Source organism: Bufo gargarizans, chromosome 1, assembly GCF_014858855.1.
Source record: "Bufo gargarizans isolate SCDJY-AF-19 chromosome 1, ASM1485885v1, whole genome shotgun sequence".
Lineage (NCBI taxonomy): Eukaryota > Metazoa > Chordata > Amphibia > Anura > Bufonidae > Bufo > Bufo gargarizans.
In genome coordinates, this window is record NC_058080.1 from 736612127 (window position 1) to 736684215 (window position 72089).

The 72089-nt window shown below is 52.8% G+C and overlaps 1 protein-coding gene across 3 annotated transcripts; it reads right to left on the reverse strand.

The window, feature by feature from the left end:
- Positions 1-8392: 8392 nt before the first annotated feature.
- ARHGEF39 (Rho guanine nucleotide exchange factor 39) lies at positions 8393-42693 on the reverse strand. Of its 3 annotated transcripts, XM_044276455.1 has the most exons (13): positions 39886-40020; positions 34304-34446; positions 31672-31766; positions 31464-31584; positions 27856-27974; positions 23962-24032; positions 23727-23855; positions 21263-21492; positions 17923-18011; positions 14001-14109; positions 9517-9596; positions 9250-9357; positions 8393-9032 (listed from the first exon to the last, which is right to left on the reverse strand). In XM_044276455.1, exons 2-12 carry the CDS (start codon positions 34433-34435, stop codon positions 9288-9290), a joined length of 1245 nt encoding a protein of 414 aa, XP_044132390.1. In that variant the 5' UTR covers positions 34436-34446; positions 39886-40020; the 3' UTR covers positions 8393-9032; positions 9250-9287. The 3 variants fall into 3 exon arrangements, with proteins under 3 accessions (XP_044132390.1, XP_044132389.1, XP_044132388.1); XM_044276454.1 differs by lacking the exon at positions 39886-40020 and adding an exon at positions 42643-42693 and having other exon boundaries at positions 8393-9357; XM_044276453.1 differs by having other exon boundaries at positions 8393-9357.
- Between the last annotated feature and the right edge of the window lie 29396 nt (positions 42694-72089).

Sequence of the window (72089 nt, forward strand, 5' to 3'; positions counted from 1 at the left end):
TGTAAATCTCCATTCAGACGTCCGCATGCGTTCTGTGGATCCGATCCATGTATCCATGGATCCGTAAAAAATCATGCGGATGTCTGAATGGAGCCTTACAGGGGGGGTGATCAATGACAGGGGGGTGATCAGGGAGTCTATATGGGTGATCACCCCCCTGTCATTGATCACTCCCCCCCTGGTAAGGCTCCATTCAGCCATTTTTTTTGGCCCAAGTTAGCGGAAATTTTTTGTTTGTTTTTGTTTTTGTTTTTTCTTACAAAGTCTCATATTCCACTAACTTGTGTCAAAAAATAAAATCTCCCATGAACTCGCCGTACCCCTCACGGAATCCAAATGCGTAAACATTTTTAGACATTTATATTCCAGACTTCTTCTCACGCTTTAGGGCCCCTAAAAAGCCAGGGCAGTATAAATACCCCACATGTGACCCCATTTCGGAAAGAAGACACCCCAAGGTATTCCGTGAGGGGCATATTGAGTCCATGAAAGATTGAACTTTTTGTCCTAAGTTAGCGGAAAGTGAGACTTTGTGAGAAAAAAACAAAAAAAAAAATCAATATCCGCTAACTTATGCAAAAAAAAATAAAAAAATAGGAACTCGCCATGCCCCTCATTGAATACCTTGGGGTGTCTTCTTTCCAAAGTGGGGTCACATGTGGGGTATTTATACTGCCCTGGATTTTTAGGGGCCCGAAAGTGTGAGAAGAAGTCTGGGATCCAAATGTCTAAAAATGCCCTCCTAAAAGGAATTTGGGCCCCTTTGCGCATCTAGGCTGCAAAAAAGTGTCACACATCTGGTATCGCCGGACTCAGGAGAAGTTGGGGAATGTGTTTTGGGGTGTCATTTTACATATACCCATGCTGGGTGAGAGAAATATCTTGGTCAAATGCCAACTTTGTATAAAAAAATGGGAAAAGTTGTCTTTTGCCAAGATATTTCTCTCACCCAGCATGGGTATATGTAAAATGACACCCCAAAACACATTCCCCAACTTCTCCTGAGTACGGCGATACCACATGTGTGACACTTTTTTGATGCCAAGGTGGGCAAAGGGGCACCTTTCGGATTTCGCAGGCCATTTTTTACAGATTTTGATTGCAAAGTACTTCTCACACATTTGGGCCCCTAAATTGCCAGGGCAGTATAACTACCCCACAAGTGACCCCATTTTGGAAAGAAGACACCCCAAGGTATTCCGTGAGGGGCACGGCGAGTTCCTAGAATTTTTTATTTTTTGTCACATTAGCGGAAAATGATGATTTTTTTTTTTCTCTTTTTTCCTTACAAAGTCTCATATTCCACTAACTTGCGACAAAAAATAAAAAATTCTAGGAACTCGCCGTGCCCCTCACGGAATACCTTGGGGTGTCTTCTTTCCAAAATGGGGTCACTTGTGGGGTAGTTATACTGCCCTGGCATTTTAGGGGCCCAAATGTGTGAGAAGAACTTTGCAATCAAAATGTGTAAAAAATGCCCTGCAAAATCCAAAAGGTGCACTTTGGAATATGTACCCCTTTGCCCACCTTGGCAGCAAAAAAGTGTCACACATGTGGTATCGCCGTACTCAGGAGAAGTTGGGGAATGTGTTTTGGGGTGTCATTTTACATATACCCATGCTGGGTGAGAGAAATATCTTGGCAACAGACAACTTTTCCCATTTTTTTATACAAAGTTGGCATTTGACCAAGATATTTTTCTCACCCAGCATGGGTATATGTAAAATGACACCCCAAAACACATTCCCCAACTTCTCCTGAGTATGGCGATACCAGATGTGTCACACTTTTTTGCTGCCAAGGTGGGCAAAGGGGCACATATTCCAAAGTGCACCTTTCGGATTTCACCGGTCATTTTTTACACATTTTGATTGCAAAGTTCTTCTCACACATTTGGGCCCCTAAATTGCCAGGGCAGTATAACTACGCCACAAGTGACCCCATTTTGGAAAGAAGACACCCCAAGGTATTCTGTGAGGGGCATGGTGAGTTCCTAAAAATTTTTATTTTTTGTCGCAAGTTAGTGGAATATGAGACTTTGTAAGAAAAAATAAAAAAATAAAAATCATCATCATTTTCCGCTAACTTGTGACAAAAAATAAAAAGTTCTATGAACTCACTATGCCCATCAGCGAATACCTTAGGGTGTCTACTTTCCGAAATGGGGTCATTTGTGGGGTGTTTCTACTGTCGGGGAATTGTAGAACCTCAGGAATCATGACAGGTGCTCAGAAAGTCAGAGCTGCTTCAAAAAGCGGAAATTCACATTTTTGTACCATAGTTTGTAAATGCTATAACTTTTACCCAAACCATTTTTTTTTTGCCCAAACATTTTTTTTTTATCAAAGACATGTAGAACAATAAATTTGGTGAAAAATTTATATATGGATGTCGTTTTTTTTGCAAAATTTTACAGCTAAAAGTGAAAAATGTCATTTTTTTGCAAAAAAATCGTTACATTTCGATTAATAACAAAAAAAGTAAAAATGTCAGCAGCAATAAAATACCACCAAATAAAAGCTCCATTAGTGAGAAGAAAAGGAGGTAAAATTCATTTGGGTGGTAAGTTGCATGACCGAGCGATAAACGGTGAAAGGAGTGCAGAAGTGTAAAAAGTGCTCTGGTCATGAAGGGGGTTTCACCTAGCGGGGCTGAGGGGGTTAAAGGGCTTCTGTCACCCCACTAAAGTGATTTTTTTTTTTGGGCTGGTGAAATTAGTTATATTGCGATATATGACAATATAATTGTGTTCCTTACTTTGATCCAGCAGTTTCTGCAAAAAACGAAGTTTTAATATATGTAAATTCGGTCTCTAACAGCAAGTAGGGCGGCTACTTGCTGGTAGCTGCTGCAGAAATCCGCCCCCTCGTCGTGTTGATTGACAGGGCCAGCCGGGATCTCCTCCTCCAGCCAGCCCTGTCGGCATTTCAAAAATTGCGCGCCTGTGTTGATTCGGCGCAGGCGCTCTGAGATGAGGAGGCTCGTCTCCTCAGCACTCCCTCAGTGCGCCTGCGCCGATGACATCACCGAAATAGAAGACGTCATCGGCGCAGGCGCACTGAGGGAGTGCTGAGGAGACGAGCCTCCTCATCTCAGAGCGCCTGCGCCGAATCAACACAGGCGCGCAATTTTTGAAATGCCGACAGGGCTGGCTGGAGGAGGAGATCCCGGCTGGCCCTGTCAATCAACACGACGAGGGGGCGGATTTCTGCAGCAGCTACCAGCAAGTAGCCGCCCTACTTGCTGTTAGAGACCGAATTTACATATATTAAAACTTCGTTTTTTGCAGAAACTGCTGGATCAAAGTAAGGAACACAATTATATTGTCATATATCGCAATATAACTAATTTCACCAGCCCAAAAAAAAAAATCACTTTAGTGGGGTGACAGAAGCCCTTTAAACTCTATGACAGCTGTGGAAAATTACCAGCTTCTCAATCAAAGTCCCAAAAGTCTCTCAGTATTCATTAACCCTTTCCACAGAACCTTGCAAATACTGTGATAATGAACAGGATATATATCACAACATATATATATATATATATACACACACACACACTCACCTAAAGAATTATTAGGAGCACCATACTAATACAGTGTTGGACCCCCTTTTGCCTTCAGAACTGCCTTAATTCTACGTGGCATTGATTCCACAAGGTGCTGGTAGCATCTTTAGACATGTTGGCCCATATTGATAGGATAGCATCTTGCAGTTGATGGAGATTTGAGGGATGCACATCCAGGGCACGAAGCTCCCATTCCACCACATCCCAAAGATGCTCTATTGGGTTGAGATCTGGTGACTGTGGGGCCATTTTAGTCCAGTGACCTCATTGTCATGTTCAAGAAACCAATTTGAAATGATTGGAGCTTTGTGACATGGTGCATGATCCTGCTGGAAGTAGCCATCAGAGGACGGGTACATGGTGGTCATGAAGGGATGGACATGGTCAGAAACAATGCTCAGGTAGCCCGTGGCATTTAAACGATGGCCAATTGGCACTAAGGGGCCTAAAGTGTGCCCAGAAAACATCCCCCACACCATTACACCACCACCACCAGCCTGCACAGAGGTAACAAGGCATGATGGATACATGTTCTCATTCTGTTTACGCCATATTCGGACTCTACCATTTGAATGTCTCAACAGAAATCGAGACTCATCAGACCAGGCAACATTTTTCCAGTTTTCAACAGTCCAATTTTGGAGAGCTCGTGCAAATTGTAGCCTCTTCTTCCTATTTGTAGTGGAGATGACTGGTACCTGGTGGGGTCTTCTGCTGTTGTAGCCCATCTTTCTTTCCCATTCTGACATTCAGTTTGGAGTTCAGGAGATTGTCTTGACCAGGACCACAACCCGACATGCATCGAAGCAACTGCCATGTGATTGGTTGACTAGATAATCGCATTAATGAGAAATAGAACAGGTGTTCCTAATAATTCTTTAGGTGAGTGTATATATATAATATGCAGTTACACAGTATTGAACAGTGCAAGTTAACTCTTTCAAGTGAAATAAAGAAGTGTATAACTTTGCATAGAGGAAATGTCTACAAATGTCCAAATGTCAAAGTACCCCCTGCTCCAAGGCACTACACTACACATACAGTCAGGTCCATAAATATTGAGACATGGACACAATTCTACAATTCTTGGCTCTATACACCACCACAATGGATCTGAAATAAAACAGACAAGATGTGCTTTCCCCGCAGACTGTCAGCTTTACCTACAGACTGTCAGCTTTCCCCGCAGACTGTCAGCTTTCCCCGCAGACTGTCAGCTTTCCCCGCAGACTGTCAGCTTTACCCGCAGACTGTCAGCTTTCCCCGCAGACTGTCAGCTTTACCTACAGACTGTCAGCTTTCCCCGCAGACTGTCAGCTTTCCCCGCAGACTGTCAGCTTTCCCCGCAGACTGTCAGCTTTCCCCGCAGACTGTCAGCTTTACCCGCAGGCTGTCAGCTTTACCCGCAGGCTGTCAGCTTTACCTGCAGACTGTCAGCTTTACCTGCAGACTGTCAGCTATACCTGCAGACTGTCAGCTTTACCTGCAGACTGTCAGCTTTACCTGCAGACTGTCAGCTATACCTGCAGACTGTCAGCTTTACCCGCAGACTGTCAGCTTTCCCTGCAGACTGTCAGCTTTACCTGCAGACTGTCAGCTTTACCTGCAGACTGTCAGCTTTACCTGCAGACTGTCAGCTTTACCTGCAGACTGTCAGCTTTACCTGCAGACTGTCAGCTTTCCCTGCAGACTGTCAGCTGTAATCTGAGGGATTTACATCCAGATCAGGTGAACGGTGCAGGAATTACAGCAGTTGCATCTGTGCCTCCCACTTGTTAAGGGACCAGAAGTAATGGGACAGAATAATAATCATAAATCAAACTGTCCCTTTTTAATACTTGGTTACAAATCCTCTGCAGTCAGTTACAGCCTGAAGTCTGGAACGCATAGACATCCCCAGACGCTGGTCTCATCCCTGGTGACGCTCTGCCCGGCCTCTACTGCAACTGTCTTCAGTTCCTGCTTGTTCTTGGGGCATTTTCCCTTCAGTTTTGTCTTCAGCAAGTGAAATGCTCAATCGGACTCAGGTCCGGGGATTGACTCGGCCATTGCAGAACATTCCACTTCTTTCCCTTAAACTCTTTGGTTGCTTTTGCAGTTTGCTTTGGGTCATTGCCCATCTGCACTGTGAAGCGCCGTCCAATGAGTTCTGAAGCATTGGGCTGAATATGAGCAGATAATATTGCCCGAAACCCTTCAGAATTCATCCTGCTGCTTCTGTCAGCAGTCACATCATCAATAACTACCAGAGAAGCAGTTCCATTGGCAGCCATACATGCCCACGCCATGACACTACCACCATGCTTCACTGATGAGGTGGTATGCTTAGGATCATGAGCAGCTCCTTTCCTTCTCCATACTCTTGTCTTCCCATCACTCTGGTACAAGTTGATCTTGGTCTCATCTGTCCATAGGATGTTGTTCCAGAACTGTGAAGGCTTTTTTAGATGTCGTTTGGCAAACTCTAATCTGGCCTTCCTGTTTTTGAGGCTCACCAATGGTTTCCATCTTGTGGTGAACCCTCTGTATTCACTCTGGTGAAGTCTTCTCCTGATTGGTGACTTTGACACACATACACCTACCTCCTGGAGAGTGTTCTTCATCTGGCCAACTGCTGTGAAGGGTTTTTTCTTCACCAGGGAAAGAATTCTTCGCTCATCCACCACAGTTGTTTTCCGTGGTCTTTTGGTGTTGCTGAGCTCACCGGTGCGTTCCTTCTTTATAAGAATGTTCCAGCAGTTGTTTTGGCCGCGCCTGATGTTTTTGCCATCTCTCTGATGGGTGTGTTGTGTTCTTCAGCCTAATGATGGCTTCACTGATAGTGACCGCTCTTTGGATCTCATCTTGAGAGTTGACTGCAACAGATTCCAAATGCAGATAGCAGACTGGAAATGACCTCTGGACCTTTTATCTGCTCATTGTAATTGGGATAGTGAGGGAATAACACACACCGGCCATGGGACAGCCGAGAAGACAATTGTCCCATTACTTCTGTTCCCTTAACAAGTGGGAGGCACAGATGTAACTGCTGTAATTCCTGCACCGTTCACCTGATCTGGATGTAAATCCCTCAGATTACAGCCGACAGTCTGCAGGGTAGAGCCGACAGTCTGCGGGTAGAGCCGACAGTCTGCGGGTAGAGCACATCCATTGTGGTGGTGTATAGAGCCAAAAATGTTACATTGTGTCCATGTCCTAATATTTATGGACCTGACTGTATATAGCAGAGCGGTGGTGTATACAGGAGTCAGTGACGCAGCAGATATCCTGTATATATATATAGCGGAGCAGTGATGCATACAGGGGTCGGTGATGTGACGGTTCCCCTGGTGGTTTCTACTCCGCGCTCCTGTGTCAGCGTCCACCACTTAGGCCTCTTTCACACTTGCGTTGTCCGGATCCGGCGTGTACTCCACTTGCCGGAATTACACGCCGGATCCGGAAAAACGCAAGTGTACTGAAAGCATTTGAAGACGGATCCGTCAGTGTTACTATGGCAGCCAGGACGCTATTAAAGTCCTGGTTGCCATAGTAGGAGCGGGGGAGCGGTATACTTACAGTCCGCGCGGCTCCCGGGGCGCTCCAGAGTGACGTCAGAGCGCCCCATGCGCATGGATCATGTGATCCATGCGCGTGGGGCGCCCTGACGTCACTCTGGAGCGCCCCGGGAGCCGCACGGACGGTAAGTATGCTGCTCCCCCACTCTCCGCTACATTTTACCATGGCTGCCAGGACTTTAGCGTCCCGGCAGCCATGGTAACCATTGAGAAAAAGCTAAACGTTGCATCCGGCAATGCGCCAAAACGACGTTTAGCTTAAGGCTGGATCCGGATCAATGCCTTTCAATGGGCATTCATTCCGGATCCGGCCTTGCGGCAAGTGTTCCGGATTTTTGGCCGGAGCAAAAAGCGCAGCATGCTGCGCTATTTGCTGCGGCCAAAAAACGTTCCGTTCCGGAACGGAAGACATCCTGATGCATCCTGAAGGACGGACTGTCCATTCAGAATGCATTAGGATAATCCTGATCAGTATTCTTCCGGCATAGAGCCCCGACGACGGAACTCTATGCCGGAAGAAAAGAACGCAGGTGTGAAAGAGCCCTCACCTGCCATCTTTATTATTTTGAGGCTTTCCCATACCTTTTGTACCAATAGCTGGAGGTTGGGATGGATTTCTCAGCAGTTCACACTGCAGCGACTCTCGGCACCGCCATCTAGTATCGCTCCCTGAGCGTTGGGAATCACAAATTCCGGAGCCAGATATGCTAATGAGGACGTGTAAGGGTAAATGCAGACAGGCAGGATTCTGCCCCATAGGTCATGTATATTGTGTTCTATGGAAACCTGACTTTCTCATGCAGATTTTTATTTTTTCTGACCGTATTTTCTCTATTCACTTCAAGGGAGGAAAATCTGCACCAATTGATGCGAACTGACTGCACAGATTGTCCGCGCATAAATCCTGAACGTGTTACCCATAAGGGGGCTGCACCTCTTACGCGGGGGTCCGGCGTGGCTCTTCACCTTGTGCCCGTTCACAGTATGGAGTCCTCTCGTCTGTAGGAGCCACAGAATCGAAAAAACGCCCCAAAGCCATGAAGCAGCGGAGACCCATCTACAATGCAGGAAGGATCGGGCAGCTGCATTTCAGCATGCTCCATCCGTCATACCCTGCTGCCAAGGAGCCAACAAGAAGGTGACCGATCGCGAGGACTAAACTGGGAGTGAGAACTGATGGGTCACAAGAAGAGAAGGAGAGCGGACTCTCAAGGACTGAGAAGACGGATATCTCATATCTGTGAGTGGAGAAGAGGGGACGCCGAAGGCAGATCTTACAGCACATTTATTCAAATAAAAAAGTAACAGCAGAGGCAGAAAGTCCAGAAAACTCTGCATCCGGGACGTGCGGATTGTTCTTCCTCAAATCTTGAAATGAAAGGGAGAGCGACAGCTGGTTGCATCAACCCCCTCCTCCACCAGCTCAACATGAAGGACGCAGCAATAGATGTGGTCAGAGTACAGGATCACAGACGTAAGGAGCGCTCCCGGGATCACATACAGACGTAAGGAGCACTCCCGGGATCACATATAGAAGTAAGGAAAGCTCCCGGGATCACATACAGACGTAAGGAGCGCTCCCGGGATCACATATAGAAGTAAGGAGCGCTCCCGGGATCACACACAGACGTAAGGAGAGCTCCCGGGATCACATACAGAGGTAAGGAGCGCTCCCGGGATCACATACAGAGGTAAGGAGCACTCCCAGGATCACATATAGACATAAGGAGAGCTCCCAGGATCACATACAGATGTAAGGAGCACTCCCAGGATCACATATAGACATAAGGAGAGCTCCCAGGATCACATACAGATGTAAGGAGCGCTCCCGGGATCACATACAGACGTAAGGAGCGCTCCCGGGATCACATATAGACATAAGGAGCGCTCCCGGGATCACATACAGACATAAGGAGAGCTCCCAGGATCACATATAGACATAAGGAGAGCTCCCAGGATCACATACAGATGTAAGGAGCACTCCCAGGATCACATATAGACATAAGGAGAGCTCCCAGGATCACATACAGATGTAAGGAGCGCTCCCGGGATCACATACAGACGTAAGGAGCGCTCCCGGGATCACATATAGACATAAGGAGCGCTCCCGGGATCACATACAGACATAAGGAGAGCTCCCAGGATCAAACACCTGCGGAGCACTCACAGGATCACACACTTCCATCCGGATCCTTCTTCAGATGCTGCAGGCTGTGAGCTTCCATCTTCAGGTCTGACAATGATGAAGAAACAATTCACATTCCATATTACATTCCACTGATATTCGCTCCTCCCCCAGTAACTATCACTACCCCATGAGGGTCACAGAAACTATCAATACAAAAGCATAAAGAAAGAAATGAGACGCTGCCCTAGTCTAGAAACTACCTACCGATTTGATGTTTTCGGACGCTTACACACCGGATCTTCTTGAGGAGCTGCAGTGTTCAGAACATCCATGGAAGAGTTTACCTGGGAGAACAACACATGTCCAGTAATAGCACTACAACTGTCTCCACCATCTCCATATTCAGCTCCTCTCCACCACCACATTCTGCTCCTCTCTACTGCCATCTCCACATTCTGCTCCTCACTACCTTCACCATCTCCACATTCTGCTCCTCTCTACCTTCACCATCTCCACATTCTGCTCCTCTCTACCTTCACCATCTCCACATTTTGCTCCTCACTACCTTCACCATCTCCACATTCTGCTCCTCACTACCTTCACCATCTCCACATTCTGCTCCTCTCTACCTTCACCATCTCCGCATTCTGCTCCTCTCTACCTTCACCATCTCCGCATTCTGCTCCTCTCTACCTTCACCATCTCCGCATTCTGCTCCTCTCTACCTTCACCATCTCCGCATTCTGCTCCTCTCTACCTTCACCATCTCCGCATTCTGCTCCTCTCTACCTTCACCATCTCCGCATTCTGCTCCTCTCTACCTTCACCATCTCCGCATTCTGCTCCTCTCTACCTTCACCATCTCCGCATTCTGCTCCTCTCTACCTTCACCATCTCCGCATTCTGCTCCTCTCTACCTTCAGTCTCCGCATTCTGCTCCTCTCTACCTTCAGTCTCCGCATTCTGCTCCTCTCTACCTTCAGTCTCCGCATTCTGCTCCTCTCTACCTTCAGTTTCCGCATTCTGCTCCTCTCTACCTTCACCATCTCCGCATTCTGCTCCTCTCTACCTTCACCATCTCCGCATTCTGCTCCTCTCTACCTTCACCATCTCCACATTCTGCTCCTCTCTACCTTCACCATCTCCACATTCTGCTCCTCTCTACCTTCACCATCTCCGCATTCTGCTCCTCACTACCTTCACCGTCTCCGCATTCTGCTCCTCACTACCTTCACCGTCTCCGCATTCTGCTCCTCACTACCTTCACCGTCTCCGCATTCTGCTCCTCACTACCTTCACCGTCTCCGCATTCTGCTCCTCACTACCTTCACCATCTCCACATTCTGCTCCTCTCTACCTTCAGTCTCCACATTCTGCTCCTCTCTACCTTCACCGTCTCCGCATTCTGCTCCTCTCTACCTTCACCATCTCCGCATTCTGCTCCTCTCTACCTTCACCATCTCCGCATTCTGCTCCTCTCTACCTGCACAGTCTCCACATTCTGCTCCTCACTACCTTCACCGTCTCCGCATTCTGCTCCTCACTACCTTCACCATCTCCACATTCTGCTCCTCTCTACCTTCAGTCTCCACATTCTGCTCCTCTCTACCTTCACCGCCTCCGCATTCTGCTCCTCTCTACCTTCACCATCTCCGCATTCTGCTCCTCTCTACCTTCACCATCTCCGCATTCTGCTCCTCTCTACCTGCACAGTCTCCACATTCTGCTCCTCTCTACCTTCACCGTCTCCGCATTCTGCTCCTCTCTACCTTCACCATCTCCGCATTCTGCTCCTCACTACCTTCACCGTCTCCACATTCTGCTCCTCTCTACCTGCACCGTCTCCGCATTCTGCTCCTCTCTACCTTCACCATCTCCGCATTCTGCTCCTCTCTACCTTCAGTCTCCGCATTCTGCTCCTCTCTACCTTCACCATCTCCACATTCTGCTCCTCACTACCTTCACCATCTCCGCATTCTGCTCCTCTCTACCTTCACCATCTCCACATTCTGCTCCTCTCTACCTTCACCGTCTCCGCATTCTGCTCCTCTCTACCTGCACCGTCTCCACATTCTGCTCCTCTCTACCTGCACCGTCTCCACATTCTGCTCCTCTCTACCTGCACCGTCTCCACATTCTGCTCCTCTCTACCTTCACCATCTCCGCATTCTGCTCCTCTCTACCTTCAGTCTCCGCATTCTGCTCCTCTCTACCTGCACCGTCTCCACATTCTGCTCCTCTCTACCTTCACCATCTCCGCATTCTGCTCCTCTCTACCTTCAGTCTCCGCATTCTGCTCCTCTCTACCTTCACCATCTCCGCATTCTGCTCCTCTCTACCTTCAGTCTCCGCATTCTGCTCCTCTCTACCTTCAGTCTCCGCATTCTGCTCCTCTCTACCTTCACCATCTCCGCATTCTGCTCCTCTCTACCTTCAGTCTCCACATTCTGCTCCTCTCTACCTTCACCATCTCCACAGTCTGCTCCTCACTACCTTCACCATCTCCGCATTCTGCTCCTCACTACCTTCACCATCTCCGCATTCTGCTCCTCTCTACCTGCACCGTCTCCACATTCTGCTCCTCTCTACCTTCACCATCTCCACATTCTGCTCCTCTCTACCTTCACCATCTCCACATTCTGCTCCTCTCTACCTTCACCATCTCCACAGTCTGCTCCTCACTACCTTCACCATCTCCGCATTCTGCTCCTCACTACCTTCACCATCTCCGCATTCTGCTCCTCTCTACCTTCACCATCTCCACATTCTGCTCCTCTCTACCTTCACCATCTCCACATTCTGCTCCTCACTACCTTCACCGTCTCCACATTCTGCTCCTCACTACCTTCACCGTCTCCGCATTCTGCTCCTCTCTACCTTCAGTCTCCACATTCTGCTCCTCTCTACCTTCAGTCTCCGCATTCTGCTCCTCTCTACCTTCACCATCTCCACATTCTGCTCCTCTCTACCTTCAGTCTCCGCATTCTGCTCCTCACTATTTTCACCATCTCCACATTCTGCTCCTCACTACCTTAACCATCTCCACATTCTGCTCCTCACTACCTTCACCATCTACACATTCTGCTCCTCACTACCTTCACAGTCTCCACATTCTGCTCCTCACTACCTTCACAGTCTCCACATTCTGCTCCTCACTACCTTCACAGTCTCCACATTCTGCTCACTACCTTCACAGTCTCCACATTCTGCTCACTACCTTCACAGTCTCCACATTCTGCTCACTACCTTCACAGTCTCCACATTCTGCTCCTCACTACCTTCACAGTCTCCACATTCTGTTCCTCTCTACCTCCACCATCTCCACACATTCTGCTCCTCACTACGTTCACCGTCTCCACATTCTGCTCCTCTCCACATTCTGCTCCTCAGTACCTTCACAGTCTCCACATTCTGTTCCTCTCTACCTCCACCATCTCCACACATTCTGCTCCTCACTACGTTCACCGTCTCCACATTCTGCTCCTCTCCACATTCTGCTCCTCAGTACCTTCACTGTCTCCACATTCTGTTCCTCTCTACCTCCACCATCTCCACACATTCTGCTCCTCACTACGTTCACCGTCTCCACATTCTGCTCCTCAGTACCTTCACTGTCTCCACATTCTGTTCCACTCTACCTTCACCATCTCCACCTTTTGCTTGTCACGGATGTTCCTGGTACAGGTGGCAGGAGATCAGTGAGACTTGCAACACATGGTTTGATCTGACATGTTTTTCGTTTGTATCAAATGACGTTGGTGTTGTTTCTGGTGCTTGCCTCACCTTCTTTCCCCAGGTGTGGCTATTAGGGTCATTTAGCCTTCTCTATTTATAGTTGCTTCTCCCACTATGCTGTACGGTTTATAGCTTCTGTTGGAGTTGTGGATAACTTGTGTGTGGATCTCGGCTGAGTTCCTGGTGCTGCCATAGGCACTTGAAGTGAAGTGTTTTCTTTCCCTTTTGTATTTTGTTTGGGTTATTTTGTGTGTTGCATTTCCCTATTGTTTGTTTGCCTGAGGCTCCTGTTCGTCCTTCCTTTTGGAGGAACAGGTTGTCTCAATCCTGACATTAGTACCAGGGTCCTATAGGGTGAGTTAGGACACCAGGTATTCCTGTGTATGAACTCACCTACCTCTGGGGTCTGTTCATACTGGTAGTTAGTCAGGACTTTGATTAGGGTTTTACTAGGAGGTGTCCATTCCCTTTCCTTAGTTTACAGGCCTTATTCCCTCAGCCCTTTCCCTCCTATGTTCAGTGTGGCGTTTCCCTCCTACACCCGAACGTGACACTGCGCCTCTCTACCTCAGTCATCTCCTAGTTCTGCTCCTCTCTACCTCAGTCATCTCCTAGTTCTGCTCCTCTCTACCTCAGTCATCTCCTAGTTCTGCTCCTCTCTACTTCTGCTCCTCTCTACCTCAGTCATCTCCTAGTTCTGCTCCTCTCTACCTCAGTCATCTCCTAGTTCTGCTCCTCTCTACCTCAGTCATCTCCTAGTTCTGCTCCTTTCTACCTCAGTCATCTCCTTGTTCTGCTCCTCTCTACCTTCTACTCTCACCTCAGTCATCTTCAGGTGCTACACCTCTAGTTCCATCATCTTCTTGTGCTGCACCTCTCTGCCTCCATTATCTCTCCATTCGGAGGCTCCCCTTTACCTCCACATTGTTTACATTCTCATCTTAATGTTCTAAATTCTGTCCCATGATTTCGCCATGCTGCTTTCTTATCCCCACGCTTCTGTCATCTCTTACATGATGTCTCTTTGGGGCTCTTGCTGCAGGAACATTTTGTAGCTCGGTCATTGTTCGCTGGCCTCTCTGTGGAGCATCTCTTCTCGTGTATCTGTCTGGGTGAAGCTTCCTGCAGAACCAACTTCAATTATTAAAAATACAAGCTTCTCCTGCAGGATACCCTGCCAGAGGCAATGGCCACCACACTGAGAATGAGACCTGAGTTATAACGAGGGCTGAATAGATCGAGAATGAGGACTAAGAATGAGAACTGACTGATAAGGACTGAAGAGATTGAAAAGCGACTGATAATAAGGAATGAGAACAAGAACAAGAACTGAGTGATGATAATGAGAACAAGAACTGAGTGATGATAATGAGAAGAAGAACTGACAGATATCGAGGACTGACGAGAAGAGGTTGATAATGTAGAATGGGAGAAGCGACTGCTGATAACGAGGAGGACTGGGGAGGAGAAGCGACTGCTGATAACGAGGACTGGGGAGGACTGACTGCTGATAACGAGGAGGACTGGGGAGGAGAAGCGACTGCTGATAACGAGGACTGGGGAGGACTGACTGCTGATAACGAGGACTGGGGAGGACTGACTGCTGATAACGAGGACTGGGGAGGACTGACTGCCGATAACTGACTGCTGATAACGAGGACTGGGGAGGACTGACTGCTGATAACGAGGACTGGGGAGGACTGACTGCCGATAACTGACTGCTGATAACGAGGACTGGGGAGGACTGACTGCCGATAACGAGGACTGGGGAGGACTGACTGCCGATAACGAGGACTGGGGAGGACTGACTGCCGATAACGAGGACTGGGGAGGACTGACTGCCGATAACGAGGACTGGGGAGGACTGACTGCCGATAACGAGGACTGGGGAGGACTGACTGCCGATAACGAGGACTGGGGAGGACTGACTGCTGATAACGAGGAGGACTGGGAGGAGAAGCGACTGCTGATAACGAGGACTGGGGAGGACTGACTGCTGATAACGAGGACTGGGGAGGACTGACTGCCGATAACGAGGACTGGGGAGGACTGACTGCCGATAACGAGGACTGGGGAGGACGACTGCCGATAACGAGGACTGGGGAGGACTGACTGCCGATAAACGAGGACTGGGAGGACTGACTGCCGATAACGAGGACTGGGGAGGACTGACTGCCGATAACGAGGACTGGGGAGGACTGACTGCCGATAACGAGGACTGGGGAGGACTGACTGCCGATAACGAGGACTGGGGAGGACTGACTGCTGATAACGAGGACTGGGGAGGACTGACTGCCGGATAACGAGGACTGGGGAGGACTGACTGCCGATAACGAGGACTGGGAGGACTGACTGCCGAGACGAGGACTGGGGAGGACTGCTGCGATAACGAGGACTGGGAGGACTGACTGCCGATAACGAGGACTGGGAGGACTGACTGCCGATAACGAGGACTGGGGAGGACTGACTGCCGATAACGAGGACTGGGGAGGACTGACTGCGATAACGAGGACTGGGGAGGACTGACTGCCGATAACGAGGACTGGGAGGACTGACTGCCGATAACGAGGACTGGGGAGGACTGACTGCCGATAAGACGAGGACTGGGGAGGACTGACTGCCGATAACGAAGGACTGGGAGGACTGACTGCTGATAACGAGGAGGACTGGGGAGGAGAAGCGACTGCTGATAACGAGGACTGGGGAGGGACTGACTGCTGATAACGAGGACTGGGGAGGACTGACTGCTGATAACGAGGACTGGGGAGGACTGACTGGCTGATAACGAGGAGGACTGGGGAGGACTGAATGCTGATAACGAGGAGGACTGGGGAGGACTGACTGCTGATAACGAGGAGGACTGGGGAGAACTGACTGCTGATAACGAGGACTGAGGAGGACTGACTGCTGATAACGAGGAGGACTGGGGAGGAGAAGCGACTGCTGATAACGAGGACTGGGGAGGACTGACTGCCGATAACGAGGACTGGGGAGGACTGACTGCCGATACGAGGACTGGGGAGGACTGACTGCCGATAACGAGGGACTGGGGAGGACTGACTGCTGATAACGAGGACTGGGGAGGACTGACTGCTGATAACGAGGACTGGGGAGGACTGACTGCTGATAACGAGGACTGGGGAGAAGCGACTGCTGATAACGAGGACTGGGGAGAAGCGACTGCTGATAACGAGGAGGACTGGGGAGGAGAAGCGACTGCTGATAACGAGGACTGGGGAGGACTGACTGCTGATAACGAGGAGGACTGGGGAGGAGAAGCGACTGCTGATAACGAGGAGGACTGGGGAGGAGAAGCGACTGCTGATAACGAGGACTGGGGAGGACTGACTGCTGATAACGAGGACTGGGGAGGACTGACTGCTGATAACGAGGACTGGGGAGGACTGACTGCTGATAACGAGGACTGGGGAGGACTGACTGCTGATAACGAGGACTGGGGAGGACTGACTGCTGATAACGAGGACTGGGGAGGACTGACTGCTGATAACGAGGAGGACTGGGGAGGAGAAGCGACTGCTGATAACGAGGAGGACTGGGGAGGAGAAGCGACTGCTGATAACGAGGAGGACTGGGGAGGACTGACTGCTGATAACGAGGAGGACTGGGGAGGACTGACTGCCGATAACTGACTGCTGATAACGAGGACTGGGGAGGACTGACTGCCGATAACGAGGACTGGGGAGGACTGACTGCCGATAACGAGGACTGGGGAGGACTGACTGCCGATAACGAGGACTGGGGAGGACTGACTGCCGATAACGAGGACTGGGAGGACTGACTGCTGATAACGAGGACTGGGGAGGACTGACTGCTGATAACGAGGACTGGGGAGGACTGACTGCTGATAACGAGGAGGACTGACTGCCGATAACTGACTGCTGATAACGAGGACTGGGGAGGACTGACTGCCGATAACGAGGACTGGGGAGGACTGACTGCCGATAACGAGGACTGGGGAGGACTGACTGCCGATAACGAGGACTGGGGAGGACTGACTGCCGATAACGAGGACTGGGGAGGACTGACTGCCGATAACGAGGACTGGGGAGGACTGACTGCCGATAACGAGGACTGGGGAGGACTGACTGCCGATAACGAGGACTGGGGAGGACTGACTGCTGATAACGAGGACTGGGGAGGACTGACTGCTGATAACGAGGACTGGGGAGGACTGACTGCTGATAACGAGGACTGGGGAGGACTGACCGCTAATAACGAGGACTGGGGAGGACTGACTGCTGATAACGAGGACTGCACAGAATGAGAAATGACTGATGACAAGAGCAAGATGAGAAATGATGACGAAGACTGAGAAGAGAACAAGAACTGACTGACCATAATGAGGACTTAATGGAGAATGAGGATTGGCTGATAGAGGATAAAAGGGACTGTCTCACCTCAGACATTGGGGTATATATCACCAGGAAATGCCCCCAATGTCTGATCGGTGCCACTCCCACCTCTGGGACCAACACTCATCTTTAGAACGGAGCCTGTAAAGTGAAGGAGGGCGCCCATCAATCATACCTATGGGAAGGCCGAAAATAGTTGAGCGACTTTTCAGAAGTCCCACTCAAATGACTGGGAAGCGCACCTTGCAAGCGCGGCCACCGCTCCATTCACTTCTATGAGGCTTACAGAAACAGCCGAGCCAGTGCCCGGTTATTTTCGGCGCTCCCATAGGAATGAATTGAGGACAGCTGCGCATGTGTGACGTGCCCTCCTTCACTTTACAGGCTCCGTTCTAAAGATAGGCGAGGGTCCCACCTCCACGTTATATGGGGTGAGACAACGCCTTTAAGTAGAGGTAAATGAGAACTGATTAATGACTAGGACTGAGGAGAACAAGACTGACCGACCAGAACGAGGACTAAACAGAGCATGAGAACTGACTGGTAAGATTGGGGCACTCACCTCACGGCCATCACCAGGCTCTCGTACCAGCCGTTCATATCTTGCTGGTTAGTCGACATGAACAGAAGTTTTTCTCTTTTGAATGACAGCTGCGGAGAAAAATGGCCCTGAATAAGCTACAAGGATCTCAATTAGTGTAGAAAGGGAAGCAAGGATCTCAGGGAGCGAAGAAAGGGAAGGGAAGATCTCAGGGAGCAAAGAAAAGGACGCAAGGATCTCAGGGAGCAAAGAAAAGGACGCAAGGATCTCGGGGAGCAAAGAAAGGGACGCAAAGATCTCAGGGAGCAAAGAAAGGGACGCAAAGATCTCAGGGAGCAAAGAAAAGGACGCAAAGATCTCAGGGAGCAAAGAAAAGGACGCAAGGATCTCAGGGAGCAAAGAAAGGGACGCAAAGATCTCAGGGAGCAAAGAAAGGGACGCACAGATCTCAGGGAGCAAAGAAAGGGACGCAAAGATCTCAGGGAGCAAAGAAAGGGACGCAAAGATCTCAGGGAGCAAAGAAAGGGACGCAAAGATCTCAGGGAGCAAAGAAAGGGACGCAAAGATCTCAGGGAGCAAAGAAAAGGACGCAAAGATCTCAGGGAGCAAAGAAAGGGACGCAAAGATCTCAGGGAGCAAAGGACGCAAGATCCTCAGGGAGCAAAGAAAGGACGCAAGATCTCAGGGAGCAAAGAAAGGGACGCAAAGATCTCAGGGAGCAAAGAAAGAAGGGACGCAAAGATCTCAGGGAGCAAAGAAAGGGACGCAAAGATCTCAGGGAGCAAAGAAAAGGACGCAAGGATCTCAGGGAGCAAAGAAAGGGACGCAAAGATCTCAGGGAGCAAAGAAAGGGACGCACAGATCTCAGGGAGCAAAGAAAGGGACGCAAAGATCTCAGGGAGCAAAGAAAAGGACGCAAAGATCTCAGGGAGCAAAGAAAGAGGCGCAAAGATCTCAGGGAGCAAAGAAAAGGACGCAAGGATCTCAGGGAGCAAAGAAAAGGACGCAAGGATCTCAGGGAGCAAAGAAAAGGACGCAAGGATCTCAGGGAGCAAAGAAAGGGACGCAAGGATCTCAGGGAGCAAAGAAAGGGAAGCAAGGATCTCAGGGAGCAAAGAAAAGGACGCAAGGATCTCAGGGAGCAAAGAAAGGGACGCAAGGATCTCAGGGAGCAAAGAAAGGGACACAAGGATCTCAGGGAGCAAAGAAAAGGACGCAAGGATCTCAGGGAGCAAAGAAAAGGACGCAAGGATCTCAGGGAGCAAAGAAAAGGACGCAAGGATCTCAGGGAGCAAAGAAAAGGACGCAAGTATCTCAGGGAGCAAAGAAAGGGACGCAAAGATCTCAGGGAGCAAAGAAAAGGACGCAAGGATCTCAGGGAGCAAAGAAAAGGACGCAAGGATCTCAGGGAGCAAAGAAAGGGACGCAAGGATCTCAGGGAGCAAAGAAAAGGACGCAAGGATCTCGGGGAGCAAAGAAAGGGACGCAAAGATCTCAGGGAGCAAAGAAAGGGACGCAAAGATCTCAGGGAGCAAAGAAAGGGACGCAAAGATCTCAGGGAGCAAAGAAAAGGACGCAAGGATCTCAGGGAGCAAAGAAAAGGACGCAAGGATCTCAGGGAGCAAAGAAAGGGACGCAAAGATCTCAGGGAGCAAAGAAAGGGACGCAAAGATCTCAGGGAGCAAAGAAAAGGACGCAAGGATCTCAGGGAGCAAAGAAAGGGACGCAAAGATCTCAGGGAGCAAAGAAAGGGAAGGAAAGATCTCAGGGAGCAAAGATCTCAGGGAGAAAAGAAAGGGAAGCAAGGATCTCTGGGAACAAGGAAAAGGATGCAGGGATCTCAGGGAGTGAAGAAAGTGAAGCAAAGATCTCAGGGAGTGAAGAAAGGGAAGCAAGGATCTCAGGGAGCGAAGAAAGGGAAGCAAGGATCTCAGGGAACAAGGAAAAGGATGCAGGGATCTCAGGGAGTGAAGAAAGTGAAGCAAAGATCTCAGGGAGTGAAGAAAAGGACGCAAGGATCTCAGGGAACAAAGAAAGGGAAGCAAGGATCTCAGGGAGCGAAGAAAGGGAAGCAAGGATGTCAGAGAGCAGAGAAAGGGCAACAAGGATCTCAGGAAGCAGACAAAGGGAAACAAGGATCTCAGGGAGTGGAGAGAGGGAAACAAGGAGCTAAGGGAGCCAAGAAAAGGAAACAAGGGTATCAGGGAGGAGAGAAAGGGGAAAAAATAAGGATCACGGAGGGAGGGAAACAAAGATCTTAGTTAGTGTAGAAAGGGAAACAAGGACCTCAGGGTTGAGAGCTGAGAGCTGGAGCCACGTGACTAGTCTTTGAGGAGACGTGATCTGTGATATGTGGCATGCAATGTGGATAGAAAATGACACCAAGCACCGAATCAGCAACAGGGATCCGAGGGAGCGGAGAAAGGGAGACAGGGATCCGAGGGAGCGGAGAAAGGGAGACAGGGATCCGAGGGAGCGGAGAAAGGGAGACAGGGATCCGAGGGAGCGGAGAAAGGGAGACAGGGATCCGAGGGAGCGGAGAAAGGGAGACAGGGATCCGAGGGAGCGGAGAAAGGGAGACAGGGATCCGAGGGAGCGGAGAAAGGGAGACAGGGATCCGAGGGAGCGGAGAAAGGGAGACAGGGATCCGAGGGAGCGGAGAAAGGGAGACAGGGATCCGAGGGAGCGGAGAAAGGGAGACAGGGATCCGAGGGAGCGGAGAAAGGGAGACAGGGATCCGAGGGAGCGGAGAAAGGGAGACAGGGATCCGAGGGAGCGGAGAAAGGGATCCGAGGGAGCGGAGAAAGGGAGACAGGGATCCGAGGGAGCGGAGAAAGGGAGACAGGGATCCGAGGGAGCGGAGAAAGGGAGACAGGGATCCGAGGGAGCGGAGAAAGGGAAACAGGGATCCGAGGGAGCGGAGAAAGGGAGACAGGGATCCGAGGGAGCGGAGAAAGGGAGACAGGGATCCGAGGGAGCGGAGAAAGGGAAACAGGGATCCGAGGGAGCGGAGAAAGGGAAACAGGGATCCGAGGGAGCGGAGAAAGGGATCCGAGGGAGCAGAGAAAGGGAGACAGGGATCCGAGGGAGCGGAGAAAGGGAAACAGGGATCCGAGGGAGCGGAGAAAGGGAAGGAGAGGCGCCACCCAGCATGACGAGCTTGAGAAGGAGCCGCTGAGTACGAGAGCGAGCCTGCGGGGGACAGAGGCACAATGTACTTTTATACGGGAGGACGCGGCCCCTACAGTCTGCCCTCACACATCACTAATGGACAGCCAACAACTCTTTGGTTTCCTCATGAGTATTCACTGCAGATCTGGAGAACCAGGAGCCCACCACCTCCTGTACGGTAAGTACATACACTGATGAGACCTCCTTGGCCCTGAGTGTGTCCCAGAACTTTCTCCACTTGGCACTCCATCAGGGGGTAGACAGCACGACAGCAGAACTTCTGAGCGTTGAAGGGGTGCAAAGGGTGACATGGGGAGGTGACCAAGAGGACGTCAGAGAAGAGGAAGAGCATCCGAGGTTTAACTTCTTCTCCACTGGGAGGGACAAGAGACAGCCAGCCTTCTCTGATGAAGCGTCTCCCTAAAAGAGAGTCACACGAGCAGGCGTCAGACTACAGCACGGGGCCCCAGACTACAGGCGCCAGCTGATCCCCTGCACCAGACTACAAGCGCCAGCTGATCCCCTGCACCAGACTACAGGCGCCAGCTGATCCCCTGCACCAGACTACAGCCCGGGACCCCGGACTACAGGCGCCAGCTGATCCCCTGCACCAGACTACAGACGCCAGCTGATCCCCTGCACCAGACTACAGGCGCCAGCTGATCCCCTGCACCAGACTACAGGCGCTAGCTGATCCCCTGCACCAGACTACAGGCGCCAGCTGATCCCCTGCACCAGACTACAGGCGCCAGCTGATCCCCTGCACCAGACTACAGGCGCCAGCTGATCCCCAGCACCAGACTACAGGCGCCAGCTGATCCCCTGCACCAGACTACAGGCGCCAGCTGATCCCCAGCACCAGACTACAGGCCCCAGCTGATCCCCAGCACCAGACTACAGGCCCCAGCTGATCCCCAGCACCAGACTACAGGCCCCAGCTGATCCCCAGCACCAGACTACAGGCGCCAGCTGATCCCCTGCACCAGACTACAGGCGCTAGCTGATCCCCTGCACCAGACTACAGGCGCCAGCTGATCCCCTGCACCAGACTACAGGCGCCAGCTGATCCCCTGCACCAGACTACAGGCGCCAGCTGATCCCCTGCACCAGACTACAGGCGCCAGCTGATCCCCTGCACCAGACTACAGGCGCCAGCTGATCCCCTGCACCAGACTACAGGCGCCAGCTGATCCCCTGCACCAGACTACAGGCGCCAGCTGATCCCCTGCACCAGACTACAGCCCGGGGCCCCAGACTACAGACGCCAGCTGATCCCCTGCACCAGACTACAGCCCAGGGCCCCGGACTACAGGCGCCAGCTGATCCCCTGCACCAGACTACAGAACGGGGCCCCGGACTACAGGCGCCAGCTGATCCCCTGCACCAGACTACAGCCCAGGGCCCCGGATTACAGGCGCCAGCTGATCCCATGCACCAGACTCAAGGCCCTAGACCACGGCTGGCTGAATCCTACAACTGTACTGACGATCTCTGCCATGAGCTGAGGGGCAGGACTGGTCAGACGTGGTGGCAGAGGCGTCTCATCACCGCGCTGTAACTGACGCCGTTATCAGCAAGGTCTCTGCACAAATGTAGTTTCCCCATCATCAATATAAAGACACTGAGCACAAAAGCAAGAGCCCCCCCATAACAATGACATTTAGTATGGACCCGGACCAACAGCACTGTATGGGCCTATGAGGCGGCGGTCCGGGCTTCTGGCCGTAATAATGGCGCCGATATCCACCCACGCAGAGACCAGCACCCCCATCATAAGGAAGCGCCCCTCTGGTCACACTCATTTGCTGCCTCCTGGTGTAGGTGTAGCACTCAGAACCGTTTACTAGCCCACCCTCCAGGTTAGTGCTCAGAGCCGTTTGCTGCCCCCCCCCACGTAGTGCTCAGAGCCGTTTGCTGCCCCCCCCCACGTAGTGCTCAGAGCCGTTTGCTGCCCCCCCCCACGTAGTGCTCAGAGCCGTTTGCTGCTCCCCCCACGTAGTGCTCAGAGCCGTTTGCTGCCCTCCCCCACGTAGTGCTCAGATCCGTTTGCTGCCCCCCCCATGTAGTGCTCAGAGGCGTTTGCTGGCTCTCCCCCCACGTAGTGCTCAGAGCCGTTTGCTGCGCCCCCCCCCCACATAGTGCTCAGAGCCGTTTGCTGGCCCCCCCCCACGTAGTGCTCAGAGCCGTTTGCTGCCCCCCCCATGTAGTGCTCAGAGCTGTTTGCTGCCCCCCCCCACATAGTGCTCAGATCCGTTTGCTGCCCCCCCATGTAGTGCTCAGAGGCGTTTGCTGCGCCCCCCCCCCCACGTAGTGCTCAGAGCCGTTTGCTGGCTCCCCCCCATGTAGTGCTCAGAGCCGTTTGCTGCGCCCCCCCACGTAGTGCTCAGAGCCGTTTGCTGCGCCCCCCCCCACGTAGTGCTCAGAGCCGTTTGCTGCGCCCCCCCCCCACGTAGTGCTCAGAGCCGTTTGCTGCCCCCCCCCCACGTAGTGCTCAGAGCCGTTTGCTGCCCCCCCAGTAGTGCTCAGAGCCGTTTGCTGCGCCCCCCCCACGTAGTGCTCAGAGCCGTTTGCTGCGCCCCCCCCCCCACGTAGTGCTCAGAGCCGTTTGCTGCACCCCCCCCACAGCAGAGAGGAGTTAGTCCTCCGGCCCTCACCTGGGGACAGGACTCGGGTCCTCCGGCCTTTCAGCAGTTTCTGGACTCTCCGCAGCTGTTGGTCATTTTCCTGCAGCTGCTGCATGTTCTCGATGTGGTCACACACGTGGCACACGGCCTGGAGAGCTCCTGAGAAGACACATGTCACTGGCCACACACGAGACAGCACAGCTCCGGGGGAGGGATGCTCCATCCCCACTACTACTACTCCCACCAGACAAGCATCATCTCTTACCATTAAGATGGGCAGAGTCAGGACTGTCCGGAAATGTGTTCTCCACCAGGTCCTGGAGGTAGTGTCTGTACCTGCGACAAGAGGCGGAGCATCAAACAAGGGGCGGAGTAAGGAATACCCCAGATTACAGGGGCACTTACCTCCTGACCCTCTGCAGGGGGAGCTCCAGGGTTCTGGATTATTGGATGCCGGATTACAGGGGCAGTTACCTCCTGACCCTCTGCAGGGGGAGCTCCAGGGTTCTGGATTAGTGGATGCTGGAATACAGGGGCACTTACCTCCTGACCCTCTGCAGGGGGAGCTCCAGGGTTCTGCATTACTGTATGCCGGAATACAGGGGCACTTACCTCACAACCCTCTGCAGGGGGAGCTCCAGGGCCATGGATTATTGGATGCCAGATTACAGGGGCACTTACCTCCTGACCCTCTGCAGGGGGAGCTCCAGGGTCCTGGATTATTGGATGCTGGATTACAGGGGCACTTACCTCATGACCCTCTGCAGGGGGAGCTCCAGGGTTCTGGATTATTGGATGCCAGATTACAGGGGCACTTACCTCCTGACCATCTGCAGGGGGAGCTCCAGGGTTCTGGATTATTGGATGCCGGATTACAGGGGCACTTACCTCCTGACCCTCTGCAGGGGGAGCTCCAGGGTCCTGGATTATTGGATGCTGGATTACAGGGGCACTTACCTCATGACCCTCTGCAGGGGGAGCTCCAAGGTTCTGGATTATTGGATGCCGGATTACAGGGGCACTTACTGTAACGGCACCGTTTCAGCAGAAAAGGGGTTAAAATCCGTTTAGGCGATATGCCCCTTTCCGAAAGACAGGCACAGCTACTGCAGAACACCAACCTCCCGAACTGGATACAAAATAGCACTCCAAACTGGAACCTCGCAAATAGCTGCCAGCAGACGAACAGGAAAAGCATTCAGTCGGCTTACACTCCTGGCAATCAGTCTCTAACAGCATACAGGGAATCCCCCCAATAACGAGACAAGGCTCCGTCTTGAGGGTCAGCAGTGGTCTGACTGTACTTCAAGTACAGCCTCTTTTATTGATAAAAAACAAACATAGTACTGCCCACAGGGTTTTGAAATCCAACCAATCAGTAATTCACAACACACACAATGTAAATACAGCAACCAATCGTTCCCGCCCCCTAGAGGACCAGAAGGGAGACTGCGACACAGAACAGATACAACATATCCCCACAATGCATCATGGTTTCCTCCTCTCTGCCTGGGAGACGACCGAAGACAATCCAATTATCTCTCAGGACAAAGGGAGATCGCCAATACACATGTGGAGACAACAGGACAGACATCACCATTTAAACACACAATGGGACAATAGAACCACACCCAGCATATTCCTCCCAAGCTGACAAGTTACACTTATTATAAGTTGTTACAACTTTGTGAGGTTACATTGTCCATACATATAACTTACATCAATTTAAACAGTATAACTTGGGGGACAAACCTATCCAAAATTCCCTGGAATAGGTTCAGGGGTTTAAAAGTTACTATGGGCCATAATCCTGAGGCAGGAGGCTTTTAAACAGCCCCCTCCAAAACACCGTGGCGAGGTTGGTTTCGCCACACATCTCCCCCCCCCAGGGAAGACTAACCAGATACCTGACCTCACGCCGGTCGGTACCTGAGTTAGTCTGGCAGCCCACCCACAACCCAATACTGGACCTGCTGAATTTCGTAGCCTGTCTCTGTCCAGTGAATCCACCAAGGTTATGTTCGAAGCTGGTACTCACGGTCTCTGTGTTGCTCCCTGGCTTGGAGTGGAGGTTGCTTTGTGGGCAGGGATCAGCGGTACTCTGCCCTGGTGCCAGCGTTACCACGGAAGAAGCCTGGTTGGAGTCTGGTTGTTGGAGGGGGAGACCGACTGTCCCTACCCCCTGTGCTGTAAGTGCAGAGACCACGGTCCCATCTGCACAGTTGTGGGGCTTACTGTCTCCCCCTGGTGCGTTAAGCTGCCGCTGGGGAGAGGGGGTAACGAGCTCCTCTCCCATACATACTTCCAGCCGCTGGGGAGGGCGACCGACCGCCTCCGCTCCCAATACAGTGTCCTGCTGCTGGGGAAAGGAGACTGGGCTCTCTATTCCCTGTAGGACACTCTGCCGCTGGGGGACAGGACCGACTGTCTCTGCCCCCTGTAACTCCGTCTGCTGCTGGGGAATGGAGACTCGGCTCCCAATTTCCAAAAAATCATGCTGCTGCTGGGGGGCAGGAACAACTACCTCTGCCCCCTGTAACTCAGCCTGCCGCTGGGGAGGGAGGCCGCTGCTCTCCCCTCCCTGCACTTCACACTGCCGCTGGGGAATGGAGACTAGGCTCCCACTGTCCCGCAACCGTAACTTCCGATGGAGGTCCACCCAACGTGGCAGCTGACCGTCACCTTCTGCCCGGTATAGTAGGGTCTTAGACACTAGACTCCTCACGAACTTTACATATTTCTCAGCTGGATTGGGTCCGAAGAAGTTCAGCCGCAACCACATCATACGGTCAAATTCCTCCACAGAGTATCTGTACTCCACTGCTGGTTCCATCCTGGTGCTTTTAGGGTCGCTGTACTGAGACATGCGTTTCCCTTAAATTGTAAAATCCAAAGAAATGGTGTCTCCTGTAGCTGTCCTTCTGGCTGTAGGAACAATCCCACTGCTGCCACCAATGTAACGGACCGTTTCCGCAGACAAGGGGTTAAAATCCGTTTAGGCGATATGCCCCTTTCCGAGAGACAGGCACAGCTACTGCAGAACACCAACCTCCCGAACTGGATACAAAATAGCACTCCAAACTGGAACCTCGCAAATAGCTGTCAGCAGACGAACAGGAAAAGCATACAGTCAGCTTACACTCCTGGCAATCAGTCTCCAACAGCATACAGGGAATCCCCCCAATAACGAGACAAGGCTCCGTCTTGAGGGTCAGCAGTGGTCTGACTGTACTTCAAGTACAGACTCTTTTATTGATAAAAACCAAACATAGTACTGCCCACAGGGTTTTGAAATCCAACCAATCAGTAATTCACAACACACACAATGTAAATACAGCAACCAATCGTTCCCGCCCCCTAGAGGACCAGAAGGGAGACTGCGACACAGAACAGATACAACATATCCCCACAATGCATCATGGTTTCCTCCCCTCTGTCCCGGAGACGACCGAAGACAATCCAATTATCTCTCAGGACAAAGGGGAGATCACCAATACACACGTGGAGACAACAGGACAGACATCACCATTTAAACACACAATGGGACAATGGGACAATAGAACCACACCCAGCATATTCCTCCCAAGCTGACAAGTTACACTTATTATAAGTTGTTATAACTTTGTGAGGTTACATTGTCCATACATATAACTTACATCAATTTAAACAGTATAACTTGGGGGACAAACCTATCCAAAATTCCCTGGAATAGGTTCAGGGGTTTAAAAGTTACTATGGGCCATAATCCTGAGGCAAGAGGCCTTCAAACAGCCCCCTCCAAAACCCAGTGGCGAGGTTGGTTTCGCCACACTTACCTCCTGACCCTCTGCAGGGGAGCTCCAGGGTTCTGGATTATTGGATGCCGGATTACAGGGGCACTTACCTCATGACCCTCTGACGGGGGAGCTCCAGGGTTCTGGATTATTGGATGCCGGATTACAGGGGCACTTACCTCCTGACCCTCTGCTGGGGGAGCTCCAGGGTTCTGGATTATTGGATGCCGGATTACAGGGGCACTTACCTCCTGACCCTCTGCAGGGGGAGCTCCAGGGTTCTGGACTATTGGATGCCGGATTACAGGGGCACTTACCTCCTGACCCTCTGCAGGGGGAGCTCCAGGGTTCTGGATTATTGGATGCCGGATTACAGGGGCACTTACCTCATGACCCTCTGCAGGGGGAGCTCCAGCAGCTGCTCCAGGGTTCGGCCCTGAAATTCCGGACGGGATTCCTGCAACTTCATGAAGCGAGCAAAAGATTTCTTCTTCTTTACCTGAGTCTGAAAGAGACGAGATGTCGGTACAACGGGAATAGTGATGTCACCGACAGGGGCAGCATAGCCGCACACAGAGTAGTGATGTCACCGACAGGGGCAGCATAGCCGCACACAGAGTAGTGATGTCACCGACAGGGGCAGCATAGCCGCACACAGAGTAGTGATGTCACCGACAAGGGCTGCATAGCCACACACAGAGTAGTGATGTCACCGACAAGGGCTGCATAGCCGCACACAGAGTAGTGATGTCACCGACAAGGGCTGCATAGCCGCACACAGAGTAGTGATGTCACCGACAGGGGCAGCATAGCCGCACACAGAGTAGTGATGTCACCGACAGGGGCAGCATAGCCGCACACAGAGTAGTGATGTCACCGACAGGGGCAGCATAGCCGCACACAGAGTAGTGATGTCACCGACAGGGGCAGCATAGCCGCACACAGAGTAGTGATATTCACCGACAGGGGCAGCATAGCCGCACACAGAATAGTGATGTCACCGACAGGGGCAGCATAGCCGCACACAGAGTAGTGATAGTCACCGACAGGGGCAGCATAGCCGCACACAGAGTAGTGATGTCACCGACAGGGGCAGCATAGCCGCACACAGAGTAGTGATGTCACCGACAGGGGCAGCATAGCCGCACACAGAATAGTGATGTCACCGACAGGGGCAGCATAGCCGCACACAGAGTAGTGATGTCACCGACAGGGGCAGCATAGCGGCACACAGAGTAGTGATGTCACCGACAGGGGCAGCATAGCCGCACACAGAGTAGTGATGTCACCGACAGGGGCAGCATAGCCGCACACAGAATAGTGATGTCACCGACAGGGGCAGCATAGCCGCACACAGTAGTGATGTCACCGACAGGAGCAGCATAGCCGCACACAGAATAGTGATGTCACCGACAGGGGCAGCATAGCCGCACACAGAATAGTGATGTCACCGACAAAGGCAGCATAGCCGCACACAGAATAGTGATGTCACCGACAAAGGCAGCATAGCCGCACACAGAATAGTGATGTCACCGACAAAGGCAGCATAGCCGCACACAGAGTAGTGATGTCACCGACAGGGGCAGCATAGCCGCACACACAGTAGTGATGTCACCGACAGGGGCAGCATAGCCGCACACAGAGTAGTGATGTCACCGACAGGGGCAGCATAGCCGTACACAGAATAGTGATTGTGACAAACTCCCCTCTTTTGAGGTTGCCCCGAGGGCTTGGAGAGGACTACTTGCCCGCCTCTTACCGTGTGGTTACGGTCCCATGTTGTATGCACCGGTTTTGTGTAATAGCGGCATAGTTATATAAGTTCATGTATTTTGCTGTCTTTTGCTACCATGTGGCTAATGGAGTCTGTCCTTGGGAGATAAGTGGATCACTTCTCAATTGTCTCCAGGACAAAAGACTGTGTAGAACCTACAGCCAGGCCCAAGAGACTTGTACTAACTTTTAACCCCTGGTCTGATTCGTGCCATGTTGGGATATGTTACACGTCTGTGTGTATTGTAAAGGGTGGGACATTGTATGTGTGAGTAAGTGATGTCTGTTCTATTGTATCCCCGTGTGTATTGGCGATTGCCCTCTGTCCTGAGAGATAATGGGATTACACCTCGGTTGTCTCCAGGACAGAGGACATTGTGTATTCTCCTGCCTGGGATAATTGTGTTAACCATTGTACCATGATTATATCACAGGCAGAGGGGAGGATGTTATGTGGGTTGTACCTTTGTGTTATGGGTTAATGTATGGTTGTTGTGGGTGTCTCCCTTGCATGGGAGCAGGGGATAAAAGAAAGTGTATTTTTGAATGTAGGGGCCTTCCAGTAAAGTATTTCTAGCATTCTGCTGTTCCATCATGTCTTATTCTCCACTCACATCCAGAGCTGCAGTCACAATTCTGCTGTTCTATCATGTCTTATTCTCCACTCACATACAGAGCTGCAGTCACAATTCTGCTGTTCTAGCAAGTCTTATTCTCCACTCACATACAGAGCTGCAGTCACAATTCTGCTGTTCTATCACGTCTTATTCTCCACTCACATCCAGAGCTGCAGTCACAATTCTGCTGTTCTAGCACGTCTTATTCTCCACTCACATCCAGAGCTGCAGTCACAATTCTGCTGTTCCATCATGTCTCATACTCCACTCACATCCAGAGCTGCGGTCACAATTCTGCTGTTTCATCATGTCTCATACTCCACTCACATACAGAGCTGCAGTCACAATTCTGCTGTTCTATCATGTCTTATTCTCCACTCACATCCAGAGCTGCGGTCACAATTCTGCTGTTCTATCATGTCTTATTCTCCACTCACATCCAGAGCTGCGGTCACAATTCTGCTGTTCTAGCACGTCTTATTCTCCACTCACATCCAGAGCTGCAGTCACAATTCTGCTGTTCCATCATGTCTCATACTCCACTCACATCCAGAGCTGCGGTCACAATTCTGCTGTTTCATCATGTCTCATACTCCACTCACATACAGAGCTGCAGTCACAATTCTGCTGTTCTATCATGTCTTATTCTCCACTCACATCCAGAGCTGCGGTCACAATTCTGCTGTTCTATCATGTCTTATTCTCCACTCACATCCAGAGCTGCGGTCACAATTCTGCTGTTCCATCAGGTCTCATACTCCTCTCACATCCAGAGCTGCGGTCACAATTCTGCTGTTCCATCAGGTCTCATACTCCTCTCACATTCAGAGCTGCGGTCACAATTCTGCTGTTCCATCATGTCTCATACTCCACTCACATCCAGAGCTGCGGTCACAATTCTGCTGTTCTAGCATGTCTCATACTCCACTCACATACAGAGCTGCGGTCACAATTCTGCTGTTCCATCAGGTCTCATACTCCTCTCACATCCAGAGCTGCGGTCACAATTCTGCTGTTCCATCATGTCTCATACTCCTCTCACATCCAGAGCTGCGGTCACAATTCTGCTGTTCCATCATATCTCATACTCCACTCACATCCAGAGCTGCGGTCACAATTCTGCTGTTCTAGTACGTCTTATTCTCCTCTCACACCCAGAGCTGCGGTCACAATTCTGCTGTTCTAGTACGTCTTATTCTCCTCTCACACCCAGAGCTGCGGTCACAATTCTGCTGTTCCATCGTGTCTCATACTCCTCTCACACCCAGAGCTGCGGTCACAATTCTGCTGTTCCATCGTGTCTCATACTCCTCTCACACCCAGAGTTGCGGTCACAATTCTGCTGTTCTAGCATGTCTCATACTCCACTCACATACAGAGCTGCGGTCACAATTCTGCTGTTCCATCAGGTCTCATACTCCTCTCACATCCAGAGCTGCGGTCACAATTCTGCTGTTCCATCATATCTCATACTCCACTCACATCCAGAGCTGCGGTCACAATTCTGCTGTTCTAGTACGTCTTATTCTCCTCTCACATCCAGAGCTGCGGTCACAATACTGCTGTCACATGACTGACTCTCCCAGAATGCAGCGCAGCCTCACCTGTAGGGCGTGCCGCGTGGCGTCTATGCAGTCGGCGTGCTTCGTGTAGAGATGCAGGTACTGGGAGAAGGTCTGGAAGCCGGAGGGCGCCATATCCCGCTCCAGGGACATCAGCAGAGACCTGCGACACAGAAGGGCGTCACCTGAGTCATGTGACCACGGCACTGGGAGCCACAGGAGCCACCCCCAGGGTCCCTCTCGTCCTCACCGGTTCACCTTCACCAGACTGGGGATGGTGCCGCAGATCCCTTCCTGCGCCAACGTCAGACTCCCGCAGCGAACCCTGAACACCTCATCATAGAACTGGAAGAGAAGATTATATCAGCGCTGGAGCGTTATAAGAGGAGCGGCCGATATCAGTCACATGTGATGTAATGTCTGGAGGTTATATCAGCGCTGGAGCGTTATAAGAGGAGCGGCCGATATCAGTCACATGTGATGTAAAGTCTCTGGAGGTTATATCAGTACTGGAGCGTTATAAGAGGAGCGGCTGATATCAGTCACATGTGATGTAATGTCTCTGGAGGTTATATCAGCGCTGGAGCGTTATAAGAGGAGCGGCTGATATCAGTCACATAGGATGTAATGTCTGGAGGTTATATCAGCGCTGGAGCGTTATAAGAGGAGCGGCTGATATCAGTCACATATGATGTGATGTCTCTGGAGGTTATATCAGCGCTGGAGCGTTATAAGGGGAGCGGCTGATATCAGTCACATAGGATGTAATGTCTCTGGAGGTTATATCAGTGCTGGAGCGTTATAAGAGGAGCGGCTGATATCAGTCACATAGGATGTAATGTCTGGAGGTTATATCAGTGCTGGAGCGTTATAAGAGGAGCGGCTGATATCAGTCACATATGATGTAAATGTCTCTGGAGGTTATATCAGTACTGGAGCGTTATAAGAGGAGCGGCTGATATCAGTCACATGTGATGTAATGTCTGGAGGTTATATCAGCGCTGGAGCGTTATAAGAGGAGCGGCTGATATCAGTCACATATGATGTAATGTCTCTGGAGGTTATATCAGCGCTGGAGCGTTATAAGAGGAGCGGCTGATATCAGTCACATATGATGTAATGTCTCTGGAGGTTATATCAGCGCTGGAGCGTTATAAGAGGAGCGGCTGATATCAGTCACCTATGATGTAATGTCTCTGGAGGTTATATCAGCGCTGGAGCGTTATAAGAGGAGCAGCTGATATCAGTCACATGTGATGTAATGTCTCTGGAGGTTATATCAGCGCTGGAGCGTTATAAGAGGAGCGGCTGATATCAGTCACATAGGATGTAATGTCTCTGGAGGTTATATCAGTGCTGGAGCGTTATAAGAGGAGCGGCTGATATCAGTCACATGTGATGTAATGTCTCTGGGGTTATATCAGTGCTGGAGCGTTATAAGAGGAGCGGCTGATATCAGTCACATATGATGTGATGTCTCTGGAGGTTATATCAGCGCTGGAGCGTTATAAGAGGAGCGGCTGATATCAGTCACATAGGATGTAATGTCTCTGGAGGTTATATCAGTACTGGAGCGTTATAAGAGGAGCGGCCGATATCAGTCACATAGGATGTAATGTCTCTGGAGGTTATATCAGCGCTGGAGCGTTATAGGAGGAGCGGCTGATATCAGTCACATAGGATGTAATGTCTCTGGAGGTTATATCAGTACTGGAGCGTTATAAGAGGAGCGGCTGATATCAGTCACATGTGATGTAATGTCTCTGGGGTTATATCAGTGCTGGAGCGTTATAAGAGGAGCGGCTGATATCAGTCACATAGGATGTAATGTCTCTGGAGGTTATATCAGTGCTGGAGCGTTATAGGAGGAGCGGCTGATATCAGTCACATGTGATGTAATGTCTGGAGGTTATATCAGCGCTGGAGCGTTATAGGAGGAGCGGCTGATATCAGTCACATGTGATGTAATGTCTCTGGAGGTTATATCAGCGCTGGAGCGTTATAGGAGGAGCGGCTGATATCAGTCACATATGATGTAATGTCTCTGGAGGTTATATCAGTGCTGGAGCGTTATAGGAGGAGCGGCTGATATCAGTCACATGTGATGTAATGTCTGGAGGTTATATCAGCGCTGGAGCGTTATAGGAGGAGCGGCTGATATCAGTCACATGTGATGTAATGTCTCTGGAGGTTATATCAGCGCTGGAGCGTTATAGGAGGAGCGGCTGATATCAGTCACATGTGATGTAATGTCTGGAGGTTATATCAGCGCTGGAGCGTTATAGGAGGAGCGGCTGATATCAGTCACATATGATGTAATGTCTGGAGGTTATATCAGCGCTGGAGCGTTATAGGAGGAGCGGCTGATATCAGTCACATGTGATGTAATGTCTCTGGAGGTTATATCAGCGCTGGAGCGTTATAGGAGGAGCGGCTGATATCAGTCACATGTGATGTAATGTCTCTGGAGGTTATATCAGCGCTGGAGCGTTATAAGAGGAGCGGCTGATATCAGTCACATAGGATGTAATGTCTCTGGAGGTTATATCAGCGCTGGAGCGTTATAAGAGGAGCGGCCGATATCAGTCACATAGGATGTAATGTCTCTGGAGGTTATATCAGCGCTGGAGCGTTATAGGAGGAGCGGCTGATATCAGTCACATGTGATGTAATGTCTCTGGAGGTTATATCAGCGCTGGAGCGTTATAAGAGGAGCGGCTGATATCAGTCACATATGATGTAATGTCTGGAGGTTATATCAGCGCTGGAGCGTTATAAGAGGAGCGGCTGATATCAGTCACATTCTTTCCCAGAGTGAATGAGATGATAGGATATCCCGCGGCCTGATATGTGGGGGAGGCGGCTGATTACAATGACGTCACCTTTGTGATGAGCTCCAGGTCCTCCACGTACTCCCGCTCCGTCTCCAGCACTTCCCGCGCCGTCCGTCCTCTTTTCCGCTCCCAGCGACGTCTCTGATCCCGGACAGGGGACTCTGCACTCACTGACCTCATCGTGACCCCAACTGTGAATAAAAGGGCGGAGCATTCAAGTCATGTGCTGCTCAGGGGAGGGGCTTCTATACTGGGTCATATGTCACCTATCCCCCAGCACTGTCATCAGCCTCCCAGTGACGTCACCTATCCCCCAGCACTGTCACCAGCCTCCCAGTGACGTCACCTATCCCCCAGCACTGTCACCAGCCTCCCAGTGACGTCACCTATCCCCCAGCACTGTCACCAGCCTCCCAGTGACGTCACCTATCCCCCAACACTGTCACCAGCCTCCCAGTGACGTCACCTATCCCCCAGCACTGTCATCACCAGTGACGTCACCTATCCCCCAGCACTGTCATCAGCCTCCCAGTGACGTCACCTATCCCCCAGCACTGTCACCAGCCTCCCAGTGACGTCACCTATCCCCCAGCACTGTCATCAGCCTCCCAGTGACGTCACCTATCCCCCAGCACTGTCACCAGCCTCCCAGTGACGTCACCTATCCCCCAGCACTGTCACCAGCCTCCCAGTGACGTCACCTATCCCCCAGCAGTGTCACCAGCCTCCCGGCGACGTCACCTCTCCCCCAGCACTGTCACCTGCCTCCCGGCGACGTCACCTCTCCCCCAGCACTGTCACCAGCCTCCCAGTGACGTCACCTATCCCCCAGCACTGTCACCAGCCTCCCAGTGACGTCACCTATCCCCCAGCACTGCCATCAGCCTCCCAGTGACGTCACCCATCCCCCAGCACTGTCACCAGCCTCCCAGTGACGTCACCTATCCCCCAGCACTGCCATCAGCCTCCCAGTGACGTCACCTCTCCCCCAGCACTGTCATCAGCCTCCCAGTGACGTCACCTCTCCCCCAGCACTGTCACCTGCCTCCCAGTGACGTCACCTATCCCCCAGCACTGTCATCAGCCTCCCAGTGACGTCACCTATCCCCCAGCACTGTCATCAGCCTCCCAGTGACGTCACCTATCCCCCAGCACTGTCACCAGCCTCCCAGTGACGTCGCCTATCCCCCAGCACTGTCACCAGCCTCCCAGTGACGTCGCCTATCCCCCAGCACTGTCATCAGCCTCCCAGTGATGTCACCTATCCCCCAGCACTGTCATCAGCCTCCCAGTGACGTCACCTATCCCCCAACACTGTCACCAGCCTCCCAGTGACGTCACCTATCCCCCAGCAGTGTCATTAGCCTCCCAGTGACGTCACCTATCCCTCAGCAGTGTCATCAGCCTCCCAGTGACGTCACCTATCCCCCAGCACTGTCATCAGCCTCCCGGTGACGTCACCTATCCCCCAGCACTGTCATCAGCCTCCCAGTGACGTCACCTCTCCCCCAGCACTGTCATCAGCCTCCCAGTGACGTCACCTATCCCCCAGCACTGTCACCTGCCTCCCAGTGACGTCACCTATCCCCCAGCAGTGTCATCAGCCTCCCAGTGACGTCACCTATCCCCCAGCACTGTCAGCAGCCTCCCGGTGACGTCACCTATCCCCCAGCACTGTCATCACCAGTGATGTCACCTATCCTACAGCACTGTCATCAGCCTCCCAGTGACGTCACCTATCCCCCAGCACTGTCATCAGCCTCCCAGTGACGTCACCTATCCCCCAGCACTGTCATCAGCCTCCCAGTGACGTCACCTATCCCCCAGCACTGTCACCAGCCTCCCAGTGACGTCGCCTATCCCCCAGCACTGTCATCAGCCTCCCAGTGACGTCACCTGTCCCCCAGCACTGTCACCAGCCTCCCAGTGACGTCACCTATCCCCCAGCACTGTCACCAGCCTCCCAGTGACGTCACCTATTCCCCAGCACTGTCATCAGCCTCCCAGTGACGTCACCTATCCCCCAGCACTGTCATCACCAGTGATGTCACCTATCCCCCAGCACTGTCATCAGCCTCCCAGTGACGTCACCTATCCCCCAGCACTGTCACCAGCCTCCCAGTGACGTCGCCTATCCCCCAGCACTGTCATCAGCCTCCCAGTGACGTCACCTGTCCCCCAGCACTGTCACCAGCCTCCCAGTGACGTCACCTATCCCCCAGCACTGTCACCAGCCTCCCAGTGACGTCACCTATTCCCCAGCACTGTCATCAGCCTCCCAGTGACGTCACCTATCCCCCAGCACTGTCATCACCAGTGACGTCACCTATCCCCCAGCACTGTCATCAGCCTCCCAGTGACGTCACCTATCCCCCAGCACTGTCACCAGCCTCCCAGTGACGTCACCTATCCCCCAGCACTGTCACCAGCCTCCCAGTGACGTCACCTATCCCCCAGCACTGTCATCACCAGTGACGTCACCTATCCCCCAGCACTGTCATCACCAGTGATGTCACCTATCCCCCAGCACTGTCATCAGCCTCCCAGTGACGTCACCTATCCAAGCACTGTCATCAGCCTCCCAGTGACGTCACCTATCCCCCAGCACTGTCATCAGCCTCCCAGTGACGTCACCTATCCCGCAGCACTGTCATCAGCCTCCCAGTGACGTCACCTATCCCCCAGCACTGTCATCAGCCTCCCAGTGACGTCACCTATCCCCCAGCACTGTCATCACCAGTGATGTCACCTATCCCCCAGCACTGTCATCAGCCTCCCAGTGACGTCACCTATCCCCCAGCACTGTCACCAGCCTCCCAGTGACGTCACCTATCCCCCAGCACTGTCACCAGCCTCCCAGTGACGTCACCTATCCCCCAGCACTGCCATCAGCCTCCCAGTGACGTCACCTATCCCCCAGCACTGTCATCAGCCTCCCAGTGATGTCACCTATCCCCCAGCACTGTCACCAGCCTCCCGGTGACGTCACCTATCCCCCAGCACTGTCACCAGCCTCCCAGTGACGTCACCTATCCCCCAGCACTGTCACCAGCCTCCCAGTGACGTCACCTATCCCCCAGCACTGTCATCACCAGTGACGTCACCTATCCCCCAGCACTGTCACCAGCCTCCCAGTGACGTCACCTATCCCCCAGCACTGTCACCAGCCTCCCAGTGACGTCACCTATCCCCCAGCACTGTCATCAGCCTCCCAGTGACGTCACCTATCCCCCAGCACTGTCATCAGCCTCCCAGTGACGTCACCTATCCCCCAGCACTGTGATCACCAGTGACGTCACCTATCCCCCAGCACTGTCACCAGCCTCCCAGTGACGTCACCTATCCCCCAGCACTGTCATCAGCCTCCCAGTGACGTCACCTATCCCCCAGCACTGTCACCAGCCTCCCAGTGACGTCACCTATCCCCCAGCACTGTCACCAGCAGTGATGTCACCTATCCCCCAGCACTGTCACCAGCCTCCCAGTGACGTCACCTATCCCCCAGCACTGTCACCAGCAGTGATGTCACCTATCCACCAGCACTGTCACCAGCCTCCCGGTGACGTCACCTATCCCCCAGCACTGTCATCAGCCTCCCAGTGACGTCACCTATCCCCAGCACTGTCACCAGCCTCCCAGTGACGTCACCTATCCCCCAGCACTGTCACCAGCCTCCCAGTGACGTCACCTATCCCCCAGCACTGTCATCACCAGTGATGTCACCTATCCCCCAGCACTGTCATCAACAGTGATGTCACCTATCCCCCAGCACTGTCACCAGCCTCCCAGTGACGTCACCTATCCCCCAGCACTGTCACCAGCCTCCCAGTGACGTCACCTATCCCCCAGCACTGTCACCAGCCTCCCAGTGACGTCAGCTATCCCCCAGCACTGCCATCACCAGTGACGTCACCTATCCTCCAGCACTGTCACCAGCCTCCAGTGGCGTCACCTGTCCCCCAGCACTGTCATCAGCCTCCCAGTGACGTCACCTATCCCCCAGCACTGTCACCAGCCTCCCAGTGACGTCACCTATCCCCCAGCACTGTCACCAGCCTCCCAGTGACGTCACCTATCCCCCAGCTCTGTCACCAGCCTCCCGGTGACGTCACCTATCCCCCAGCACTGCCATCAGCCTCCCAGTAACGTCACCTATCCCCCAGCACTGTCACCAGCCTCCCAGTGACGTCACCTATCCCCCAGCACTGTCACCAGCCTCCCAGTGACGTCACCTATCCCCCAGCACTGTCATCAGCCTCCCAGTGACGTCACCTATCCCCCAGCACTGTCACCAGCCTCCCAGTGACGTCACCTATCCCCCAGCACTGTCACCAGCCTCCCAGTGACGTCACCTATCCCCCAGCACTGTCATCACCAGTGACGTCACCTATCCCCCAGCACTGTCACCAGCCTCCCAGTGACGTCACCTATCCCCCAGCACTGTCACCAGCCTCCCAGTGACGTCACCTATCCCCCAGCACTGTCATCAGCCATCCAGTGACGTCACCTATCCCCCAGCACTGTCATCAGCCTCCCAGTTACGTCACCTATCCCCCAGCAGTGTCACCAGCCTCCCAGTGACGTCACCTATCCCCCAGCACTGTCATCAGCCTCCCAGTGACGTCACCTATCCCCCAGCACTGTCACCAGCCTCCCAGTGACGTCACCTATCCCCCAGCACTGTCACCAGCCTCCCAGTGACGTCACCTATCCCCCAGCACTGTCACCAGCCTCCCAGTGACGTCACCTATCCCCCAGCACTGTCATCACCAGCCTCATCACCAGTGACGTCACCTATCCCCCAGCACTGTCACCAGCCTCCCAGTGACGTCACCTATCCCCCAGCACTGTCACCAGCCTCCCAGTGACGTCACCTATCCCCCAGCACTGTCATCAGCCTCCCAGTGACGTCACCTATCCCCCAGCACTGTCATCAGCCTCCCAGTTACGTCACCTATCCCCCAGCAGTGTCACCAGCCTCCCAGTGACGTCACCTATCCCCCAGCACTGTCATCAGCCTCCCAGTGACGTCACCTATCCCCCAGCACTGTCACCAGCCTCCCAGTGACGTCACCTATCCCCCAGCACTGTCACCAGCCTCCCAGTGACGTCACCTATCCCCCAGCACTGTCATCACCAGCCTCCCAGTGACGTCACCTATCCCCAGCACTGTCACCAGCCTCCCAGTGACGTCACCTATCCCCAGCACTGTCACCAGCCTCCCAGTGACGTCACCTATCCCCAGCACTGTCACCAGCCTCCCAGTGACGTCACCTATCCCCCGGGGCCTAGCGAGAGGAGGCGGGGCCTCTCAGGAAAGGAGGAGGGGCCTAACAGGAGCGGGGACGAGGCCTCTCAGGATAGGAGGACCTAACAGGAGAGGAGGTGGAGTCTAACAGGGGCGGGGTCTCTCAGGGGGGAGGGGCCTCTTTAATCAACGGAGATGGAGTAACAGTGAGAAAGACAGTCCAGATATTACAGGGTTAGTAGTCACCCCCCCCAGTGACGTCACTCACCTCCTCCACCACAGTGACGTCACTCACCTCCTCCACCACAGTGACGTCACTCACCTCCTCCACCACAGTGACGTCACTCACCTCCTCCTCCACCACCACAGTGACGTCACTCACCTCCTCCTACACAGTGACCACCAGGCGAGGGAGCCCAGACCGCTGTAGAAATCTCACTGCATCCTGATCAGCCGCACGAAGAACCACCTACCGGCCTGACGACTCCCTGCGCGGGCAATTCAAACCCACTTCCGGCTGTGCTGATCACATGACCGGGCAGGAGAACTCTGCGGCGACCCCTAGTGCTGACAGAGGGAAGTGCGGCTGAGGTGGTCACATGACCGGGCAGGAGAACTCTGCGGCGACCCCTAGTGCTGACAGAGGGAAGTGCGGCTCAGGAGGTCACATGACCGGGCAGGAGAACTCTGCGGCGACCCCTAGTGCTGACAGAGGGAAGTGCGGCGGAGGTGGTCACATGACCGGGCAGGAGAACTCTGCTGCGACCTCTAGTGCTGACAGAGGGAAGTGCGGCGGAGGTGGTCACATGACCGGGCAGGAGAACTCTGCGGCGACTTCTAGTGCTGACAGAGGGAAGTGCGGCGGAGGAGGTCACATGACCGGGCAGGAGAACTCTGCGGCGACCCCTAGTGCTGACAGAGGGAAGTGCGGCGGAGGTAGTCACATGACCGGGCACGTCACCTATCCCCCAGCACTGTCACCAGCCTCCCAGTGACGTCACCTATCCCCCAGCACTGTCACCAGCCTCCCAGTGACGTCAGCTATCCCCCAGCACTGCCATCACCAGTGACGTCACCTATCCTCCAGCACTGTCACCAGCCTCCAGTGGCGTCACCTCTCCCCCAGCACTGTCATCAGCCTCCCAGTGACGTCACCTATCCCCCAGCACTGTCACCAGCCTCCCAGTGACGTCACCTATCCCCCAGCGACGTCACCTATCCCCCAGCACTGTCACCAGCCTCCCGGTGACGTCACCTATCCCCCAGCACTGCCATCAGCCTCCCAGTAACGTCACCTATCCCCCAGCACTGTCACCAGCCTCCCAGTGACGTCACCTATCCCCCAGCACTGTCACCAGCCTCCCAGTGACGTCACCTATCCCCCAGCACTGTCATCAGCCTCCCAGTGACGTCACCTATCCCCCAGCACTGTCACCAGCCTCCCAGTGACGTCACCTATCCCCCAGCACTGTCACCAGCCTCCCAGTGACGTCACCTATCCCCCAGCACTGTCATCACCAGTGACGTCACCTATCCCCCAGCACTGTCACCAGCCTACCAGTGACGTCACCTATCCCCCAGCACTGTCACCAGCCTCCCAGTGACGTCACCTATCCCCCAGCACTGTCATCAGCCTCCCAGTTACGTCACCTATCCCCCAGCAGTGTCACCAGCCTCCCAGTGACGTCACCTATCCCCCAGCACTGTCATCAGCCTCCCAGTGACGTCACCTATCCCCCAGCACTGTCATCACCAGTGACGTCACCTATCCCCAGCACTGTCACCAGCCTCCCAGTGACGTCACCTATCCCCCAGTACTGTCACTAGCCTCCCAGTGACGTCACCTATCCCCCAGCACTGTCATCAGCCTCCCAGTGACGTCACCTATCCCCCAGCACTGTCACCAGCCTCCCAGTGACGTCACCTATCCCCAGCACTGTCACCAGCCTCCCAGTGACGTCACCTATCCCCCAGCACTGTCACCAGCCTCCCAGTGACGTCACCTATCCCCCAGCACTGTCATCAGCCTCCCAGTGACGTCACCTATCCCCAGCACTGTCACCAGCCTCCCAGTGACGTCACCTATCCCCCAGCACTGTCACCAGCCTCCCAGTGACGTCACCTATCCCCCAGCAGTGTCACCAGCCTCCCAGTGACGTCACCTATCCCCAGCAGTGTCATCACCAGTGACGTCACCTATCCCCCAGCACTGTCATCACCAGTGACGTCACCTATCCCCCAGCACTGTCACCAGCCTCCCAGTGACGTCACCTATCCCCCAGCACTGTCACCAGCCTCCCAGTGACGTCACCTATCCCCCAGCAGTGTCACCAGCCTCCCAGTGACGTCACCTATCCCCCAGCACTGTCATCACCAGTGACGTCACCTATCCCCCAGCACTGTCACCAGCCTCCCAGTGACGTCACCTATCCCCAGCACTGTCACCAGCCTCCCAGTGACGTCACCTATCCCCCAGCACTGTCACCAGCCTCCCAGTGACGTCACCTATCCCCCAGCACTGTCACCAGCCTCCCAGTGACGTCACCTATCCCCCAGCACTGTCACCAGCCTCCCAGTGACGTCACCTATCCCCCAGCACTGTCACCAGCCTCCCAGTGACGTCACCTACCCCCCAGCACTGTCACCAGCCTCCCAGTGACGTCACCTATCCCCAGCACTGTCACCAGCCTCCCAGTGACGTCACCTATCCCCAGCACGGTCACCAGCCTCCCAGTGACGTCACCTATCCCCAGCACTGTCACCAGCCTCCCAGTGACGTCACCTATCCCCCGGGGCCTAGCGAGAGGAGGCGGGGCCTCTCAGGAAAGGAGGAGGGGCCTAACAGGAGCGGGGACGAGGCCTCTCAGGATAGGAGGACCTAACAGGAGAGGAGGTGGAGTCTAACAGGGGCGGGGTCTCTCAGGGGGGAGGGGCCTCTTTAATCAACGGAGATGGAGTAACAGTGAGAAAGACAGTCCAGATATTACAGGGTTAGTAGTCACCCCCCCCCAGTGACGTCACTCACCTCCTCCACCACAGTGACGTCACTCACCTCCTCCACCACAGTGACGTCACTCACCTCCTCCACCACAGTGACGTCACTCACCTCCTCCTCCACCACCACAGTGACGTCACTCACCTCCTCCTACACAGTGACCACCAGGCGAGGGAGCCCAGACCGCTGTAGAAATCTCACTGCATCCTGATCAGCCGCACGAAGAACCACCTACCGGCCTGACGACTCCCTGCGCGGGCAATTCAAACCCACTTCCGGCTGTGCTGATCACATGACCGGGCAGGAGAACTCTGCGGCGACCCCTAGTGCTGACAGAGGGAAGTGCGGCTGAGGTGGTCACATGACCGGGCAGGAGAACTCTGCGGCGACCCCTAGTGCTGACAGAGGGAAGTGCGGCTGAGGTGGTCACATGACCGGGCAGGAGAACTCTGCGGCGACCCCTAGTGCTGACAGAGGGAAGTGCGGCGGAGGTGGTCACATGACCGGGCAGGAGAACTCTGCGGCGACCCCTAGTGCTGACAGAGGGAAGTGCGGCTGAGGTGGTCACATGACCGGGCAGGAGAACTCTGCGGCGACCCCTAGTGCTGACAGAGGGAAGTGCGGCTGAGGTGGTCACATGACCGGGCAGGAGAACTCTGCGGCGACCCCTAGTGCTGACAGAGGGAAGTGCGGCTGAGGTGGTCACATGACCGGGCAGGAGAACTCTGCGGCGACCCTTAGTGCTGACAGAGGGAAGTGCGGCGGAGGTGGTCACATGACCGGGCAGGAGAACTCTGCGGCGACCCCTAGTGCTGACAGAGGGAAGTGCGGCGGAGGTGGTCACATGACCGGGCAGGAGAACTCTGCGGCGACCCCTAGTGCTGACAGAGGGAAGTGCGGCTCAGGAGGTCACATGACCGGGCAGGAGAACTCTGCGGCGACCCCTAGTGCTGACAGAGGGAAGTGCGGAGGAGGTGGTCACATGACCGGGCAGGAGAACTCTGCAGCGACCTCTAGTGCTGACAGAGGGAAGTGCGGCTGAGGAGGTCACATGACCGGGCAGGAGAACTCTGCGGCGACCTCTAGTGCTGACAGAGGGAAGTGCGGCGGAGGTGGTCACATGACCGGGCAGGAGAACTCTGCGGCGACCTCTAGTGCTGACAGAGGGAAGTGCGGCGGAGGAGGTCACATGACCGGGCAGGAGAACTCTGCGGCGACCTCTAGTGCTGACAGAGGGAAGTGCGGCTGAGGTGGTCACATGACCGGGCAGGAGAACTCTGCGGCGACTTCTAGTGCTGACAGAGGGAAGTGCGGCGGAGGAGGTCACATGACCGGGCAGGAGAACTCTGCGGCGACCCCTAGTGCTGACAGAGGGAAGTGCGGCGGAGGTGGTCACATGACCGGGCAGGAGAACTCTGCGGCGACTTCTAGTGCTGACAGAGGGAAGTGCGGCGGAGGAGGTCACATGACCGGGCAGGAGAACTCTGCGGCGACTTCTAGTGCTGACAGAGGGAAGTGCGGCGGAGGAGGTCACATGACCGGGCAGGAGAACTCTGCGGCGACCCCTAGTGCTGACAGAGGGAAGTGCGGCTCAGGAGGTCACATGACCGGGCAGGAGAACTCTGCGGCGACCCCTAGTGCTGACAGAGGGAAGTGCGGCGGAGGTGGTCACATGACCGGGCAGGAGAACTCTGCTGCGACCTCTAGTGCTGACAGAGGGAAGTGCGGCGGAGGTGGTCACATGACCGGGCAGGAGAACTCTGCAGCGACCTCTAGTGCTGACAGAGGGAAGTGCGGTGGAGGAGGTCACATGACCGGGCAGGAGAACTCTGCGGCGACCCCTAGTGCTGACAGAGGGAAGTGCGGCGGAGGTGGTCACATGACCGGGCAGGAGATCTCTGCGGCGACCCCTAGTGCTGACAGAGGGAAGTGCGGCGGAGGTGGTCACATGACCGGGCAGGAGAACTCTGCAGCGACCTCTAGTGCTGACAGAGGGAAGTGCGGCTGAGGAGGTCACATGACCGGGCAGGAGAACTCTGCGGCGACCCCTAGTGCTGACAGAGGGAAGTGCGGCGGAGGTGGTCACATGACCGGGCAGGAGAACTCTGCGGCGACCCCTAGTGCTGACAGAGGGAAGTGCGGCGGAGGTGGTCACATGACCGGGCAGGAGAACTCTGCGGCGACCCCTAGTGCTGACAGAGGGAAGTGCGGCTGAGGTGGTCACATGACCGGGCAGGAGAACTCTGCAGCGACCTCTAGTGCTGACAGAGGGAAGTGCGGCGGAGGTGGTCACATGACCGGGCAGGAGAACTCTGCGGCGACTTCTAGTGCTGACAGAGGGAAGTGCGGCTCAGGAGGTCACATGACCGGGCAGGAGAACTCTGCGGCGACCCCTAGTGCTGACAGAGGGAAGTGCGGCTCAGGAGGTCACATGACCGGGCAGGAGAACTCTGCGGCGACCCCTAGTGCTGACAGAGGGAAGTGCGGCGGAGGTGGTCACATGACCGGGCAGGAGAACTCTGCAGCGACCTCTAGTGCTGACAGAGGGAAGTGCGGCTGAGGAGGTCACATGACCGGGCAGGAGAACTCTGCGGCGACCCCTAGTGCTGACAGAGGGAAGTGCGGTGGAGGTGGTCACATGACCGGGCAGGAGAACTCTGCTGCGACCTCTAGTGCTGACAGAGGGAAGTGCGGCTGAGGTGGTCACATGACCGGGCAGGAGAACTCTGCGGCGACCCCTAGTGCTGACAGAGGGAAGTGCGGCGGAGGTGGTCACATGACCGGGCAGGAGATCTCTGCGGCGACCCCTAGTGCTGACAGAGGGAAGTGCGGCGGAGGTGGTCACATGACCGGGCAGGAGAACTCTGCAGCGACCTCTAGTGCTGACAGAGGGAAGTGCGGCTGAGGAGGTCACATGACCGGGCAGGAGAACTCTGCGGCGACCCCTAGTGCTGACAGAGGGAAGTGCGGTGGAGGTGGTCACATGACCGGGCAGGAGAACTCTGCTGCGACCTCTAGTGCTGACAGAGGGAAGTGCGGCGGAGGTGGTCACATGACCGGGCAGGAGAACTCTGCGGCGACCCCTAGTGCTGACAGAGGGAAGTGCGGCGGAGGTGGTCACATGACCGGGCAGGAGAACTCTGCGGCGACCCCTAGTGCTGACAGAGGGAAGTGCGGCTGAGGAGGTCACATGACCGGGCAGGAGAACTCTGCGGCGACCCCTAGTGCTGACAGAGGGAAGTGCGGTGGAGGTGGTCACATGACCGGGCAGGAGAACTCTGCTGCGACCTCTAGTGCTGACAGAGGGAAGTGCGGCGGAGGTGGTCACATGACCGGGCAGGAGAACTCTGCGGCGACCTCTAGTGCTGACAGAGGGAAGTGCGGCGGAGGTGGTCACATGACCGGGCAGGAGAACTCTGCGGCGACCCCTAGTGCTGACAGAGGGAAGTGCGGCGGAGGTGGTCACATGACCGGGCAGGAGAACTCTGCGGCGACCCCTAGTGCTGACAGAGGGAAGTGCGGAGGAGGTGGTCACATGACCGGGCAGGAGATCCTGGGAGATAATTGAGTGACAACATAAGCCAACGCCCCCTCCCCATGTGTCACATCCTTAGGCCTCTTTCATACTTGCGTTGTCCGCATCCGTCGTGTACTCCATTTGCCGGAATTACACGCCGAATCCGGAAAAACGCGTAAGAACGCATAACTTTTTCTTTCCGGATGCGTCTTTCCGGCTTTTTTGGTAAGATACTGATCCGTAAATCCTGAAGCCAACATCAACGTTTTTTTCCCGGATCTGTCGTACACCGTCGGGTGATCGGGTTTTGGTTCTGGTGCCGACCGTGGACAGTAAGTTCCTGGCTAGGTGGCAGGGGCCCTACGAGGTACTCTAGAAAATTGGAGATGTAAACTACAAGGTACACCAGCCAGGGAGGCGAAAGCCGGAGCAGGATTACCATGTGAATTTACTCAAACCGCGGAAAGATAGGGAAACCTGTACAGAAGACCGCCCGCGGCCGGGTATTCTAGGAGAAGAGGTACCGGCCCCTCTGTCTGATGCAAGAGAGGCGGCTGCCACAGTAAAGATTGCTGACAGCCTCTCCTCCGGAAAAAAAACGTTGATGTTGGCTTCAGGATTTCCGGATCAGTCTCTTTTCGCGCCAGCCTAGCCCTTCCTACTTCCTGGCGCAGACGCAACTTACAGATCCGTCGTTGCCTCGTAACAACTGAAGATGTTAGGACGGATCCGGAATAATACATTTCAATGGGCTATTATTCCGGATCCATCGATGCGGCAAGTGTTCAGGATTTTTGACCGGAGCAAAAAGCGCAGCATGCTGCGGTATTTTCTCTGGCCAAAAAACGTTCGGGTCCTGAACTGAAGACATCCTGATGCATCCTGAACGGATTTCTCTCCATTCAGAATGCATTGGGATAATCCTGATCAGGATTCTTCCGGCATAGAGCCCCGACGACGGAACTCTATGCCGGAAGACAAGAACGCAGGTGTGAAAGAGCCTTTAGTTGGCTGTGGTAAGACTGTGAACAAGAGTCAAACAGTGTTCATGATGGAGGGCATAATAAAGGGCTCTCCTTCACACTGCTCCCCCCTTGCTGACAGCTCCGGCAGACACAGAATGGACCCTTTTCGGGTCGACTTGGGGCTGTCCGGGTAGCCCCTGAGATACTTAAGCTACCAACTCTGTTTGCCTAGACAGGCCATCCGCATTCCCGTTCAACTTTCCAGGCCGGTGGTTTAAAGTGAAGTCGCGTGGTTGTAGGGCTAGACTCCACCTGGGAAGACGGGCGTTATCCCCTGCAACTCGGTTGAGCCAGACTAGGGGATTGTGGTCGGTGATGAGGGTGACTGCACGGCCATAGAGATAAGGTGTCAGTCTTTCAGTGCCCAGACGAGAGCTAGGCACTCTTTTTCGATAGATGGATAACTGACCTCCCTGGGCAATAGTTTCCGGCTCAGATAGGCTACTGGGTGCTCCCCTCCGTCCTCTCCGACCTGGCTTAACATTGCCCCCAGTCCAAACATGGAAGCATCTGTGTGAACGATAAAACGTTTATTAGGATCAGGGGAGGCGAGAACAGGTGCATTTACAAGAGCTTGCTTCACGGTTTTAGAAAGCTGTCTCACACTCCGGGGACCACAGGACCTGTTGGTGAGTTTTTCTTTGTCAGGTTTGACAAGGGTTTAGCCAGGGCGCTATAGTCAGGGACAAAGCGTCTATAATAACTGTCTGTCCCTAAAAAAGCCATAACTTGTGTCTTGGTACGGAGAGTGGGCCAATTGGCAACAGCCTCAATTTTAGCCGTCTCCTGTCGTCGTGTTCCACAACCTACCCTGTGTCCCAGATATACCAATGTGACACTTCTCGGGTTTCAAATTTAAACCAGCTGCTCTGATCCTGTCCAATACGGTCCATATGTAAACTAAGTGGGCTTCCCATGAATCGCTAAAAATGGCTATGTCGTCCATGTGGGCTCACGCAAAGTCCTGGAGCCCATCTAGGAGACGATCTACCATTCTTTGGAATGTAGCTGGGGCATTCTTCATCCCGAACGGCATGATCCTAAATTGATACAGGCCGAATGGGGTGACGAAGGCGGATTTCGGAACAGCATCCTCGGCTAGGGGAATTTGCCAGTAGCCCTTGCATAAATCGATAGTAGTCAGATACTTCCCCCTAGCGATGCGGTCCAGCAGTTCGTCTACCCGGGGCATTGGGTAGGCGCCTGTAACCGTCTTATTATTTAGTCTCCGGTAATCTACACAGAAGCGGGTCGTACCGTCCCGCTTTGGCACTAGTACCACCGGTGAGGCGCAAGGGCTTTCCGAATGCTCAATGACTCCCAAACGGAGCATCTCCTTAAGCATTCCTTCCTGGACCGCCTAGGGGATGGGGTAGGGGGTTTGCCTCAATGGATCCTGGCCTGGAGTCTCTACCCTGTGGGTCACTAGTCTAGTGTATCCGGGCTCCTGAGAGAACGTGGCCTGACTTTCAGAAGGGTGATCGCCTGTGTCTGCTCCTGTAATCCCAGCCGTTCCCCCAAGTGCACAAACTCTATGCCCCTTTCTCTCTGGTCACTCCCTAGCAGATCAGGTAATGGTACGTTATCCATATCCTCAGATGCTGGGGCATATACGGCTGCCACTTCTTCCTCTCTCCCTTTGTACTCCTTGAGCATGTTGATGTGAAATGTGCACTTTACATCCTCGTTCTCACAGCTGGCGACAGTGTACGTAGTGTCACATATCTTCCCAATAATCTGGTATGGTCCATGCCGGCCAGCCTGTAGTTTGTCATGCCGGACCGGTTTAAGTACCATAAACTTCTGTCCCAGTTGAAAACTGCGGTGTCAGGCCTTCCGGTCATATCATACCCGCTGGCGCCGCTGGACCGCCTGAAGGTTCTCATGTATCATCTGCGTCAATGCCTCCAATCGGTCCCTCAATTACAGCACATACGGTACCACCACCGGGGTCCCTGTTGATTCTGTGGCCCCCTTCCAATGCTTCTTAATTAGATCTAGGAGTCCCTCACTTGCCTCCCGTATAGCAGCTCGAATGGCGAGAATCCCGTTGATTCCTGCGGCACCTCCCTATAAGCAAAGAGGAGGTGAGGCAGGAACCGTTCCCAGTCTCTGTAAGTGGCTGTGAACGTCTTCAGCATTTGCTTCAGAGTTCCATTAAACCGCTCACAGAGACCGTTAGTCTGGGGGTGATACGGGGAGCTCATCAGGGGTTTTATCCCATAGATCTTCCATAGCTGATGTGTTACAGACGCTGTGAATTGGGTACCCTTGTCAGATAGAATTTCTCGGGGAAATCCTACTGTTGAGAATACCTTGACCAGGGCATCTGATACTGTTTCAGCCTCAATATTGGGACCGCTACCGCCTAGGGGTACCTAGTGGCGTAATCCACTATGGGCAGGATGTAACATTTACTGGAGCAGCTAGGTTGAGCCAGGGGCCCTATTAAATCCAACGCTACCCGATTAAAGGGTTCTTCAATTATTGGCATGGGGATCATTTTGGCCCTAGGGTGGTCACCTCTCTTGCCCACCCGTTGGCATACTTCACAAGTTTGACAATACTGTCGGACATCATTGGAGATTCCTGGCTAGAAAAAATGTTGGGTCACCCGGTATGACGTCGGCCGGATGCCCAAATGCCCAGCTAAGAGGATGTCGTGCCCAATTCTCAACAGCTCCTGCCTATACTTTTGGGGAACGACTAGCTGACATTTCCGCTTGGGCCATGAGGCATTTGTCCTAGAATTGGTTAGCCTATACAATCTGCTACCTTTAAACACGTACTGCACCACATCCAGTCCCCCTTGATCAGTTACAGATTTTTCCCGGTACTTTAGTAAGGTGGGGTCTCCCACGACCTCTTTCCCAAAATTCTCAGGGGTGTCCCAGAATAGGAGCTCTACTGTCACTGTTGGGAAAGTGGATCTTATGCAGCGTCCCACTACATGTGTGGGCACTGCTTAAAAGCACTTTTTTCCCTAAAAATGTCATTATGCTATGTTATCCAATTTTGTACTAACTTATCTGCAAAATCTCTGTTACCAGGAAAATTAGGTGTAATTTATACATCCCACCACTAGATGGTAATAGAACCTAGGCCCTCTAAATACTTAGGTCAGGCCTAGTGAGAGGGTAGTGAAACAGTAGTGGGAGAGAAAATGCAGAGTGAAGACTCCACACCACAGATTAGTGCGTGGAGCCAACTTCGCTATGAGGTAGTACCAAGGTGTGAGGCGCAGAAGAGCGTTTTCCTTCTGTGGCCAGACTATACACTTGCATCCCTGACCAGTAGGAGAAGAGTTTGCCTCCCTGGAACAGACCCAAGCATCATAAAGATTCATCGGTGATAATAGGTGGAGGACTTCTGGCCGCCACACCATAACTCTGGGAAACAGACTAGCTACCTGTCCCAATATTTAGCTTGGAGGGAAAGGACGAGGTATAGGACTGAGCATACCAACAGGAATAAGGTACTCCATAACCACAGCTCAAACCAAAGCCTAAGAAAGCCTATAAACAGTGGATTCGCAGAATAATTCTACTGCTAACCAAAAGCTGCATTTTGATTGAGGTACCTACAGTTGTGTCCAAAAGTTTTGAGAATTACATAAATATTGGAAATTGGAAAAGTTGCTGCTTAAGTTTTTATAATAGCAATTTGCATCTACTCCAGAATGTTATGAAGAGTGATCAGATGAATTGCATCGTCCTTCTTTGCCATGAAAATTAACTTAATCCCCAAAAAACCTTTCCACTGCATTTCATTGCTGTCATTAAAGGACCTGCTGAGATCATTTCAGTAATCATCTTGTTAACTCAGGTGAGAATGTTGACGAGCACAAGGCTGGAGATCATTATGTCAGGCTGATTGGGGTAAAATGGCAGACTTGACCTGTTAAAAGGAGGGTGATGCTTGAAATCATTGTTCTTCCATTGTTAACCATGATGACCTGCAAAGAAACGCGTGCAGCCATCATTGCGTTGTATAAAAATGTCTTCACAGGCAAGGATATTGTGGCTACTAAGGTTGCACCTCAATCAACAATTTATAGGATCATCAAGAACTTCAAGGAAAGAGGTTCAATTCTTGTTAAGAAGGCTTCAGGGCGTCCAAGAAAGTCCAGCAAGCGCCAGGATCGTCTCCTAAAGAGGATTCAGCTGCGGGATCGGAGTGCCACCAGTGCAGAGATTGCGCAGGAATGGCAGCAGGCAGGTGTGAGCGCATCTGCACGCACAGTGAGGCCAAGACTTTTGGAAGATGGCCTGGTGTCAAGAAGGGCAGCAAAGAAGCCACTTCTCTCCAAAAAAAACATCAGGGACAGATTGATCTTCTGCAGAAAATATGGTGAATGGACTGCTGAGGACTGGGGCAAAGTCATATTCTCCGATGAAGCCTCTTTCCGATTGTTTGGGGCATCAGGAAAAAGGCTTGTCCGGAGAAGAAAAGGTGAGCGCTACCATCAGTCCTGGGTCATGCCAACAGTAAAGCATCCTGAGACCATCCATGTGGGGGGTTGCTTCTCATCCCAGGGAGTGGGCTCACTCACAATTCTGCCCAAAAACACAGCCATGAATAAAGAATGGCACCAAAACACCCTCCAACAGCAACTTCTTCCAACAATCCAACAACAGTTTGGTGAAGAACAATGCATTTTCCAGCACGATGGAGCACCGTGCCATAAGGCAAAAGTGATAACTAAGTGGCTCGGGGACCAAAACGTCGACATTTTGGGTCCATGGCCTGGAAACTCCCCAGATCTTAATCCCATTGAGAACTTGTGGTCAATCCTCAAGAGGAGGGTGGAGAAACAAAAACCCACTAATTCTGACAAACTCCAAGAAGTGATGATGAAAGAATGGGTTGTATCAGTCAGGAATTGGCCCAGAAGGTGATTGAGAGCATGCGCAGTCGGATTGCAGAGGTCCTGAAAAAGAAGGGCCAACACTGCAAATACTGACTCTGCATAAATGTCATGTAATTGTCGATAAAAGCCTTTGAAACGTATGAAGTGCGAGTAATTATATTTCACTACATCACAGAAACAACTGAGACAAAGACCTATAAGCAGTTTAGCAGCAAACTGTGTGAAAACTAATATTTGTGTCATTCTCAAAACCTTTGGCCACGACTCTACTGCAAATGGAACCAACATCAGTAAAAGTTGTGAGTTGTATCTGACCACTGTCTACTTCATTATTACTACTATTGGTTGTACGACCATTAACGGTACTGGTGTCATGACAAATACCATCAAGGGACTCAGCCGCAACAAGCACCCTAAGCACCTCTAACATCAAGGGCACCTCAACCACCGTCTTGGCTGATGCTTCCCTACCACAGAGCGTGCACCGGAGGATTTTGTGCTGTCCACCTCAGCACTGTACTGCTGGCCCAGGGAGGCTTTCTGCTAACCATGAGTAAACTGATGAACTGTGTGTTATTATTTGGCCCCTCATCGGTCCACCGTGCACCTCACGTGTTGCCCCTGCGCTACTGGCTGGCTGCACTTACCTGGGTCCCCGGAGTTTGTGAGGGGCCTTCTACAGCAAGACTCTGATCTCTGGTAATTTCAGTGTGCACCTCCTAGTTGGGTGTAGGCATAAAGGCAGACGTAAGAGGACCCAAATCATTGCCAAGTATCACATCGGCGGGCAAATCCTTCATGACCCCTACCTTTACTGTTCCAGACCCCACACCCCAATCCAAATGAACCTGGGCAGTGGGGATTCTATAGACAGCTTCCCCTGCCACCCGAACAGCAATAGATTTGCCTGTCAGTTCCTTGTTGTTATTGAGCAAATGTCTCTGAATCAGCGTGATGGTGGCCCCTGTATCCCAGTGGCCTTGGACAGTTTGGCCATTAACCATCACCAGTTGACGGTGGTGTTGTCTGTTATCCTCACTAACCGCTTGTACCGGATTGGCTTCATGAAGGAACCCCAGGGGTTCTTCTCCAGATAACTCCTGGGCCTCTCTAGTAGTTGGAACCGGGTAATCAAGTGAGTGGACTGCTGCCTGGCACTGGCACCTGAAGGACGGTTCCAGTTAGGTCAGGGTTGTTCCAGCGGGCAGTCCCTACGGTAGCCTCCCACTTGCTTGCATCGGAAACAGCGAGGTCCAGTAGTCTGTGGAGGTTGATAGGCCGCTGCTGCAGGCTTCCGGGCCTCCGTGTATTCATCGGCCATCCTGGCCGCCTCTTGCAAGGTGAGGGGGGGCTTCAAATGGGACATGGTGCCCAAAAAAAAGACCATCAAAATCTGCCTTCCAGAAACCATACAGCGTTTCTTTCCTTCTGCGTCCTGCCATTTGGTCATACAGCAGTTTACGACCACATATGGGGTGTTTCTGTAAACTGCAGAATGAGGGTAATAAATATTAAGTTTAGTTTTGCTGTTAATCCTTGCTTTGTTACTGGAAAAAACGGTTTAAAATAGAAAATTTTTATAGAGCAGATTCTTACGGACAGGGCGATATCTAATATGTTTGTTTCAATTAATTTAGGTTTTACACTATATTATCTTTTATAAGCAAAAAAAAAAAAACATTTTAGTATCTCCATAGTCTAAGGGTCATTTTTTTTTTTGTTTTTAGCCAATTATCTTATGTAGGGGCTAATTTTTTTTTTGCTGGATGAGAGGACGGTTTTATTGGCACTATTTTGGGGGGCATATGACTTTTTGATCGCTTGCTATTACACTATTTGTGATGTAAGGTGGCAAAAAACGACTTTTTTTTTTTTACCGTGTTCACCTGAGGGTTTAGGTCATGGGGTATTTTTATAGAGCAGATTCTTACGGACGCGGCGATACCTCATATGTCTATTTTAGTTTTGCTAAATAATATTTATGAAAAAAAAGAAAATGTTGTTTTGTTCTAGTGTCTCAAGTCTGAGAACCATAGTTTTTTTATCCGATGTCAGTGCTAAATTGGGGAAGGGGAATATAAATTTAGTACTCCATGGAAGTGTGGTACTCCCTGAAGCAACCAATAACGCAGAGGCGTGGATGATCGGGGCACGTGTCACACTGAGTTGTGGTGTCCTTCCGTATCCCCCTCCTGTGACACACTCTGCACCTTTTTTGGGTTCGTCCCTTCTTTCCAGTATGGGGGACCACACCTGGACAGTGTTGGCCAGGGACGATCCGGGCGCCTCCAGTTCCCGAGGTACTCCGGCCTGCTCTTTCCCGGTCCGAAAAGATCAGGTCCTTGAGGACTGCCTCATAGAACTGGAGGAATGTCCCTGTGCTGCCAGCGCTCCGGGACAGCACAAAAGAGTTGTACATGGCAACCTGCACCAAGTAGACCGCAACTTTTTTGTACCATGCCTGGGTTTTGCGCATGGCGTTATATGGCTTGAGAGCTTGATCAGAGAGATCCACTCCTCCCATATACCGATTGTAGTCGACGATACAATCGGGCTTGAGGACCGTTGCCGTGGTACCTCGCACAGGGACAGGGGTGGTGCTGTTACCGTGGATTGTGGACAGTACAAGGACATCCCTCTTGTCCTCATATCTGACCAGCAACAGGTTTCCACTGGTAAGTGCACGGGTCTCACCCCTGGGGATAGGTACCTGAAGGGGGTTGGCAGGGAGGCCGCGTTGATTTTTCCGCAAGCGGACGTGGATCTGGCGGCGAGGGACTGGAACAAGGGGATACTAGTATAAAAGTTATCCACGTACAGGTGGTAACCCTTATCCAGCAGTGGGTGCATAAGGTCCCACACAAGTTTCCCGCTAACACCCAGAGTGGGGGGACATTCTGGGGGTTGAATACGGGAATCTCGCCCCTTGTACACACAAAATTTGTAAGTGTACCCTGAGGTACTCTCACAAAGTTTGTGCAGCTTCACGCCATACCTCGCCCGCTTGGAGCGAACATACTGGCGGAAAATGAGTCTCTCCTTGAAAGCAATGAGAGACTCATCAATCGCGAACTCCCTTCCAGGTACATAGGCCTCCAAAAATGTGGCCCCAAAGTGATCGATGACTGGCCTGATTTTGTACAGACGGATCACCTTGGGGGGGGGACATGCTGCATTATCTGAATATTCAAGCATTTCCGGATGGCCTCAAACCGTGTACGTGTCATGGCCGTACTGTAAAGTGAGGTCTGGTAGAGGACGTCCCCACTCCAGAAATGCCTGACACTAGGTTTCTTGACTAGACCCATGTGCAGCACGAGGCCGCAAAATGTCCTCATCTTGGCTGCACTGACCGGGGTCCAGCCACCGGCCTAGCCAAAAAGGAGCCCGGGTTTTGAGCGATGAACTGTTGGGCGTACAGGTTTGTTTGCTCCACTATCAGATTTACAAAGTGGTCACTGAAAAAAAGACTAAAGTAGTCGTATTCAGTGAAGCCCACTGTGGGAATCTGGATTCTTGGTTGGCCTACAAAATCAGGAATCGCGGGCTCAAAATGCTCTGGGGTACACCATGCAGGTTCACCGGTAGGGGGCTCCAGTGCACTTAACTGGTGGGCCGGAAAACTAGTACGAGCCCCAGAGCTGCTTGTACTAGTGTGGGCCACAGGGTCCCTAGCATGGCAGTCTCCTTGCTCTGCCTGGCGGCATCGCCTTGGGGCTCATCATCATCGCTAGATGATGAGGAGGATGAGGCTGACAAAAGGAAAGTAGGGTCATCCTCGTCCTCACTGGGGATCGGAACCCGGAGGCAAGAGAACGTCCGGCGGGCCATAGGGGAGTGTGTGCGTGCGTGATAAACTTTATTTGGTGTGCGTGTGTGTGGGAGCACGGGTGTTCGCAAACTCACCCTAAACCTAACAGACAAAAAAAAAGTTTAATAAAATAAAAATAAAATTCAAACTCGCTCATCAACTGTCGGAAGTGGGGTGTGCGATGTGCTAATAGTGGCCGGACGCTACGAGTGCCGGCCACAGTCAGCGTACGCAGAAAAAAAAATAAATAAACTGCTTGCACTCCAAAAAAAGTTGTGGGGGGGGTTCAGGGGGGGCAAGCTGCAGCACCCCTGGGGGGTCTAGGGTCACACAGCTGTGCTGTGGACCCCAGACACCCGATTTAGGGTGATGCAACCAAAAACTTTTTTTTTTTTTTTTTTCTTCAGCTAAACTTTCCCTGAATATCCCTGCCTAACCTATCCTTTCCCTGAATACCTTTTAGTGAAGGTGAAGGGGGTGCTGGGCACAGATGTTGGTGCTGTCTCTGGAGATCCTCGGCTCCCGGACACAAAAGGAGGAGGAGAGGAGCGCTGCAATAATTTGAACTAGGGCTGCAACGATTAATCGATGTAATCGATTATATTCAATAACTGGATTCGTTGTCGACGAATCCAGTTATCGAATAATCGCCGATTCGTTGCTATGCGGGCGGGCGGGCGCTGCATCTTTATTTTACCTTTTTACAATGACGCTCCTGTAACAGCCAGGCAGAGCGGACGGCGGCATAACGTCACTCACTCACGTGACCCGCCAGCTCCGCCTCCTTCATTCATGAGGTGGGCGGAGCAGGTGCGTCACGTGAGTGAGTGACGTTACGCCGCCGTCCGCTCTGCCTGGCTGTTACAGGAGCGTCATTGTAAAAAGGTAAAATAAAGATGCAGTGATTAGTCCAACTTATAAGCATCGGGGCCGGGGCTGTTATGGGGAGGGGGGAGGATCTGTCTATGGAACTGCTATGGGGAGGGGGGTCTGTGTATAGCACTGCTATGGGGAGGGGGGAGGATCTGTCTATGGCACTGCTATGGGGAGGGGGGTCTGTGTATAGCACTGCTATGGGGAGGAGGGGGGGTCTGTGTATGGCACTGCTATGGGAAGGGGGAGGATCTGTGTATGGCACTGCTATGGGGAGGAGGGGGGTCTGTGTATAGCACTGCTATGGGGAGGAGGGGGGGTCTGTGTATAGCACTGCTATGGGAAGGGGGAGGATCTGTGTATGGCACTGCTATGGGGAGGAGGGGGGTCTGTGTATAGCACTGCTATGGGGAGGGGGGTCTGTGTATAGCACTGCTATGGGGAGGAGGGGGGGTCTGTGTATGGCACTGCTATGGGAAGGGGGAGGATCTGTGTATGGCACTGCTATGGGGAGGAGGGGGGTCTGTGTATAGCACTGCTATGGGGAGGGGGGAGGATCTGTCTATGGCACTGCTATGGGGAGGGGGGTCTGTGTATAGCACTGCTATGGGGAGGGGGGAGGATCTGTCTATGGCACTGCTATGGGGAGGGGGGTCTGTGTATAGCACTGCTATGGGGAGGAGGGGGGGTCTGTGTATGGCACTGCTATGGGGAGGGGGGTCTGTGTATAGCACTGCTATGGGGAGGAGGGGGGGGTCTGTGTATGGCACTGCTATGGGAAGGGGGATCTGTGCACTGTTATGAGGAAAGGGATCTGTGCACTGTTATGCCCATAACTGCGCCGCCCACAGATCCCCCTCTCCATAACTACGCCGCCCACAGATCCCCCTCTCCATAACTGCGCCGCCCACAGATCCCCCTCTCCATAACAGCGCCGCCCACAGATCCCCCTCTCCATAACTGCGCCACCCACAGATCCCTCTCCATAACTGCGCCACCCACAGATCCCCCTCTCCATAACTACGCCGTCCACAGATCCCCCTCTCCATAACAGCGCCACCCACAGATCCCCTCTCCATAACAGCGCCACCCACAGATCCCCCTCTCCATAACTACGCCGTCCACAGATCCCCCTCTCCATAACTGCGCCTCCCACAGATCCCCCTCTCCATAACTGCGCCGCCCACAGATCCCCCTCTCCATAACTGCGCCGCCCACAGATCCCCCTCTCCATAACTGCGCCACCCACAGATCCCCCTCTCCATAACTGCGCCGCCCACAGATCCCCCTCTCCATAACTGCGCCACCCACAGATCCCCCTCTCCATAACAGCGCCACCCACAGATCCCCCTCTCCATAACTACGCCACCCACAGATCCCCCTCTCCATAACTGCGCCGCCCACAGATCCCCTCTCCATAACTGCGCCGCCCACAGATCCCCCTCTCCATAACAGCGCCACCCACAGATCCCCCTCTCCATAACTACGCCACCCACAGATCCCCCTCTCCATAACTGCGCCGCCCACAGATCCCCTCTCCATAACTGCGCCGCCCACAGATCCCCCTCTCCATAACTGCGCCGCCCACAGATCCCCCTCTCCATAACTACGCCGCCCACAGATCCCCCTCTCCATAACTGCGCCGCCCACAGATCCCCCTCTCCATAACAGCGCCGCCCACAGATCCCCCTCTCCATAACTGCGCCACCCACAGATCCCTCTCCATAACTGCGCCACCCACAGATCCCCCTCTCCATAACTACGCCGTCCACAGATCCCCCTCTCCATAACAGCGCCACCCACAGATCCCCCTCTCCATAACAGCGCCACCCACAGATCCCCCTCTCCATAACTACGCCGTCCACAGATCCCCCTCTCCATAACTGCGCCACCCACAGATCCCCCTCTCCATAACTGCGCCGCCCACAGATCCCCCTCTCCATAACTGCGCCGCCCACAGATCCCCCTCTCCATAACTGCGCCACCCACAGATCCCCCTCTCCATAACTGCGCCGCCCACAGATCCCCCTCTCCATAACTGCGCCACCCACAGATCCCCCTCTCCATAACAGCGCCACCCACAGATCCCCCTCTCCATAACTACGCCACCCACAGATCCCCCTCTCCATAACTGCGCCGCCCACAGATCCCCTCTCCATAACTGCGCCGCCCACAGATCCCCCTCTCCATAACTGCGCCGCCCACAGATCCCCCTCTCCATACTGCCCGCCCACAATCCCTCTCCATAACTGCGCCACCCACAGATCCCCCTCTCCATAACAGCGCCACCCACAGATCCCCCTCTCCATAACTACGCCACCCACAGATCCCCCTCTCCATAACTGCGCAGTCCACAGATCCCCCTCCCCATAACTGCGCCACCCACAGATCCCCCTCTCCATAACAGCGCCACCCACAGATCCCCCCTCTCCATAACTGCGCCACCCACAGATCCCCCTCTCCATAACTACGCCGTCCACAGATCCCCCTCTCCATAACTGCGCCACCCACAGATCCCCCTCTCCATAACTGCGCCGCCCACAGATCCCCCTCTCCATAACTGCGCCGCCCACAGATCCCCCTCTCCATAACTGCGCCGCCCACAGATCCCCCTCTCCATAACTGCGCCACCCACAGATCCCCCTCTCCATAACAGCGCCACCCACAGATTCCCCCTCTCCATAACTACGCCACCCACAGATCCCCCTCTCCATAACTGCGCCCACAGATCCCCCTCTCCATAACTGCGCCACCCACAGATCCCCCTCTCCATAACTACGCCACCCACAGATCCCCCTCTCCATAACTGCGCCACCCACAGATCCCCCTCTCCATAACTGCGCCACCCACAGATCCCCCTCTCCATAACAGCGCCACCCACAGATCCCCCTCTCCATAACTACGCCACCCACAGATCCCCCTCTCCATAACTGCGCCGCCCACAGATCCCCCTCTCCATAACAGCGCCACCCACAGATCCCCCTCTCCATAACTACGCCACCCACAGATCCCCCTCTCCATAACTGCGCAGTCCACAGATCCCCCTCTCCATAACTGCGCCACCCACAGATCCCCCTCTCCGTAACTGCGCCACCCACAGATCCCCCTCTCCATAACTACGCCACCCACAGATCCCCCTCTCCATAACTGCGCCACCCACAGATCCCCCTCTCCATAACTGCGCCACCCACAGATCCCCCTCTCCATAACAGCGCCACCCACAGATCCCCCTCTCCATAACTACGCCACCCACAGATCCCCCTCTCCATAACTGCGCCACCCACAGATCCCCCTCTCCATAACTGCGCCGCCAACAGATCCCCCTCTCCATAACTGCGCCACCCACAGATCCCCCTCTCCATAACTACGCCACCCACAGATCCCCCTCTCCATAACTGCGCCGCCCACAGATCCCCCTCTCCATAACTGCGCCACCCACAGATCCCCCTCTCCATAACTACGCCACCCACAGATCCCCCTCTCCATAACTGCGCCACCCACAGATCCCCCTCTCCATAACTGCGCCACCCACAGATCCCCCTCTCCATAACAGCGCCACCCACAGATCCCCCTCTCCATAACTACGCCACCCACAGATCCCCCTCTCCATAACTGCGCCGCCCACAGATCCCCCTCTCCATAACAGCGCCACCCACAGATCCCCCTCTCCATAACTACGCCACCCACAGATCCCCCTCTCCATAACTGCGCAGTCCACAGATCCCCCTCTCCATAGCTGCGCCACTTACAGATCCCCTCTCCGTAACTGCGCCACCCACAGATCCCCCTCTCCATAACTACGCCACCCACAGATCCCCCTCTCCATAACTGCGCCACCCACAGATCCCCCTCTCCATAACTGCGCCACCCACAGATCCCCCTCTCCATAACAGCGCCACCCACAGATCCCCCTCTCCATAACTACGCCACCCACAGATCCCCCTCTCCATAACTGCGCCACCCACAGATCCCCCTCTCCATAACAGCGCCACCCACAGATCCCCCTCTCCATAACTACGCCACCCACAGATCCCCCTCTCCATAACTGCGCCACCCACAGATCCCCCTCTCCATAACAGCGCCACCCACAGATCCCCCTCTCCATAACTACGCCACCCACAGATCCCCCTCTCCATAACTGCGCCGCCACAGATCCCCCTCTCCGTAACTGCGCCACCCACAGATCCCCCTCTCCATAACTACGCCACCCACAGATCCCCCTCTCCATAACTGCGCCACCCACAGATCCCCCTCTCCATAACTGCGCCACCCACAGATCCCCCTCTCCATAACAGCGCCACCCACAGATCCCCCTCTCCATAACTACGCCACCCACAGATCCCCCTCTCCATAACTGCGCCACCCACAGATCCCCCTCTCCATATCTGCGGCACCCACAGATCCCCCTCTCCATAACTGCGCCACCCACAGATCCCCCTCTCCATAACAGCGCCACCCACAGATCCCCCTCTCCATAACTGCGCCACCCACAGATCCCCCTCTCCATAACTGCGCCGCCCACAGATCCCCCTTTCCATAACTGCGCCACCCACAGATCCCCCTCTCCTTAACAGCGCCACCCACAGATCCCCCTCTCCATAACTACGCCACCCACAGATCCCCCTCTCTGTGGCGAAACCAACCTCGCCACTGGGTTTTGGAGAGGCCTGTTTAAACGCCTCTTGCCTCAGGATTATGGCCCATAGTAACTTTTAAACCCCTGAACCTATTCCAGGGAATTTTGGATAGGTTTGTCCCCCAAGTTATACTGGTTAAATTGATGTAAGTTATATGTATGGACAATGTAACCTCACAAAGTTGTAACAATTTATAATAAGTGTAACTTGTCAGCTTGGGAGGAATATGCTGGGTGTGGTTCTATTGTCCCATTGTCCCATTGTGTGTTTAAATGGTGATGTCTGTCCTGTTGTCTCCACATGTGTATTGGCGATCTCCCCTTTGTCCTGAGAGATAATTGGATTGCCCTCGGTTGTCTCCCAGGTAGAGAGGAGGAAGCCATGATGCATTGTGGGGATATGTTGTATCTGTCCTGTGTCGCAGTCTCCCTTCTGGTCCTCTAGGGGGCGGGAACGATTGGTTGCTGTATTTACATTGTGTGTTGTGAATTACTGATTGGTTGGATTTCAAAACCCTGTGGGCAGTACTATGTTTGTTTTTTTATCAATAAAAGAGGCTGTACTTGAAATACAGTCAGACCACTGTTTGACCCTCAAGACGGAGCCTTGTCTCGTTATTGGGGGGATTCCCTGTATGCTGTTGGAGACTGATTGCCAGGAGTGTAAGCTGACTGTACGCTTTTCCTGTTCGTCTGCTGACAGCTATCCGCGAGGTTCCAGTTTGGAGTGCTATGTTGTATCCAGTTCGGGAGGTTGGTGTTCTGCAGTAGCTGTGCCTGTCTCTCAGAAAAGGGGCATATCGCCTAAACGGATTTTAACCCCTTGTCTGCTGAAACGGTGCCGTTACATTGGTGGCAAGCAGCGGGATCGTTCCTACAGCCAGAAGGACAGCTACAGGAGACACCATTTCTGTGGATTTTACAATTTAAGGGCAACGCATGTCTCAGTACAGTGACCCTAAAAGCACCAGGATGGAACCAGCAGTGGAGTACAGATACTCTGTGGAGGAATTTGACCGTATGATGTGGTTGCAGCTGAACTTCTTCGGACCCAATCCAGCTGAGAAATACGTGAAGTTTGTGAGGAGTCTAGTGTCTAAGACCCTACTATACCGGGCAGAAGGTGACGGTCAACTGCCACGTTGGGTGGACCTCCATCGGAAGTTACGGTTGCGGGACAGAGGGAGCCCAGTCTCCATTCCCCAGCGGCAGTGTGAAGTGCAGGGAGGGGAGAGCAGCGGCCTCCCTCCCCAGCGGCAGGCTGAGTTACAGGGGGCAGAGGTAGTTGTTCCTGCCCCCCAGCAGCAGCATGATTTTTTGGGAATTGGGAGCCCAGTCTCCATTCCCCAGCGGCAGGCGGAGTTACAGGGGGCAGAGACAGTCGGTCCTGTCCCCCAGCGGCAGAGTGTCCTACAGGGAATAGAGAGCCCAGTCTTCTTTCCCCAGCAGCAGGACACTGTATTGGGAGCGGAGGCGGTCGGTCGCCCTCCCCAGCGGCTGGAAGTATGTATGGGAGAGGAGCTCGTTACCCCCTCTCCCCAGCGGCAGCTTAACGCACCAGGGGGAGACAGTAAGCCCCACAACTGTGCAGATGGGACCGTGGTCTCTGCACTTACAGCACAGGGGGTAGGGACAGTCGGTCCTGTCCCCCAGCAACAGGGCTGTTTAGCCAAAGGGGAGACAGTCGGTTTCTCCCTCCAACAACCAGACTCCAACCAGGCTTCTTCCGTGGTAGCGCTGGCACCAGGGCAGAGTACCGCTGATCCCTGCCCACAAAGCAACCTCCACTCCAAGCCAGGGAGCAACTCAGAGACCGGGAGTACCAGCTACAAATATAACCTTGGTGGATTCACTGGACAGAGACAGGCTACGAAATTCAGCAGGTCCAGTATTGGGTTGTGGGTGGGCTGCCAGACTAACTCAGGTACCGACCGGCGTGAGGTCAGGTATCTGGTTAGTCTTCCCTGGGGGGGGGAGATGTGTGGCGAAACCAACCTCGCCACTGGGTTTTGGAGGGGGCTGGTTGCTAGCCTCTTGCCTCAGGATTATGGCCCATAGTAACTTTTGAACCCCTGAACCTATTCCAGGGAATTTTGGATAGGTTTGTCCCCCAAGTTATACTGGTTAAATTGATATAACTTATATGTATGGACAATGTAACCTCACAAAGTTGTAACAACTTATAATAAGTGTAACTTGTCAGCTTGGGAGGAATATGCTGGGTGTGGTTCTATTGTCCCATTGTCCCATTGTGTGTTTAAATGGTGATGTCTGTCCTGTTGTCTCCACATGTGTATTGGTGATCTCCCCTTTGTCCTGAGAGATAATTGGATTGCCCTCGGTTGTCTCCCAGGCAGAGAGGAGGAAACCATGATGCATTGTGGGGATATGTTGTATCTGTCCTGTGTCGCAGTCTCCCTTCTGGTCCTCTAGGGGGCGGGAACGATTGGTTGCTGTATTTACATTGTGTGTTGTGAATTACTGATTGGTTGGATTTCAAAACCCTGTGGGCAGTACTATGTTTGGTTTTTATCAATAAAAGAGGCTGTACTTGAAATACAGTCAGACCACTGCTTGACCCTCAACACGGAGCCTTGTCTCGTTATTGGGGGGATTCCATGTATGCTGTTAGAGACTGATTGCCAGGAGTGTAAGCTGACTGAATGCTTTTCCTGTTCGCCTGCTGACAGCTATTTGCGAGGTTCCAGTTTGGAGTGCTATGTTGTATCCAGTTCGGGAGGTTGGTGTTCTGCAGTAGCTGTGCCTGTCTCTCAGAAAAGGGGCATATCGCCTAAACGGATTTTAACCCCTTGTCTGCTGAAACGGTGCCGTTACACTCTCCATAACTGCGCAGTCCACAGATCCCCCTCCCCATAACAGTGCACATATCCCCCTCTCCATAACAGCGCCATCCACAGTTCCCCCTCTCCATAACTGCGCCGCCCACAGATCCCCCTCTCCATAACTGCGCCACCCACAGATCCCCCTCTCCATAACTGCGCCACCCACAGATCCCCCTCTCCATAACAGCGCCACCCACAGATCCCCCTCTCCATAACAGCGCCATCCACAGTTCCCCCTCTCCATAACAGCGCCATCCAGAGTTCCCCCTCTCCATAACTGCGCCGCCCACAGATCCCCCTCTCCATAACTGCTCCACCCACATATCCCCCTCTCCATAACTGCGCCGCCCACAGATCCCCCTCTCCATAACTGCGCCACCCACAGATCCCCCTCTCCATAACAGCGCCACCCACAGATCCCCCTCTCCATAACTGCGCCGCCCACAGATCCCCCTCTCCATAACTACGCCACCCACAGATCCCCCTCTCCATAACTACGCCATCCACAGATCCCCCTCTCCATAACTACGCCACCCACAGATCCCCCTCTCCATAACTGCGCCGTCCACAGATCCCCCTCTCCATAACTACGCCGTCCACAGATCCCCCTCTCCATAACTGCGCCACCCACAGATCCCCCTCTCCATAACTGCGCCGCCCACAGATCCCCCTCTCCATAACTGCGCCGCCCACAGATCCCCCTCTCCATAACTGCGCCGCCCACAGATCCCCCTCTCCATAACAGCGCCACCCACAGATCCCCCCTCTCCATAACTACGTCACCCACAGATCCCCCTCTCCATAACTACGCCACCCACAGATCCCCCTCTCCATAACTTCGCCATCCACAGATCCCCCTCTCCATAACTACGCCACCCACAGATCCCCCTCTCCATAACTGCGCCGTCCACAGATCCCCCTCTCCATAACTGCGCCACCCACAGATCCCCCTCTCCATAACTGCGCCGCCCACAGATCCCCCTCTCCATAACTGCGCCACCCACAGATCCCCTCTCCATAACTGCGCCACCCACAGATCCCCCTCTCCATAACTGCGCCGTCCACAGATCCCCGTCTCCATAACTACGCCGTCCACAGATCCCCCTCTCCATAACTACGCCGCCCACAGATCCCCCTCTCCATAACTGCGCCACCCACAGATCCCCCTCTCCATAACAGCGCCACCCACAGATCCCCCATCTCCATAACTACGTCACCCACAGATCCCCCTCTCCATAACTACGCCACCCACAGATCCCCCTCTCCATAACTACGCCATCCACAGATCCCCCTCTCCATAACTACGCCACCCACAGATCCCCCTCTCCATAACTACGCCACCCACAGATCCCCCTCTCCATAACAGCGCCACCCACAGATCCCCCTCTCCATAACTGCGCCACCCACAGATCCCCCTCTCCATAACTGAGCCGTCCACAGATCCCCCTCTCCATAACTGCGCCGCCCACAGATCCCCCTCTCCATAACTGCGCCACCCACAGATCCCCCTCTCCATAACTGCGCCACCCACAGATCCCCCTCTCCATAACTGCGCCGCCCACAGATCCCCCTCTCCATAACAGTGCCGTCCACAGATCCCCCATAATAGTGTCGTCCACAGATCCCCCTCTCCATAACTACTACGCCGCCCACAGATCCCCCTCTCCATAACTGCGCCGTCCACAGATCCCCCTCTCCATAACTGCGCCGCCCACAGATCCCCCTCTCCATAACAGCGCCACCCACAGATCCCCCCTCTCCATAACTGCGCCACCCATAGATCCCCCTCTCCATAACTACGCCGTCCACAGATCCCCCTCTCCATAACTACGCCGTCCACAGATCCCCCTCTCCATAACTACGCCACCCACAGATCCCCCTCTCCATAACTACGCCACCCACAGATCCCCCTCTCCATAACAGCGCCACCCACAGATCCCCCTCTCCATAACTGCGCCACCCACAGATCCCCCTCTCCATAACTGAGCCGTCCACAGATCCCCCTCTCCATAACTGCGCCGCCCACAGATCCCCCTCTCCATAACTGCGCCACCCACAGATCCCCCTCTCCATAACTGCGCCACCCACAGATCCCCCTCTCCATAACTGCGCCGCCCACAGATCCCCCTCTCCATAACAGTGCCGTCCACAGATCCCCCATAATAGTGTCGTCCACAGATCCCCCTCTCCATAACTACGCCGCCCACAGATCCCCCTCTCCATAACTGCGCCGTCCACAGATCCCCCTCTCCATAACTGCGCCGCCCACAGATCCCCCTCTCCATAACAGCGCCACCCACAGATCCCCCCTCTCCATAACTGCGCCACCCATAGATCCCCCTCTCCATAACTACGCCGTCCACAGATCCCCCTCTCCATAACTACGCCGTCCACAGATCCCCCTCTCCATAACTACGCCGTCCACAGATCCCCCTCTCCATAACTACGCCGTCCACAGATCCCCCCTCTCCATAACAGTGCCGTCCACAGATCCCCCATAATAGTGTCGTCCACAGATCCCCCTCTCCATACTACGCCGCCCACAGATCCCCCTCTCCATAACTGCGCCGTCCACAGATCCCCCTCCTCCATAACTGCGCCGCCCACAGATCCCCCTCTCCATAACAGCGCCACCCACAGATCCCCCCTCTCCATAACTGCGCCACCCATAGATCCCCCTCTCCATAACTACGCCGCCCACAGATCCCCCTCTCCATAACTGCGCCGCCCACTGATCCCCCTCTCCATAACTGCGCCGCCCACAGATCCCCCTCTCCATAACTGCGCCGCCCACAGATCCCCCTCTCCATAACAGCGCCACCCACAGATCCCCCTCTCCATAACAGCGCCGCCCACAGATCCCCCTCTCCATAACAGCGCCGTCCACAGATCCCCCATAATAGTGTCATCCACAGATCCCCCTCTCCATAACTGCGCCGTCCACAGATCCCCCATAAGTGTTTTCCACAGATCCCCCATAATAGTGTCGTCCACAGATCCCCCATAATAGTGTCGTCCACAGATCCCCCATAATAGTGTCGTCCACAGATCCCCCATAATAGTGTCGTCCACAGATCCCCCATAATAGTGTCGTCCACAATTTGTTTTAATATGGCCTTTGAACATCATTTTTCAAGTAAGATCATATAAACCTCTGTTTTGTAATTTTGTCGTTTTTCCCGATTAATCGATTAATCGTAGAAATGAATTGGCAACTAATCGATTATTCAAATAATCGTTAGCTGCAGCCCTAATTTGAACTGCCCGCTCACCCCTGCAGCCAATCAGAGTCGATCCTGAGAGGTGATGTCACCATCACACCACCGATCACCATCCTGTTCCGGGTTATCGGGTCCCCAGAGACCTGAATAACCCGGAAACGCAGCAAACCGCAGGTCTGAATTAACTGCGATTTGAGCAGGCACCTTGTTCCGATCACCGCCGCGAGGCAGTGATCGGAAATACACATGCCCTACCGGTACGTCATGTGTCCCCAACAGGTTAAAGGACTCTACCATGGACTCCAGTAATGTTTGCTGCTACAAATCCCAGTTGCGCCAAAGTTTGCCCATTTTTCCCTTTTTACCCCCTCCTCAGGTTGTCTGGGACTGTAAAACCAAAGTTGCTGCAACGTTCAAGAACTGTACCCAGAAAGACTTTTCAGGGCCCTCTCTTCTGCATTGCACAGACTCTTAAATCAAAAACTTTTGCACTTTAACCCTTGGGATAAAAAATATTTATATTCCAAATCAGGGACGGACTCTGTCCTGGACTGCATTTCCCCAAATGTGAGATCACCGCCCATTTTGTCCCCATCAAGCACTGAAGATGACATATATCTAAATGTGATACGTTTGCCTAGCATGTATTGTTGTGCATAACTCTTTTTATTACAGAAGGTTATCGAAGTGTCATGATAGTACATTGCAATGTTTGTATCCAAGTTTGTATTTTTGTGGTGTGTACTTGGTGTATTACAGGTGACGACGTAGAGACCCACAGCCTCAATCACTGCAAATGTGGAGGACGACTTATCTTTTAGCAGCGTCCCACATACTGTATGTGTGTAAATGGGACACTTTAAACATCTGAATATTTCCTATTATCTGGCTGGCAATGTCATTTACAACCACTCGCCCCTAGGTGGTGCTGGGGCCACATAATAGATAGTGGGGTGTGTCTAGCTTAGACCACCATGTAGTCTGCTATTTCTACCCTTGGTCATGGCCGGGGTAAGGGAGTACAGCGAACGTTCCTCTACAGCAGCCAAGCACCAGACAGCGAGTCTATGTCTGGATATGGGGAGAGACTAGTGAGGGTTACAGTCATATCTAGCTTCTGATAAATAGAAGTGATGGCTGGCACTCCACTAAATGGTATCTTCGGTGCTCAGTGATGGAGATTACCTCCGATAATATCATAGAATAATTCACGGCACTCGAGTTGAAATGAATGAAATAATAATATTTATTATATAGAATTTGCCACCAATAGACGTCAGTTATATGGGCCAACGTTTCGGTCCTCTGCAGACTAAATGATAATGTCCGAAGGTAGGATTATTATCTATTATTTTTTATGGAACTACAGTCTCCTGATCATGCTCGTTTGATTTAATTAACTAATCTATTAATATTAATGTCAATTAATATATTTCAAATATGAACATCTAATATTCTAATATACCAATATAACTATATGTCTGTAATTATTATTATTTGTGTATTGATTTACTGATTATGTCTGTAGTCTGCCCTCCGATACTGGGTTGATATCTAATTATATATATTCTGACCGAGTATTCTAAATGAACTTTGTGTAATTCTCGCATTAGGAGTCGATGGTCCTGTTTTTTTGACCCGACCTCTTCCTTTTTTTTGGATGTTTCAAAAAATTCTATATATTTGCGATTTTTTCACATATTGCGATTTTTCACTATTTACGAATTTTTACCAATTGCGAATTTTTCTTACCTGCGAATTTGATGCAGTTGCGAATTTTTTTGCGAATTTTTTCCGATAACCGGACTTCCGTTATTCCGATCGCGAATGCGGACTTCCGGTTCTATGACGTCCTCCCAGTATCGCGAGACCAGACACAGTACAAATACCGGACATGCGCAGGCCACCCAGCGCAATGCCACTCTCCTCTAACCAGTTTATCTCAAGGTATGTAAGTGACATGCACGTATGCAGTTTATTTTGTGAATTATTCTCTATGTGGGTTCAGTACTTTTTCCTTCATAAATCAATCACTGAATCAGTTTTCATCGAGCAGGTTATACTATTGTTGTACTGACACCCATATAGACGTAATGATCTAATTTGCAGCTTCTCTGTTTTCCTTATATACAAATGTTTAGATTGTGATTGTTCCATGGAGCTTCTATACCCGATACTATATTCAATACACCCATAACCATATTATATCTTTATTGTGAATATCTCTGATGTTAATTTCTGTGGTTTCATGTACTTGCTTTTACCACTTTGATGGTCCTTAATGTTTTTGAAATAGACTATTCATTGATTAATTTCTGTGAGTACTATCCCACTATCAGTTCATTGATCGATTGATTCTTTATATGCAGTTGCAGCTTTGATTATTATATCAGTATTGTATTATACTATGCATATAGATATACGTAAGACTTGCCCCTAGATGTATATATATATTTTCTCTTTAGTCAAGATTTTCTAATATTATATTTTTTAAAAAATTATTTCCATATTGTACTGATTGTATGCTATTATAATTAATAGGCCGTGACCAAGGTCCGGGAGGACCGAAACGTTGGCCCATATAACTGACGTCTATTGGTGGCAAATTCTATATAATAAATATTATTATTTCATTCATTTCAACTCGAGTGCCGTGAATTATTCTATGATATCTAGCTTCTGGACCTCATTAGCACAAGTGCCTGAGAGCAACTTTCCAAGTGCCGGGACACAAATAAGACAATTAATGCGCAAAGTTGTCTTTACCACTACAAAGCCTTCGGGGATATAGTGGACCTTGAATTCTATGATAGAGAATCCTGCAAATAATGAAGCAGAAGTGTTTGCCTGCCGCGAGGGGAACGCCCTTGTTGGATAACTCAAAATATAAAGTAAGCAAATATCATATCCAGTACCAGAAGTAAATCTTCAGTTTGCCTGTAGAGTATCGGCATTAGAAGAATCCCTCCATTGGCTACCGCCGCTGCCTGATAATACGATTACAATGGAACTTATTATTACAGAAGGCTTTCCATTGATGAACTGTACCAACTGTCCAGAGACTATTGATTTTCAGTAAATGTTCAACTGGTTTATAACAACTGACTCCTCATTCTTACTACTACTACTCTCAACATTTTGACCTAATGGTGCTGGCGTCACGAACACAAAAGCCCAGCCACCAAAGCACCTTAAACACCAATTACCATCAAGGGCTCCTCAACCAACATCTGGCTGGTGTTCCCCGCAACAGAGAGCGCCCCGGAGGATTTCGTGCTGTCTTCCCATCCACTGTACGCCGGACCAGGGAGGCATCTGCTAACCGTGAGTACATGAACTATTACACCCATCAGCCCACCGTGAGCCTCACGGTGGGCCCCCTGCAGTTTGGTAGGCGTTACACAGCAACTTACAGAGTTCCCTCATCACCTTGGACATAAAAGGGGTCCCCTGGTCAGTCAGAACCTCTTTAGGTAGTCCCACTCGGGAAAACATCTCCATTAACTCCCTAGCTATGAGTTTGGCTGAGGTATGTTGCAGTGGCACTGCCTCCGGGTACCGAGTGGCGTAGTCTAGAATGACTAAGATGTGTTGATGCTTTGGTACTGGGCCTGTGAGGTCCATAGCTATTCGGTCAAACAGTACTTCGATAATCGGGAGAGGTACTAGGGGACTACCGAAATGTGGCTGGGGGCTAGTTGTCTGGCAGGTCGGGCAAGACTTACAAAACTCTTCCACTTCTTTGAATATTAAAAGACAAAAAGACAAAACGTGCAATGCGACAATTCACTGCAATGTAGAGTACAAAATTGCAGTTTGTACTGGAGGTGTGGCTGCCTCCTCAGTCATGCTCTCCTGACCACCCTGTCTGCCCCGTGGGCTGATTTTAATTAGTGTTAGTACATAGTCAGGCCTGCTCCCCCTCACTCACTGAAGCCATGGCACCAGGAGTGAGATAGTTTGTGGACTCTCACTGCAGTCCTTGGTTGCCCTCTGGCACCGGTGGTGTTGTGGAGTGGGCCTGCTGTGGAACCTACACTCCCTGAAGTGTATGGTAGCCGTCATGGCACATAACAGGTAGAATTTAGTGTAGGAACCCGTCTAACAGAGATCGCCTTGACGCTCGGCAGACGGGCTCAAATAATTTTGTACAAAACGATTTGCCAAGTATCTCTCACTTATAGTGTAGCACTTGTAATTATTATGCTATTTTGTACTCTATATTGCAGTGAATTGTCGCATTGCACGTTTTTGTCTTTTAATGTTGTTCCCTGCCACAGCAATGTGCTCCTGCGGTTTGGTATGTGCTGACTGACCCCCCTTTTTTGTCTTACTTCTTTAAATATGCTGGGCCAGTAAAACCGCTGTAGAATACGATCCTGAGGATTCTGCAGCCCCAGGTGACCCCTGAGAAGGTGTTGGTGGGCTAGATCTAACACAAACTTGCGATAAGCCTTGGGGCCCAGCAACTGTTCAATAGGCTCATCCCGTAGGAGGTTTACCCGATACAATATGTCCTGATGAACCACAAAACGGGGAAACACTGACTCTGCCCCAGGTTGTTGTGGTTCACCATCCACTATTAACACATTTTCCCAGGTGCAGGATAGGGTTGGGTCCCGACGTTGGGTGGTACCAAAATCATCCCCGGAGACATTAAGGTCTGCCAATTCATAACCCGGCGGCAAGTCCTCCACGTCTCCCACCATCACACTTAGCAAAATTGTCTCCCCCTCTTCCACCGAAGTTACGGTCACCCCTACTGCTGGCCTTTCTGTCTCAGGTACCCAGGGTT

Excerpts from the sequence above, each read along its gene's own strand:
- ARHGEF39 (XM_044276454.1), bottom strand. The coding sequence starts at position 34,435 with ATGAGGTCAGTGAGTGCAGAGTCCCCTGTCCGGGATCAGAGACGTCGC. Across the intron at positions 21,493-23,726 it reads GACCCGAGTCCTGTCCCCAG|GGAGACGCTTCATCAGAGAA; the intron begins GTGAGGGCCGGA and ends ACTCTCTTTTAG. Across the intron at positions 9,358-9,516 it reads CGTCCGAAAACATCAAATCG|ACCTGAAGATGGAAGCTCAC; the intron begins GTAGGTAGTTTC and ends CATCATTGTCAG.